The sequence below is a fragment of the Spermophilus citellus genome, assembly GCF_964194105.1.
Source record: "Spermophilus citellus genome assembly, chromosome: 18".
Classification (NCBI taxonomy): Eukaryota; Metazoa; Chordata; class Mammalia; order Rodentia; family Sciuridae; genus Spermophilus; species Spermophilus citellus.
The window spans coordinates 3,726,002-3,796,839 of NC_138200.1; the positions used below are offsets into that span (position 1 = coordinate 3,726,002).

The 70,838-nt window shown below is 50.2% G+C and overlaps 1 protein-coding gene across 1 annotated transcript; it reads right to left on the reverse strand.

Annotated features, from left to right (window-relative positions):
• Positions 1 to 39,138: 39,138 nt before the first annotated feature.
• Positions 39,139 to 42,875, reverse strand: LOC308638119 (aurora kinase C-like). Its single transcript, XM_081275199.1, has 7 exons — positions 42,723 to 42,875; positions 42,544 to 42,583; positions 42,133 to 42,324; positions 41,698 to 41,836; positions 40,398 to 40,546; positions 39,601 to 39,775; positions 39,139 to 39,416 (listed from the first exon to the last, which is right to left on the reverse strand). Exons 1-7 carry the CDS (start codon positions 42,832 to 42,834, stop codon positions 39,246 to 39,248), a joined length of 978 nt encoding a protein of 325 aa, XP_081131325.1. The 5' UTR covers positions 42,835 to 42,875; the 3' UTR covers positions 39,139 to 39,245.
• Between the last annotated feature and the right edge of the window lie 27,963 nt (positions 42,876 to 70,838).

Consider the following 70,838-nt stretch of genomic DNA (forward strand, 5'->3'; position numbering starts at 1 on the left):
AAATAAGGAGGATGGCAAGTTCAAGGCCAGCCTCTGAAACTTAGGGACATCCTATCTCAAAACAAAACAAAAAAGTCTGGGTGAGGTGGCATGTGCTTATAATCCCAGCAGTTTGGGAAACTGAGACACGAAGATCATGAGTTCAAAGCCAGGCTCAGCAATCTGAAGACACTAAGCAACTCAGTGAGACCCTGTCTCTAAATAAAATAAAAATAGGGCTGGGGATGTGGCTCAGTGGTAGAGTAGCCCTGAGTTCAATTTTCCTGGAGAGAGAGAGAGAGAGAGAGAGAGACAGAGAGAGAGAGAGAGAGAGAGAGAGAGAGAGAGAGAGAGAGAGAGAGAGAGAGAAAGAAAGAGAGAAAGAAAGAAAGGAAAGAAAGAAAGAAAGAAAGAAAGAAAGAAAGAAAGAAAGAAAGAAAGAAAGAAAGAAAGAAAGAAAGAAAATAAAAATATAGAAAGGACCCTGGCTCCAGAGATAAAAAGTTCTGGGTTCGGCCTCCAGTATCTCCTCCCCTTCACACTCACCCAAATCACCTGGAATAAAGCCACACATGAGTTGGAACTCCAGCTCTGCTGTTCACTAGCTGTGTGGCCTTGGGCAAGACTTTTCTCCTTATTGGATCCATTTTTGTGCTTGGAAAATGGGAAGTTTAATTCCTTCCCATTAGGGGTGACTTGTGTTATACAGAGTGTGTCTGCAGAGGACATCTCTTTTCCATCCCTGATCCCAGGTCTGGAGTCTGTCTGGCTGCTGACTTGCTGTGGGAACCTGGGCAGGTAACCCAGTTCATTCAGAAGCTAAATTAAACTAAAGTTGTCTGGGTGCAGGTGACACACACCTAGAATCCCAGCAGGGGATCTCAAGTTCAAGCTCAGTCTCAACCACCAGCCAGAAACTGTCTCAAAAACTAAGAGTGGCTGAGACTGTGGCTAAGTGTGTAGCATGCCCCTGGATTCAGTCCTCACTTCCAAAAAATAAGTAAGACAAAGTGTTTAAAAAATGATAAAGTGACATACCAACTGCAAACACAGTGGTCAAGGGACCAGAAAGGCTAGACCTTAGCTGTGTCCTTCCTGCAGACCTGAGAGGAACAGGCTGCCAGATGCCTAGGGGAGCACCTTGCAGCTGCTCTGCGCACCAGCCCTGACCTAACAGAGCTGGCTTTGTACCGGAACGCCCTGGGCAACCGCGGGGTGCAGCTGCTCTGCCTCCTCAGCACCTCAGGGGACCCTCGGGCCTGCAACCGCCACCTCTCACCAAGCTCTAGCTGACCAACAGCGCCCTGGGCGACGCGGGCGTGCGGCTGCTCTGCCAGGGGCTCAGGCACCCGCGCTGCCGGCTCCGAGTCCTCTGGTGAGCGGTGGCCCCTGGCCCTCTGGAGGGCAGGACAGGGTCTTCCCCAGCTCCCAGCGCAGAGAGGAGGCGCTCCTGCGCCCCCTGCTGGCGCAGCCCTCGCGCTACTCCCCGAGCAGAGCTGCCACCAGGGCTCAGCAGGACCCCTGCTCTGCCTGGGTTCAAGTGCCCTGGCTGCAACTAGGTGACACATTTTCCAAGTTATTCAACCACTTGGCACCTTCCACACCTCCCTCAGTAGGAGGGAAGGAGCTGCTTCTTCCTGGGGTTATCAGAATTAAACTATTGAGGCCCATAAGATGAAGAGGAGGCCCAGGGCTGGTGCACTCCTGTAAACCCAGGTCTCAGGAGGCCCAGGGGATGGGAGGTTCCAAGCCAAGCCAGGTGTGGAGCTGAAGCCTGCAGTCAGGACAGCTGGATGGGGGTTGGGGGAGTGAGGCAGGAGGACCCCAAGTTCAGACCAGTCTCAGCCACTTAGCAAGGCCCTGAACAAGTAAGGAACTTGGGAGACTCACTTCTGGAAGTAAAAAATAAAGGGGCAGGGGATGTGACTCAGTGTTAAGAGCCCCTGGGTCCAATCCTGTACCAAGAGAGGATGGCCAAAGTCAGGGTCAGCAACTTAGACCTTGCCTCTGGATAACTAAATAAAGGGTAGGAGATGTGGCTAAACGGCAGAGGGCTGCTGGGTTCATCCCCCACGGACTGCAGACAAGGAGAAAAAAATCAAAGCCTAGAAAGGACTGTGGGGTTAGCTCAGTGCCTAGAGCACTTGCCTAGCCTCCAGAGGCCCAGGAGGGAGGATGGACAGTTGGAGGCCATCCTGGGCCTCTGAGACCACATGGGAAAATGCAGGGCTGAGGTATGGCTGAGTAGGGAAGCAGGCCCCCTCAGACCCCTCCCCACCCCACTGGGAGCAGCAGAGAGCATAGACTAGTCTGTTTTCTAGTAGAGTCGGGGTCACTAGAAGGTAATGGAATTAGTTCACCAGATTAAGGTGCACAACACTGGGCTGGGGAAGCAGCTGTGTGGTAGTGGGCTTGCCTGCTTTGTCCAAGGTCTTGGATCACGGACATCCAGAACAGCTTCCCCCCAAAGCATAAGCTCATGTCTATGTTCTGCCCTGCACTCAGGGGAGTAGTGATGGACATTTCCCAGTGCACAAGGACAAGAATCCATAAAAGACCTTCTACCTTGGGATTTGTGACCAGCCTTAATGAAACTTGTGTCTTGGAGATTGGGACTCTGAGGGCAGAGTCTCAAAGCCTCTCAACTACCTTCTAAAACCTGTCAGTAAAAGCCATGGATGGGGGAGGGGATCAGTGGTTACCCTCTGGGTCAGACCCCAGCAGCAAACCATGAAAGGGGGTGCAAAGCCCAAATGGTAAGAAGGCTACTTTGCCCTACAGAGAATGCAGACTTGGTGACCATGGGGGCAGATGTGAAAACTCATGCCCAGAACTGACTAGGGTAACCCATTAAAGTTTCCAGTGGTGCTAAAGAATCAAAGACCAGCAGCAAGAGTTCAAAGAAAACAGTTTATTAAAGACAATGTTCAGCTGGGTTGTAGCTCCTGCCTGCCATGCCAACTACTTGACCCAGGTCCAATGCAGGGAGCCACCTTCCCAAGCAGGTCTCAGCAATGACTAAGCCTCTGGCAGCTCCCCAGACTCCCATCTCCCTTGGGGGCCCTTTGCAAGCGGGGTAAAAAAAAAAAAAATCAAAGGCACAGGGAACCCAGGCAACACTGAAAAGTCTGTAAATCTGAATTCCCTCAGTAGCTGAGGGTTAGGATTGGACATTTCCCCAATTGGAACAGGAAACTACTGGCCACTAGAAATCCGCATATTGAAAATAGGCTAGACTTCAGGGTCACATCTAGGGGAAACCACATTCCCATTTCACCCCTGCATGTCCTCTTTTGGGAGGGGTCTTAGTATGTTCCATGAGACCAGGATTCAACCCGTGGCCTTCTCAATATGCTAGTCTTCATGTGAACAATTAGCTGAGGCCAGGGTGGGCATGCTCAAGGCTGTTATCCCCAGAGGACTGTAGGCGAGCCTGGACAATTTAACCAGACTCTCCCAAAAAGCTGGGATGTGGCTCCGGGATTAGCACCACTGGGTTCAATTGCATGAACCAAATGAGGAAGAATTAGCTTACTCTGGGTCATGAAGTCTTATTGAGGGCTGGACACAGAAGTCACAGGCTCCCGGAGGCCGCCTCAGACAGCAACACTCAGAAGGGAAGCACTTTCCAGTCCAGACCAAGGCAAGTGCCACCCTTCTGAGTCTTCCTGTCTGAGCCTTTCACTCCAGCAAACTGCTTCCTTGAAACTTGAGGCTGTCTTCCTCGCTGGGGATGGACTCCTGCCTGGAAAAGACTGCAAATTTATATTCATCTATGCTTAAAATACAAAGTAGCAACAAACAAGTCCAAACTGAAATGCAAAGTACCGATAAGTTTTAAATTTAGTCTAACTTTAAATACAAAGTAGCAATAGCAGCTCAGCTTGCCCCAGGCCTGGAGTCACACAGTGCTCTTAGTTTACAAATCAAATTAAGACCAAAAGACTATCAGCATGACTTCTTAAATGTGACCACAAGGTCCTTGAGGCAGGTTGGCCTTGCATCACCCACCTGTGTCCACTGGGAGGAGGCCCCACTTGGCCAGACCTGCAACTGCTCAGGTCCTGCCAGCTGGGGAGACCTGCAGATGGCTGGAAGCGCTCACTAGCACCTCACCTCCTGATATCCTGCAGCAGACATCTCTGTTTCCAGAGGAAACCCACCCCCAGTGCAATGAAAGAGCTGGCCCTGCTGTGCCCTGCTACCCTGGGAGGCCACATGCTGGAGGTGGTTGGATGGCGCCCCCCGGTGACACTCAAATATGGTAGCACTTTCCATGCTGATCTCAGAAGAGTGCTTCCACATGTGAGTACCACAGGCTGGGTGGGTCCCAGGCCCAGGCCTGGACAGCAGGTCTGCAGGAATGCACAGCATGTGAGGACCAAATGCGGTTTGCCAAGATGGAAGTCTGGCCGGCTCCTCTGCGAGCTTGCTCAATCGGTAACACTCAAACTCTGGCGGCAATTTCTCTTATGGCACAAAAAGTGCCCCCACAGTTTGAGAACTACAGGTTGAGTGAGGGGTCTCTGAGCAACCAGGGACATCTACTTGCTGCGCCCAGAGGCACACACGTGCCTGGGATCCCAGTGGCCATCTCTGGAGGTTGAGGCAGGGGGACCAACTCCAGGCCAGCCTGGGAGACTTAGGTAGACACCTCACACAGAAAAGCTGGTCTACTCACCCAGGAGACAGTCAGGCCTAAACGCACTGGTCTAATCCTTCAGCGACCTAAAGACAAGAAAAGGCAAAACCAGACCAACCTGGGATGGGGCTGTGGCTCCTGGGAGAGCAGAACACTGGGCCAGCACGTGGGGAGGGAGGCTCTGCTCCTCCGTGGAGCTCAGCAGATCTGGGAAGGCTCAACAGCTCTCAACCACCACGTGCAGGAGCCTTGCTGGGCTCTTATATACCAGAGGCCCCTGTGCCTCAGGACAGGGAAGAGCACTGCAGACCACTCCCCACCCCTCCCCAGAGCCTCCTTCCTGACCCACCCTGTGGCTCTGGATTCTAGTTTAACTGGATCAGACTCCCCTTCACAGGTTTAAACATACATATTTTTAATCTCCAGCTCCACAAAATATATTTGCTTGACAGCATATTGGGGCCAGTCCTCACAGGGTCCTTGGGGGCCTGGGCGAGGGGATCACAAATTCAAGACCAGCCTGGGTAACTCGACTCTGTCTCAAATAAAATAAAAATAAAAATGAGCCGGGCACACTTGTGCCTGCCTGTAATCCCAGCAGCTGGGGAGGCTGTGGCAGGAGGATGACAAGTTCAAGGCCAGTCTCAGCAACTGAGAGGCACCAAGCAACTCACTGGGACCCTCTCTCTAAAGAAAACATAAAAAAGAGCTGGGGAGGTGATGTCACGGCCAAGTGCCCCTGAGTTCAATCCCTGGTACCAAAACATAAAAATAAATAAAAATAAGAATGCTGGGCATGTAGCTCCATGGTAGAACACTTGCTAGTAAGGTGCAATGCCCTGAATGGATCAACCAGCACTACCTAAAGTAAATAAGTAAATTGATTGATCAATCAATCAATCACTAAGGGCTAGGGATTCCACTCAGTAGTAGATCACTATTGCTTCAATCACAGAAAATTAAAAAACAAAAAATGACCCATTTACTGCTGAGTGATTATAAATAAAGAGAAATATACAGTGAATAGTCCAAAAGAAGTTAATCCTGCAGTGTGGGGTTCAGTCATGCATTCAACGTTTATTTGTGTGTTTGTTTTGGTAATTTTTGTCTTGGTGCCAGGGACTGAAACCCCCAGTCCCTTAACCTGTGAGCCCCAGCCCCAGCCCTTGTTACTACTTTCCAACAGGCGCTCAGGGAGCCGCCCAGGGCCTTGCTAACTGGGGGAGCTGCGTTGCACTTCCCCATCTCCTCCTCAGCTCTGGAGGCCCTGGGATCACAGCCTGCTCCACTGCCCTGGCCTCAACAATGTCTGCACCCATATTCCTCAGGCTCATGGAGCACTCAGACCCGAGGCTTGTTTTGTGCTGGGAGAGGTCCAGGACTCCCTGGATTTTGTGGTCTGGAGCAGCATGTGTGTCCCCCAGGAGATATTCTGCAAAGTCTACAAACATTTTTGGTTGTGAGAGCTGGAGTGGAGGAGGTTACCTGGTTACACCTCCAGCCCTTGGTGGAGACAGGGTCTTGCTAAGCCACCAAGGCTCCTGTGGACTTGTCATCTTCCACCTGACCTCCTGATCCTTGGGGTCACAGGCACGAGTGTGCCACCATGCCTGGCTCACAGTGACTTTTCTTGAAAGTTACTTTCATAAAAGTGAGAGAACAGGCCTGAAGCTTAGGAGGCTGAGGCAGGAGGATCAGCAGTTCAAAGCTGTCTCAGAGCCTTAGTGAGGCTCTAAGCAGCTCAGTGAGACCCTGTCTCAGAATACAATTTTAAAAAGGGCTGGGGATGTGGGTCAGTAGTTAAGTGACCATAGGTTCAATCCCCAGTCCCCCCCAAAAAAAAGAGTGGAAAGGTTTCTGACACAGTCCTCATAAAACCCCTAGTGTTGACTTTGACCTTGAGCCCTAGCAGGAAACTCAGAAGGGGGTGGGGTGGGTAGGGGTGGGACAGGGGAGGGGGTAGATTTGAAGGCTGAGGTCTTAGCTTGTGACTCAGGGAGCTGGGCAGGAGCTCCAGGATCCAGAGTCCAAAATCAAAAACCAAAGGGCTGGGGACATTGCTCAGTGGGAAAAAAATGTCCTGGTGTTCAATCCCCAGTACCAAGAAAAGAAATGCCAGGTGAGTGCACTACCACTTGAGCCACATCCCTAGCCCTCTTTTTATTCTTTATTTAGAGACAGGGGTCTTGCTAAATTGCTAAGAGCCTTGCTAAAGAGTTGAAACTAGCTTTGAACTCCTGATCTTCCTGCCTCAGCCTCCTCAGCAACAGGTCTCACAGGTATGCACTACATGGCCGAGCTCTACATTTTTTTAATACTTATTTTTTAATTTTAGGACACAATATCTTTATTTCATTTATATGTGGTGCTGAGGATTGAACCCAATGCCTTATGCACAACAGGTGAGCGCTGTACCACTGAGCCACAACCAAAATGTTGGAATTTATCATCACTGTCTTCCCAAATTAGCAAGAGCCTCAACAACTTAGGGTGATCCTGTCTCAAGACATAAAAGGGGCTGGGTTTGTGGCTCAGTGAGAAAGCCCCCCCTGGGTTCAGTCCCCCTATAAAACAAAGAAAAGACCAGAAGGTGTAAGGGTCCGGCGAAACGTCGGAGAAAGAGACCACGAGACTAGCTTCATGCAATGGCAAGGGGGATTTATTGGATCCGTTCCAGCGCGCTGGGACTCTGCTCACTCAAGAAGGGAGAGCAGCCCAGAGCCCAGAGCAGAGGTCAAGCAGAGCTTAAGTACACTTTCTGGAGAGGGCAGGGGGCTTTGCATACATCAGAACAAATCATCATGAGGCGCGGGGAAATTGAACAACAATTCTGATACATGATTAGTCCATTCATTGGCGGGAACAGGCTGGGCAGGGGTGATTGGTCACTTCTAAACTGGGTACACATTCAAATTGATTGGTTCGGGCCCTGTGACAAACTGCACAGGGCCCTAGGCTGAATGGCCAGTAGGGCGTTGTCTTAACTATCTCAGGAATCTGGGTGTAACAGAGGAACTTAATAATACCTAATCTTTTACATTTCAATTCAAGGTTTCCAGCTTAGAAACTTTACCCTTTCAAAGGGACCTAGTCCCAGGTGGACCTCAGTGCTCAACACTAGTAGAAGGTGGTCTGGTGCTCTGAGCAGGACACTTGTTTTCCTTGGGACATAAATAGTCTAACAACACCATCCTCAGACAAGGTCATTTTGAAGCATGGCACAAGGAAAAGAAACAGGACCATTTCAGATGCTGTTTAAACCCACAGAAACAGCCTGTCCTTGGTGTCCACAGAAGACCCAGGCTTGGAATGGCACCTGCTTGGGGACAGAGCAAATCTGCAGAGAGTCAGCCAGCTCCCAGGCTTCCTCAGACCCACCTCGGGGAACCAACAGAAGGCCCCTCCTTGCTAACCCCCATCCACCAACACACCTGAGTCCCCAAGGTGCTTGGTCCCCTTGCTGCCAGAGACAGTCCAGAAGGTCATAGCACAAGAGACCTCTTCCTGCTCTTTAGCTGAAGGGCATCCAATGGGCATTGAGAACCTCCTGCAGAGCAGGCCAGCTTCTGTGCATCCATGAGGTCACCACCTCCCTCTCCTGTGGGCATGTGGAAAGCTGGGCTGTCAGTCAGGACTGGCGATGGAACTGCCCTTGAGCTGAGAATTTTGTCTGTGTCTTTGGTACTGGAAATTGTATCCAGGTGGTGCTCTGCCACTGAGCTATGTCCCAAGACCTTTATTGTTTTCATTTTGAATGGGGTCTCAGTACATTGAAGTGGCTGGCATCCAACTTGGGAGCCTGCTGCCTCAGCCTCCTGAGTATGTGAGAATCTAGGTGTGGGCCCTGAAATCGGCCTTTGAATGTGTTGAAAGATAAATTGTAAAGAACAACATTTTGGGGGGTCTGGGGTTGTGGCTCAGTGGCAGAGCACTGGCCTAGCATGTGTCAGGCACTGGGTTCTATTCTTAGCACCACATATAAATGAATAATATAAAGGTCTATTGACACAAAAAGAAAGAAAGAAAAAGAAACAATAGAATAACAGTTTCTGACCCATGAAATTCAAGGCCTGTGGATACCTCACAGCCACATTCATTGCTTTTCCTGTTCTCCATGGTCCCTTTCCTCCAATGCAGAGTTGAGTGATCCCGACAAGGACATGTGAGCTGCAAGACTTACAGCATTTAGGAGGCACTACAGCCCAGGTGTGTAATCCCAGTGGCTGGGGAGGCTGAGGCAGGAGCAGCCTCAGCAACTAAGTGAGGCCCTAAGCAATTCAGTGAGACCCTAAATAGTAAAAACAGGGTTTGGAATGTGGTTCAGTCATTCAGCACCCTGGGTTCATTCCCAGGTACCAAAAATAAAAACAAAACACCCGGGCTGGGGATGTGGCTCAAGCGGTAGCGTGCTCGTCTGGCATGTGTGTGGCCCGGGTTCGATCCTCAGCACCACATACAAACAACGATGTTGTGTCTGCTGATAACTAAAAAATAAATATTGAAAAATTCTCTCTGTCTCTCTCTCTCCCTCTATCACTCTCTCTTAAAAAAAACAAAAAAACAAAAAAACAAAAAAACAAAAAAACACCCTACAGGTTCCACTATCTGGTCCTGCCCCAGGGTGAGGGTGACTCTCTTTGCAATGCTGGATGTAATCCCGGGCCTCCACATGCTGGGGGTGCAGTCTTCCCCTTGCTACATCCCTGTCCACAGATTGTTGTTAGGACTTCACTCAACACCCTGCAGTGGGTGTCAAGACTCTCCCAACAGGGGGCAGACAGAATCCAGGTCCAAAGAGAATCAAAATGGGATTCGTCCTCCAAGAACAGGGAGGCTTCAGGGGTAGAAGTGAAGGAGAGGAGGCATCAAGGGTGCAGGGATCTTGCTTCAACTGACCCAGCAGGATTCTTGGTCAAGTCCCAGTGGGGGATGGGGAACTTGGTCAGGCATCAGAAGTGATTAGATAACAAGATCAGGGACAGAACTGGACAGGATTCTTTGGTAAGACCTGGCTGGGTGGGTCAAAGACAAGATGGCGGCCTGGTTGAGGCTTAGCAGAGAAGGTTCCCTGAGCAAGATTAAGATTAGGTCAGTGCTGGAGAAGGAGCTAGTGTAGTAGAAAGAACTAAGGGTAAACACCCTGGATTCAATCCCTAGTACCAAAAAGAGAAAAAGAGTCAAGGAGAGGATTTTGATACCATGGATTGGACACAGCAGCACTTAACCTCTAAGCCACATCCCCAGCCCTCTGTGTTTTGAAGCAGGTCTCCCTAAATAGCTTAGGGCCTGGCTCAATTGCTGGGGCTTGTTTCAAACTTGCAATCCTGCCTGGGCCTCCCAGCCTCTGGGAGTAGAGCTGCTCACCTCTGCACCCAGCAAGGGACAAGTCTGTATCATGCTAATGTTCCTAGATATGTTGTGATTGTCAATATTTTTGAGACAAGGTCTTGCTAAATTTCCCACAAACATGCAGTCCTCCTGCAACAGTGCCCACTTTATGCTCTGAAGGGAGCTCTTGATGCTCTGCCACTGTCACCTATTTTTAAAATGGACATTTCTCATCTTCCTCTCTCCCAGCTCCTCCCTAATCTCCCCCTCCCTAATCTCAGGGGGAAATAGCACTCCCTTTCTTCCCCCTTTTCAGTTGATTTATCTGATTTATCTGTCCTTGAGTGCACACCCACCATAGGCATGAAGTCATCCAGGTTCAGGGGATGGCACCAGAAGAGGTCAGAAGTGACTGCCTCCCAAGTTAACAAGTGAATCACCCTCCAACAAAGAACCCAGGGAGGTGGACTTCCAGTCCCCTCCTTCCAAGCCACTTTTCCTGCTCAGGGGCAGAACCACAGCCTCTAAGACAGGAGTCCTGTGCTTCTCTCTCTCTTTTTTTTAGGTACTGGGGATTGAACTCGGGGGTACTCGACCACGGAGCCACATCTTCAGCTGTATTTTGTATTTTATTTTAAGGAGAGGGTCTCACTGAGTTGCTTAGTGCCTCTCAGTTGCTGAGGCTGGCTTTGAATTTGAGATTCTCCTGTCTCAGCCTCCCAAACTGCTGAGAACAGGTGTGTGCCACCATACCAGGCCCCTGTGCTTCTCTCTAATATTTTTTGAGCTGTAGATGGACATAACATTATTTATTTGGTGGTGCTCTGGACTGAACCCAGGGCCTTGTGCTTGGGAGGTGAGCACTCCATCAACTGAGCCACATCCCCGCCCCTGGGCTTCTCTTTTGCTAGCAAAGCAATAAACTTTTTCCTTTTTCCCAAATACATATCCTCCTAATTGAATTGGCATGGGGGACAAAAACAGAGCTTTCAATAACAGTAAAGTGTCCCTGAGTTTGATCCCCCGTACCAAAAATTAAATTAAGAAGGACTAGAGAGTGGTGCTGTGATGAAGGCCTGAAATCCCAGGGGCCCAGGAGACTGAGGCAGGAGGAGCCAGCCCCAGCGAAAGGGAGGCCCTAAGCAACTCAGTGAGACCTTGTCTCTAAATCAAATATAAAACAGGCCTGGGTGGTTCCTGACTTCAGCCCCAGTACCCCCAGAAAGAAAAAGAACTAGAGGTGGAGCTCAGTGCTAGAGACCCCATGTGGATCTCAAGTATTAAAAATAATAATAATAAAAAAGAAAAGAAAGGGGCTGGGGTTGTGGCTCAGCAGTACATGTTTCCTTAGCATGTGGAAATCCCTGGGTTCGATTCTCAGCACCACATATAAATCAATAAAATAAAGGTATTGTGTCCAACTACAACTAAAAAAAATATTTTTTCTTAAAAAAAAAGGAAAGAAAATAAATTGTGAAAATTCACTTTTCAGCATCTTAATATCCTGAAGGGGCTGAACAGGAAATAAATAAGTTCAGCACCATGTGACCCTGGTTTCCAGATTCCCACAGTTATCAGTGTAGGAATAAGTTTCAAGGGCTGGGCTATAGCTCAGTTGGTAGGGTGCTTGTCTGGCCTGCACAGGGCCCTGGGCTCCATCCCCAGCACCAGCCACAAAAAAAGGAAACAGAAGTTCAGGAGCAGCATTCAGCACAGGTCATCTGGTCGCCTGGGAATGGGACAGGGAGCTGCTTTAAAATCACCATGTTCTGTGGCCCAGGGGCAGAGCTTGCCCAGCACCTGTGAGGCACTGGGTGGATCCTCAGCCCCAGGTAAAGACAAAGAAATGAAAGAACGTCACTGATGTCCACCTGACAACGTGCTAATACTTACCTTGTGGGTCACTGTGTCTTACTGGCCCCATTTTACTAGGGGACAAATGAGAAACAGAGACAGACATAAAGGGAGGGAGCCTGGCTAGGAACCAGGACCCCCAGGATTCCAGCTCTGACCTTCCCTGAGGGAGCCCTGGCTGCCCGCCCTCTGCTGGCCAGAAGGAGAAGCATTTGCCCAACGTGCCCTCGCTGCGCGCCGCCTGCTGGCCGTGAGGGAAAAGTGCGCCTTTGCTCCTCCCCTTTATTGAGCAGGGTGGGCCGCCCCACACCTGGGAGCCAGGGCCTTTGTTTAGATAAACTGGGGTTGACTGCTCTGTGTGCATTCTGGCTTTGCGCATGCACCAATTATTACCGTTCAGGTCTCCTACATCCTGAGTCTGTTCAGCGCCAGGGACCCAAGCTGGGCGCAGTGTGCAGGCCTGCTGTCCCTAACCCTCCTGAGGCTGAGACAGAAGGGCTCCAAGTTGGAGGCCAGCCTGGGCAACTTGGCCAGACCCTGTCCCAAAACAAAGAGGACTGGGGATGAAGCTCGGAGGCAGAGCCCCCTTGGGTTCTATTCCCAGTGCCAGGGGAAGCTGTGTGTGGGTGGGGGGGGCATTGGTGGGGACCCAGGGTGGGAGCCCTGGAGAGGAGTCAGGGACCTTGAGCTTCTGCCTCCAAAGTGCCCTGAGGGCAAACATTTGCCACACCCCAGTGCCTTCCCCTTGGTGGCACCAGGACTGCTGGGGTGACTAAAGGGCATCCAGGTCACCCTGTTCTGCAGGGTCCTTTCCAACACACACAGTCATCCTCGCTCACACCCAGGAAAAAGCCCTCAATGACCCTGAACCACTGCTTTCTTACCAGGTCCATTGTCAGTCACTGAATGAGAAACAGGGGTCCCTGTCTGTCACTGGATGAGAACAGTGTCCCCTGTAAGTTACTGGGTAAGAACCAGGGGTCCTCTTTCAGTCACTGGATAGGAACCAAGGTCCTCTGTCAGTCAATGGATATGAACCAGGATCCCTTGACCATCACTGGATGAGAACGAGGGGTCCTCTGTCTGTCACTTGATGTGAACCAGTGTCCCCTGTCAGTCAATGGATGAGAACCAGTGTCCCCTTTGAGTCACTTGATAATAACCAGGGTTCCCCTGTCAGTCACTGGATGAGAACCAGGGTTCCCCTGTCAGTCTCTGGATGAGAACCAGTGTGGGTACAGTCTCCACCCTCCCAGGCAGCCCTGCAGACTGGGTGAAGCCCTGAACTACCTCAGTGGGGGTGAGCTGGAGACAGCTTTAGACAAGTTGAGGAGGGAGGGTTTGCAGGAGGCAGGAGCAGCCACCCCTGGCTGCAGGTTTGTGTACCCACAGCCTCTGGACTTGGGGCGCATTTTCAGCAACCAGACTCTGCCTCCCTCCTGGCACTGTGGTTGGAACTAGACCCCTCATTTGTAAGAAAGGATATAAATGTGCATCATGGTTTTTTTTCTTTCTTTCTTTTCTTTCCAGGGTTGCAAACCCAGGACTTTACATTACACTGCAGGTGGAATGTCCATAACCAAAATGCTTGGGACCACAAATGTTTCAAATTTCACATTTTTTATTTTTTTTTAAAGAGAGATTGAGAGAGGGGAGAGAGAGAGAGAGAGAGAGAGAGAGAGAGAGAGAGAGAGAGAGAGAGAGAATTTTTAATATTTATTTTTTAGTTCTCGGTGGACACAACATTTTTGTTGGTATGTGGTGCTGAGGATCGAACCCGGGCCGCACGCATGCGAGGCGAGCCTGCTACCGCTTGAGCCACATCCCCAGCCCCATCACATTTTTTAATATTATTTTTTTAGGTGTAGATGGACACAAAACAATGCCTTTATTTTTATGTGGTGCTGAGGATCTAACCCGGGTCCCGCCCTTGTTAGGCGAGAGCCCTACCACTGAGCCACAATCCCAGAATTTCAAATTTCACATTTTTTAAGACTGTAGAAAACTTGCAAATACGTAATGAGGTAGCTCCAAGGTGGGGTCCACATCTAAGCACAAACTTCTCCTGCGGTTCACCTGGACCTTATAGACGTAGCCAGAAGATTCCCCCCACGTTTTCGTGGTTGCTCAGTGCTGGTGATGGAGCCCGGGGCCTCACGTGGGTCAGGGTGGCCTTCCTCAGCCCTGACTGCGCCCAGCCCTGCACTGTTCCTTCTCACCATCAGAAGCCTCTCAGTAAAGCTCAGGGTCACTCTCGGGAAGCCCCTGGAATCTTTCTTCCGTATTTTTTATTGGAGCGTTGTAGTTGAGGGTGATGACGTTTATTGTGACGTGTTTGTACAGGCACACAGTGTGACAGAGTGACCTGGCCAATACACCCCCAGCCCTCCCTCGGCCCTCCCTCTTCTCACTCTCCGCTCCTTTTCCTCTACTGACCTCCCTTTATTTTCATGAGATCCCCACTTTCAGGACACTCACAAAGTCCATGGACCAGTGCACACACCAGAGTCCCTCTGGAGATTCATGGTCAGAGCCCGGAGCTCACTGACAGGGCTGTCCCTCTGAGGACAGCATGGGCCTGAGGCGCTCACAGAGCAGCTGTGTAGCCCAAGAGGACTTTCACAAGCAGCTGAGGGCCGCCTCATGAGCTGGGGGTCCACCCGTGAGCAGGCCTGAGTTCTTGCAGGAGGCGAAGCAGCATTACCTCAGGATCTCCCGATAACCGGGCTCCTGAACCCATCCTGGGATTCCCTGAATTAAATGGTGCCCAGCCTACAAATGGCAGATCTGATGCCAAATGCAACTCAGTTTCTTTTCCCTTTCCCCTCCCCAGCTTCCACATGATGGAAAACATGTGACCCTTGACTTTCTTTTTTCTTTTCTCTTAAGAAAGAGAGAGAGAGGAGAGAGGAGAGAGGAGAGAGGAGAGAGAGAGAGAGAGAGAGAGAGAGAGAGAGAGAGAGAGAGAGAATTTTTAATATTTATTTTTTTTTAGTTCTCGGCAGACACAACATCTTTGTTGGTATGTGGTGCTGAGGATCGAACCCGGGCCGCACGCATGCCAGGCGAGTGCGCTACCGCTTGAGCCACATGCCCAGCCCGAACCTTGACTTTCTGAGTTTGACTTATCTTGCTACCATAATGTTCCCTAGTTCCATCCATTTTCCTGCAAAACCCACAATTTCTTTCTTCTTTATCGCTTGTAAGACTCCTTTGTGGGCTGGGGATGTGGCTCAAGAGGTAGCGCTCGCCTGGCATATGTGCGGCCCGGGTTCGATCCTCAGCAGCACATACAAACAAGGATGTTGTGTCTGCTGAAAACTAAGAAAAATAAAATGGTAAAATTCTCTCTCTATCCCTCTTTCTCTCTATCTCTGTCTCTCTCTTAAAAAAAAAAAAAAAAAAAAAAAAGACTCCATTGTGCATCCATGCCACAGTTTCTTTCTCCATTCTCCCTCTGATGGACACCAGGCTGGTTCCATGGTTGGCTGTTGGGAGTTGTGCATTATAAACATGGGTGTGCACGCATCGCTGTAGCATGAAGATTTCAATTCTTCAGGATAAATACCCAGGAGTGGCACAGCTGGATCAGGGGTGGTTCCATGCTCTTCTTTTGAGGAGCTGCATACTGATTTCCATGGTGGGATGTTAATTTACAGTCCACCAGCAGTGAGGAAGTGTTCCTTGTGCCCCACACCTCTCCCCACCCCTGCAGTTTGCGCTCTTGCTGCCTGCCATTCTGCTGGGGCTACACTAGTACAAAGGCACTTGCTTGAGACTGCTCCCAGGACATCAGCTGTGGAGGTTGCCAGTTAGGGCATCATGTTGACACTGCAGAGTTTTGTATTGTAGAGCTTTTTGGATTCCAGATTGGGGATGCCCAACCTGGGTAGGGGACAGTAGGGGTGGTGGTTAATAGCCTGGCTTTGCTGGATGCAGTGGAGCACTCCTGTAGTCAATCCCAGAGACTCAGGAGGTAAATCAGGAGGAAGGCAAGTTCAAGGCCAGCCTCTGAAACTTAGGGACATCCTATCACAAAACAAAACAAAAAAGTCTGGGTGAGGTGGCATGAACTTATAATCCCAGCAGTTTGGGAAGATGAGACAGGAAGATCATGAGTTCAAAGCCAGGCTCAGCAATCTCAAGACACTAAGCAACTCAGTGAGACCCTGTCTCTAAATAAAATAAAAAATAGAATAGGGCTGGGGATGTGGCTCAGTGGTAGAGTAGCCCTGAGTTCAATTTTCCTGGTAAGAGAAAATGAAAGAAAAAAGAAAGAAAGAAAGAAAGAAAGAAAGAAGGAAAGAAGGAAGGAAGGAAGGAAGGAAGGAAGGAAGGAAGGAAGGAAGGAAGGAAGGAAGGAAGAATAAAAATACAGAAAGGACTCTGGTTCCACAGATAAAATGTTCTGGGTTCAGCCTCCAGTATCTCCTCCCCTTCCCACTCACCCAAATCTCCTGGGCTTTGGAGTAAAGCCACACATGGGTTGGAACCCCAGCTCTGCTGTTCACTAGCTGTGTGGCCTTGGGCAAGACTTTTCTCCTTATTGGATCCATTTTTGTGCTTCGAAAATGGGAAGTTTAATTCCTTCCCATTAGGGTGACTTGTGTTATAGAGTGTGTCTGCAGAGGACATCTCTTTTCCATCCCTGATCCCAGGTCTGGAGTCTGTCTGGCTGCTGACTTGCTGTGGGAACCTGGGCAGGTAACCCAGTTCATTCAGAAGCTAAATTAAACTAAAGTTGTCTGGGTGCAGGTGACACACACCTAGAATCCCAGCAGGGGACCTCAAGTTCAAGCTCAGTCTCAACCACCAGCCAGAAACTGTCTCAAAAACTAAGAGTGGCTGAGACTGGCTAAGTGTGTAGCATGCCCCTGGATTCAGTCCTCACTTCCAAAAAATAAGTAAGACAAAGTGTTTAAAAAATGATAAAGTGACATACCAACTGCAAACACAGTGGTCAAGGGACCAGAAAGGCTAGACCTTGGCTGTGTCCTTCCTGCAGACCTGAGAGGAACAGGCTGCCAGATGCCTAGGGGAGCACCTTGCAGCTGCTCTGCGCACCAGCCCTGACCTAACAGAGCTGGTTTTGTACTGGAACGCCCTGGGCAACCGCGGGGTGCAGCTGCTCTGCCTCCTCAGCACCTCAGGGGACCCTCGGGCCTGCAACCGCCACCTCTCACCAAGCTCTACCTGACCAACAGCGCCCTGGGCGACGCGGGCGTGCGGCTGCTCTGCCAGGAGCTCAGGCACCCGCGCTGCTGGCTGGTCCTCTGGTGAGCGGTGGCCCCTGGCCCTCTGGAGGGCAGGACAGGGTCTTCCCCAGCTCCCAGCGCAGAGAGGAGGCGCTCCTGCGCCCCCTGCTGGCGCAGCCCTCGCGCTACTCCCTGAGCAGAGCAGCCACCAGGGCTCAGCAGGACCCCTGCTCTGCCTGGGTTCAAGTGCCCTGGCTGCAACTAGGTGACACATTTTCCAAGTTATTCAACCACTTGGCACCTTCCACACCTGCCTCAGTAGAAGGAGGGAAGGAGCTGCTTCTTCCTGGGGTTATCAGAATTAAACTATTGAGGCCCATAAGATGAAGAGGAGGCCCAGGGCTGGTGCACTCCTGTAAACCCAGGTCTCAGGAGGCCCAGGGGATGGGAGGTTCCAAGCCAAGCCAGGTGTGGAGCTGAAGCCTGCAGTCAGGGCAGCTGGATGGGGGTTGAGGGAGTGAGGAAGGAGGACCAAGTTCAGACCAGCCTCAGCCAGTTAGCAAGGCCCTCAACAAGTAAGGAACTTGGGAGACTCACTTCTGGAAGTAAAAAATAAAGGGGCAGGGGATGTGACTCAGTGTTAAGAGCCCCTGGGTCCAATCCTATACCAAGAGAGGATGGCCAAAGTCAGCGTCAGCAACTTTGACCTTGCCTCTAGATAACTAAAGGGTAGGAGATGTGGCTAAATGGCAGAGGGCTGCTGGGTTCATCCACCAGGACTGCAGACAAGGAGAAAAAAATCAAAGCCTAGAAAGGACTGTGGGGTGTAGCTCAGTGCCTAGAGCACTTGCCTAGCTTCCAGGGGCCCAGGAGGGAGGATGGACAGTTGGAGGCCATCCTGGGCCTGAGACCACATGGGAAAATGCAGGGCTGAGGTATGGCTGAGTAGGGAAGCAGGCCCCCTCCCCACCCCACTGGGAGCACCCAGAGTCAGGGTCACTGGAAGGTAATGGAATTGCTTCACCAGATTACGGTGCACAACATTGTGCTGGAGAAGCAGCTGTGTGGTAGTGGGCTTGCCTGCTTTGTCCAAGGTCTTGGATCACGGACATCCAGAAGAACAGCTTCCCCCCAAAGCATAAGCTCATGTCTGTGTTCTGCCCGGCACTCAGGGGAGAGGTGATGGACATTTCCCAGTGCACAAGGACAAGCCATAAAAGACCTTCTACCTTGGGAGTTGTGACCAGTCTTAATGCAACTTGTGTCTTGGAGACTGGGACTGAGGACACTGAGTCTCAAAGACGCTCGACTACCTTCTAAAACCTGTCAGTAAAAGCCATGGATTGGGGGAGGGGATCAGTGGTTACCTTCTGGGTGAGTCCCCAGCAGCAAACCATGAAAGGGGGTGCAAAGCCCAAATGGTAAGGCTACTTTGCCCCAGAGAATGCAGACATGGTGACCACGGGGGCAGATGTGAAAACTCATGTCCAGAACTGACTGGGGTAACCTGGTTCAAGTTTCCAGTGGTGCTAATGAATCAAAGACCAGCAGCAAGAGTTCAAAGAAAACAGTTTATTAAAGACAATGTACAGGGGCTGGGGATGTGGCTCAAGCGGTAGCGCGCTCGCCTGGCATGCCTGAGGCCCGGGTTGGATCCTCAGCACCACATACAAAGGTGTTGTGTCTACCGAAAACTGCAAAAGAAATATTAAAAAAAAAAAAAAAGGCACAGGGAACCCAGGCAACACTGAAAAGTCTGTAAATCTGAATTCCCTCAGTAGCTGAGGGTTAGGATTGGACATTTCCCCAATTGGAACAGGAAACTACTGGCCACTAGAAATCCGCATATTGAAAATAGGCTAGACTTCAGGGTCACATCTAGGGGAAACCACATTCCCATTTCACCCCTGCATGTCCTTTTGGGAGGGGTCTTCGTAGGTTCAATGAGACCAGGATTCTCAACCCCTGGCCTTCTCAATATGCTAGTCTTCACGTGAACAATTAGCTGAGGCCAGGGTGGGCATGCTCAAGGCTGTTATCCCCAGAGGACTGTAGGCAAGCCTGGAAATTTAACCAGACTCTCCCAAAAAGCTGGGATGTGGCTCCGGGATTAGCACCACTGGGTTCAATTGCATGAACCAAAGGAGGAAGAATTAGCTTAATATGAGGGCATGAAGTCTTATTGAGGGCTGGACACAAGTCACAGGCTCCCAGAGGCCGCCTCAGACAGCAACACTCAGAAGGGAAGCACTTTCCAGTCCAGACCAAGGCAAGTGCCACCCTTCTAAGTCTTCCTGTCTGAGCCTTTAACTCCAGCAAACTGCTTCCTTGAAACTTGAGGCTGTCTTCCTCGCTGGGGATGGACTCCTGCCTGGAAAAGACTGCAAATTTATATTCATCTATGCTTAAAATACAAAGTAGCAACAAACAAGTCCAAACTGAAATGCAAAGTACTGACAAGTTTTAAATTTAGTCTAACTTTAAATACAAAGTAGCAATAGCAGCTCAGCTTGCCCCAGGCCTGGAGTCACAATGCTCTTAGTTTACAAATCAAATTAAGACCAAAAGACTATCAGCATGACTTCTTAAATGTGACCACAAGGTCCTTGAGGCAGGTTGGCCTTGCATCACCCACCTGTGTCCACTGGGAGGACGCCTCCACTTGGCCAGACCTGCAACTGCTCAGGTCCTGCCAGCTGGGGAGACCTGCAGATGCCCTGGAAGCGTTCACTAGCACCTCACCTCCTGATATCCTGCAGCAGACATCTCTGTTTCCAGAGGAAACCCACCCCCAGTGCAATGAAAGAGCTGGCCCTGCTGTGCCCCTGCTACCCTGGGAGGCCACATGCTGGAGGTGGTTGGATGGCGCCCCCCGGTGACACTCAAATATGGTAGCACTTTCCATGCTGATCTCAGAAGAGTGCTTCCACATGTGAGTACCACAGGCTGGGTGGGTCCCAGGCCCAGGCCTGGACAGCAGGTCTGCAGGAATGCACAGCATGTCCAGGACCAAATGCGGTTTGCCAAGATGGAAGTCTGGCCGGCTCCTCTGCGAGCTTGCTCAATCGGTAACACTCAAACTCTGGCGGCAATTTCTTTTATGGCACAAAAAGTGCCCCCACAGTTTGAGAACTACAGGTTGAGTGAGGGGTCTCTGAGCAACCAGGGACATCTACTTGCTGCGCCCAGAGGCACACACGTGCCTGGGATCCCAGTGGCCATCTCTGGAGGTTGAGGCAGGGGGACCAACTCCAGGCCAGCCTGGGAGACTTAGGTAGACACCTCAAAGCTGGTCTACTCACCCAGGAGACAGTCAGGCCTAAACGCACTGGTCTAATCCTTCAGAGACCTAAAGACAAGAAAAGGCAAAACCAGACCAACCTGGGCGTGGGGCTGTGGCTCCTGGGAGAGCAGGCACTGGGCCAGCATGTGGGGAGGGAGGCTCTGCTCCTCCGTGGAGCTCAGCAGATCTGGGAAGGCTCAACAGCTCTCAACCACCACGTGCAGGAGCCTTGCTGGACTCTTATATACCAGAGGCCCCTGTGCCTCAGGACAGGGAAGAGCACTGCAGACCACTCCCCACCCCTCCCCAGAGCCTCCTTCCTGACCCACCCTGTGGCTCTGGATTCTAGTTTAACTGGATCAGACTCCCCTTCACAGGTTTAAACATACATATTTTTAATCTCCAGCTCCACAAAATATATTTGCTTGACAGCGTATTGGGGCCAGTCCTCACAGGGTCCTTGGGGGCCTGGGCGAGAGGATCACAAATTCAAGACCAGCCTGGGTAACTCGACTCTGTCTCAAATAAAATAAAAATAAAAATGAGCCGGGCACACTTGTGCCTGCCTGTAATCCCAGCAGCTGGGAAGGCAGTGGCAGGAGGATGACAAGTTCAAGGCCAGTCTCAGCAACTGAGAGGCACCAAGCAACTCACTGGGACCCTCTCTCTAAAGAAAACTTAAAAAAGAGCTGGGGAGGTGACGTCGTGGCCAAGTGCCCCTGAGTTCAATTCCTGGTACCAAAACATAAAAATAAATAAGAATAAGAATGCTAGGCATGTAGCTCCATGGTAGAACACTTGCTAGTAATGTGCAAAGCCCTGGATGGATCAACCAGCCCTACCTAAAATAAATAAGTAAATTGATTGATCAATCAATCACTTACTAAGGGCTAGGGATTCCACTCAGTGGTAGATCGCTCGTGCTTCAATCACAGAAACTTAAAAAAACCAAAAAATGACCCATTTACTGCTGAGTGATTATAAATAAAGAGAAATATACAGTGAATAGTCCAAAAGAAGTTAATCCTGCAGTGTGGGGTTCAGTCATGCATTCAACGTTTATTTGTTTGTTTGTTTTGGTAATTTATGTCTTGGTGCCAGGGATTGAACCCCCCCCCTCCCCTGTCCCTTAACCTGTGAGCCCCAGCCCCAGCCCTTGTTACTACTTTCCAACAGGCGCTCAGGGAGCCGCCCAGGGCCTTGCTAACTGGCGGAGCTGCCTTGCACTTCCCCATCTCCTCCTCAGCTCTGGAGGCCCTGGGATCACAGCCTGCTCCACTGCCCTGGCCTCAACAATGTCTGCACCCATATTCCTCAGGCTCATGGAGCACTCAGACCCGAGGCTTGTTTTGTGCTGGGAGAGGTCCAGGACTCCCTGGATTTTGTGGTCTGGAGCAGCATGTGTGTCCCCCAGGAGATATTCTGCAAAGTCTACAAACATTTTTGGTTGTGAGAGCTGGAGTGGAGGAGGTTACCTGGTTACACCTCCAGCCCTTGGTGGAGACAGGGTCTTGCTAAGCCACCAAGGCTCCTGTGGACTTGTCATCTTCCACCTGACCTCCTGATCCTTGGGGTCACAGGCACGAGTGTGCCACCATGCCTGGCTCACAGTGACTTTTCTTGAAAGTTACTTTCATAAAAGTGAGAGAACAGGCCTGAAGCTTAGGAGGCTGAGGCAGGAGGATCAGCAGTTCAAAGCTGTCTCAGAGCCTTAGTGAGGCTCTAAGAAGCTCAGTGAGACCCTGTCTCAGAATACAATTTTAAAAAGGGCTGGGGATGTGGGTCAGTAGTTAAGTAACCCTGGGTTCAATCCCCAGTCCCCCCCAAAAAAAGGGTGGAAAAGTTTCTGACACAGTCCTCATAAAACCCCTAGTGTTGACTTTGACCTTGAGCCCTAGCAGGAAACTCAGAAGGGGGTGGGGATGGGTGGGGCTGGGGCAGAAGGGGGGGGGTAGATTTGAAGGTTGAGGTCTTACCTGGTGACTCAGGGAGCTGGGCTGGAGCTCCAGGATCCAGAGTCCAAAATCAAAAACCAAAGGGCTGGGGACATTGCTCAGTGGGAAAAAGATGTCCTGGTGTTCAATCCCCAGTACCAAGAAAAGAAATGAATTTTAGAAATAAACAAAGATAGAAAGAAAGAATGGGGGAGGAAGGTAAAGAGAAAAGGGGCGACACCGGGGAATGATGTTGAGGGACCCCTGTTGCTCCACCCTGGGCCTGTGCGAATGTGGTTCAAGGAGCGCCCCTTGGCCCTGAGTAATGCACCAGTAAACAGATGGGGAGAAACCACAGAGAACTAAAGCCAAAGGTGAATGAGTCCACCAAGGGGAGGGCCACTGGAGGACCCGGCCCTTCTGGTCTGGGGTCCCTATGGCTGTGGCAGCTGGCCTCCACCTTCCTGCCTGAGACCTTTCTTCCCCAAAGCTCAGGAAGCCACAGCTTTTGCCAAAAGGGTCTGGAGGGATTTAAGGAGTGGCACATGAAGTGAATGGCAAAGGAGGCTGTGTTCCAGGAGGACCTCCTCTCCCCCAGGCTGAGGGTCCCAGCTGACTGGGAGGAGAGGGCTCTGCACCACCCTGAGTCTGTGCCAGGCTTAGGCCCTCCACCCCAGCAGCCCCTGCTCCACCCTGAGCTGCATCCTGCCCAGCAGCTAGGGATGGTCTCCGGACACATGGACACGTTCCTTCCCTCACCTGGAGTCCCCAGGCACTGAGGCCTCCAGAAGGGTCACTGTGTGTCCACAGAGTCACAGGCCTCCTTCCTTTCCCAGAAAGGCTCCAAGCTTATGGAAGAAGTTACCTCCCTGAATGTCCCTCTTCCTGGCCTCAGAAGGGACAGTTGCCCCCCAGATCACTTTGTGTGTGTGTGACTGAGTTTGAACTCAAGGACACTCTGCCACTGAGCTACATCCCGAACCCTTCTTAATTTTTACCTTGGGACAGGTCTTGCTAAATAACCCAGGGTGGCTTTGAACTTGCCTTCCTCCTGCCTCAGCCTCCTGAGTCACTGGGTTTAGAGGCATGGCCACCACACTGGGTCTCCTGCGTACTTTAGACCACCTCTAGATGACTTTGAGACCTAATGAGAAGTAAATGCTATGAAACTCATTGTGAAGCTGCTGTGCGGGGATTGCTGTTGGTATCCCCTACAGACTCCACTGCACCCCTGGGCACAGCAGCCTCTCGGAAGAGCAGGAGCCAGACATGGCACTGAAGCCAGATTTCAAATTAGGTAGTCGGTGTAGTTAGGTAAATTGGGTCTAATAACCAGTGAAATCTAAAATGGAGGCCAAGCTGACAATGATTCCAGGAAATGCTGGACAACTCATGGAATGTTAATGAAGTCCCAGAAAGGCCCTAGGCCAAAGTCCACCCCAAAGAAATGTTAATGGAGCCCAGGAAACAGCCAACAGATTTGGAGATAGCCCATCCCAAGAAGTGATAATGAACTCTTTCCTGCCCAGATTACTTCTTTGGCCCACCTGTGTCCCACCCCTCTGGCCTTCCAACCTACATTCCATCACCTATAAAACTATAAAAAGGGGAGACCACCGACTTCATGGATTCCACCTCTTGGGTCCCCTCCTTCCTCCAGGAGAAGTCTTTTCTACTGTCCCTTAATAAACTTCTAATTTCTACTCTGACCTTGCCTTGGCGTGCTGCTTCTTTGGTGTTATTCTTCAACATTGAGGAAGCAAGGACTCCTCACTGGCCAACAGCGGTAACAGCACAATCTCCCCTCCAGAGAACCAGCTGAAGCAGAGCCTCTCTTCTCCCTTTCCCTGTACTGGCCAGGGGCTTGGCCAAGTGCTAAAGGGCACTGTCACCTGCGGGATGGATGCGGGGACAATGGTGCTTCTGCGGTGGAGGCACAGCCCCAGCCCTTGTATCTTTCATTTTGAGATGGGGTGTTGGGTCCAGGCTGACCTCCACCTTTCTATCCTCCTGCCTCAGCCTCCCCTGCTGCTGGGATTACAGGCAAGGGCCACCATTCCTGGCAGAGCGGTTTGACTTTATTCATTGGAATTGTGAGAGGAAAGAGAAAATCCAAGACCTAGGAAGTGAGGTTGGGCAGCCTGAGGGGGTTGGGGGAGGATGGGGGAGGAGAGACTCTGCTTCCCTCCCCAGATTTTGTTCCTGCAAGTCTGGGACCTTGGATCAGCAGTAGAGTGCTGCCCAGCATGTGTGAAGCACTAGGCTGGATCCTCAGTACCACATAAAGGGACCAACAGAGGCATCCTGTCCATCTACAACTAAAACAATATGTATTTTCAAAAAAGAAGTCCTTCCTGAGCCTGAGCTGCATGGCATGGAGCATGCTACTCATCCCCTCTAACCAGGAAGCTGAGGCAGGAGGAGACCACTTCAAGCCCAGCCAAGGGAAATTTGCAGGACAATGGCTCAGAATAAAAAATCTAAGTGGCTGGGACAGTGGAGTGCACCTGGGTCCAAACCCCAGCAGCATAAAAAAAAAAAAAAAAAAAAAAAAAGAAAGAAAAAAAGTTTCCCCTGAATGGAGAGTTAATTTGCAAGTGATCATGGGTCCTGGTCCTGACCAGTGCCCTGAGGCCTGCACCCCCACCCAGTCCCTGGCTTTGCCTGCCTGCTCTCTGAATGGTAATGACAATGCTTTCTTTTGTCAAGATTCCCAGAGTTTAGTAAATCCTTTCCTGCCCAGTGCTGCTGGCTGTCATCCTACCAGTCCCCTGTGGAGGCTCAGGCTCAGGTGGGTGAGGGTCCTATTCACAGTATACAATGGAGACCACCCTCGGATTCACACTTCCTTCTCTGGGAGGGAAGTAAGGAAAAAGTGGGAGTGGGGGAAGGTTCCTTGCTGACTGCATTGACTGGTTCTGAAGGCCAGAGGTGCCCACCTATTTTGTTTATCTGTGTACCACACAGCTCCAAGATTCAATGCAGATCACTTAATTCAGACTGAGCACCTGAGGTGTGCTGGGCTGCATCCTAGGTGCTGGGGATGAAGTAGAATATACAAAAGATTTAAAAAAAGGGCTGGGGATGTGGCTCAAGCGGTAGAGCCCTTGCCACCTGGCATGCGTGCAGCCAGGGTTCCATCCTCAGCACCACATACAAACAAAGATGTTGTGCCTGCCAAAAACTAAAAAATAAATATTAAAAAAATTCTCTCTCTCTCTCTCTCTCTCTCTCTGTGTCTCTCACTCTCTCTTTAAAAAAAAAAAAAAAAAAGATTTAAAAAAACATTTTTTTCCCTTTGGTTTCAGACCCAGTTGTTGTTCTGCTGGGGTACAAGGAGCACATGGTATTATCATGATCAACTTATTTTTCCAGAGTGGGAAAAATCAAATTCAAGGCCTCACACATAGGAGGCCAGACCTCCACTGCTTAGCTCCTCCACTCATTTTAATTCATCTATGTGGATGCTGGGGATTGAACCCAAGAGTACTTTACCACGGAGCCACTTCCCAGTTCTTTTTATTCTTTATTTAGAGACAGGGGTCTTGCTAAGTTGCTAAGGGCCTTGCTAAAGAGTTGAAACTAGCTTTGAACTCCTGATCTTCCTGCCTCAGCCTCCTCAGCAACTGGTCTCACAGGTATGCACTACTGGGCCCAGCTCTACATTTTTTTTTAATAATTATTTTTTTAATTTTAGGAGGACCCAATATCTTTATTTTATTTATATGTGGTGCTGAGGATTGAACCCAATGCCTCATGCACAACAGGTGAGCGCTATATCACTGAGCCACAACCAAAATGTTGGAATTTATCATCACTGTCTTCCCAAATTAGCAAGAGCCTCAACAACTTAGGGTGATCCTGTCTCAAAATATGAAAGGGGCTGGGTTTGTGGCTCAGGGAGAAAGCCCCCCCACCCCCGTTCAGTCCCCCTACAAAACAAAGAAAAGACCAGAAGGGACCTAGTCCCAGGTGGACCTCAGTGCTCAGCACTAGTAGAAGGTGGTCTGGTGCTCTGGGCAGGACACTTGTTTTCCTTGGGACATAAATAGTCTAACAACACCAACCTCAGACAAGGTCATTTTGAAGCATGGCACAAGGAAAAGAAACAGGACCATTTCAGAAAGCTGTTTAAACCCACAGAAACAGCCTGACCTTGGTGTCCACAGAAGACCCAGGCTTGGAATGGCACCTGCTTGGGGACAGGGCAAATCTGCAGAGAGTCAGCCAGCTCCCAGGCTTCCTCACACCCACCTCGAGGAACCAACAGAAGGCCCCTCCTTGCTAACCCCCATCCACCAACACACCTGAGTCCCCAAGGTGCTTGGTCCCCTTGCTGCCAGAGACAGTCCAGAAGGTCATAGCACAAGAGACCTCTTCCTGCTCTTTAGCTGAAGGGCATCCAATGGGCATTGAGAAACTCCTGCAGAGCAGGCCAGCTTCTGTGCATCCATGAGGTCACCACCTCCCTCTCCTGTGGGCATGTGGAAAGATGGGCTGTCAGTCAGGACTGGGGATGGAACTGCCCTTGAGCTGAGAATTTTGTCTGTGTCTTTGGTACTGGAAATTGTATCCAGGTGGTGCTCTGCCACTGAGCTATGTCCAAGACCTTTATTGTTTTCATTTTAATGGGGTCTCAGTACATTGAAGTGGCTGGCATCCAACTTGGGAGCCTGCTGCCTCAGCCTCCTGAGTATGTGAGAATCTAGGTGTGGGCCCTGAAATCGGCCTTTGAATGTGTTGAAAGATAAATTGTAAAGAACAATATTTTGGGGGGTCTGGGGTCATGGCTCAGTGGCAGAGCACTGGCCTAGCATGTGTCAGGCACTGGGTTCTATTCTTAGCACAACATATAAATGAATAATATAAAGGTCTATTGACACAAAAAGAAAGAAAGAAAAAGAAACAATAGAATAACAGTTTCTGACCCATGAAATTCAAGGCCTGTGGATACCCCACAGCCACATTCATTGCTTTTCCTGTTCTCCATGGTCCCTTTCCTCCAATGAAGAGTTGAGTGATCCCGACAAGGACATGTGAGCTGCAAGACTTACAGCATTTAGGAGGCACTACAGCCCAGGTGTGTAATCCCAGTGGCTGGGGAGGCTGAGGCAGGAGCAGCCTCAGCAACTAAGTGAGGCCCTAAGCAATTCAGTGAGACCCTAAATAGTAAAAACAGGGTTTGGAATGTGGTTCAGTCATTCAGCACCGTGGGTTCATTCCCAGATACCAAAAATAAAAACAAAACACCCTACAGGTTCCACTATGTGGTCCTGCCCCAGGGTGAGGGTGACTCTCTTTGCAATGCTGGATGTAATCCTGGGCCTCCACATGCTGGGGTGCAGTCTTCCCCTTGCTACATCCCTGTCCACAGATTATTAGGACTTCACTCAACACCCTGCAGTGGGTGTCAAGACTCTCCCAACAGGGGGACAGACAGAATCCAGGTCCAAAGAGAATCAAAATGGGATTCGTCCTCCAAGAACAGGGAGGCTTCAGGGGTAGAAGTGAAGGGGAGGAGGCATCAAGGGTGCAGGGATCTTGCTTCAACTGACCCAGCAGGATTCTTGGTCAAGTCCCAGTGGGGGATGGGGAACTTGGTCAGGCATCAGAAGTGATTAGATAACAAGATCAGGGACAGAACTGGACAGGATTCTTTGGTAAGACCTGGCAGGGTGGGTCAAAGACAAGATGGCGGCCTGGTTGAGGCTTAGCAGAGAAGGTTCCCTGAGTAACATTAAGATTAGGTCAGTGCTGGAGAAGGAGCTAGTGTAGTAGAAAGAACTAAGGGTAAACACCCTTCATTCAATCCCTAGTACCAAAAAGAGAAAAAGAGTCAAGGAGAGGATTTTGATACCATGGATTGGACCCAGCAGCACTTAACCTCTAAGGCACATCCCCAGCCCTCTGTGTTTTGAAGCAGGTCTCCCTAAATAGCTTAGGGCCTGGCTCAATTGCTGGGGCTTGTTTCAAACTTGCAATCCTGCCTGGGCCTCCCAGCCTCTGGGAGTAGAGCTGCTCACCTCTGCACCCAGCAAGGGACAAGTCTGTATCATGCTAATGTTCTTAGATATGTTGTGATTGTCAATAATTTGAGACAAGGTCTTGCTAAATTTCCCACAAACATGCAGTCCTCCTGCAACAGTGCCCACTTTATGCTCTGAAGGGAGCTCTTGATGCTCTGCCACTGTCACTTATTTTTAAAATGGACATTTCTCATCTTCCTCTCTCCTAGCTCCTCCCTAATCTCCCCCCTCCCTAATCTCAGGGGGAAATAGCACTCCCTTTCTTCCCCCTTTTAGGCAGATTTATCTGCCCTTGAGTGCACACCCACCATAGGCATGAAGTCATCCAGGTTCAGGGGATGGCACCAGAAGAGGTCAGAAGTGACTGCCTCCCAAGTTAACAAGTGAATCACCCTCCAACAGAGAACCCAGGGAGGTGGACTTCCAGTCCCCTCCTTCCAAGCCACTTTTCCTGCTCAGGGGCAGAACCATAGCCTCTAAGACAGGAGTCCTGTGCTTCTCTCTTTCTCTTTTTTTTTTTAGGTATTGGGGATTGAACTCGGGGGTACTCGACCACGGAGCCACATCTTCAGCTGTATTTTGTATTTTATTTTAAGGAGAGGGTCTCACTGAGTTGCTTAGTGCCTCTCAGTTGCTGAGGCTGGCTTTGAATTTGAGATTCTCCTGTCTCAGCCTCCCAAACTGCTGAGATTACAGGTGTGTGCCACCATACCAGGCCCCTGTGCTTCTCTCTAATATTTTTTGAGCTGTAGATGGGCATAACATTATTTATTTATTTTGTGGTGCTCTGGACTGAACTCAGCGCCTTGTGCATGGGAGGTGAGCACTCTACCGACTGAGCCACATCCCCAGCCCTTCTCTTTTGCTCAATAAACTTTTTCATTTTTCCCAAATACATATCCTCCTAATTGAATTGGCATGGGAACAAGTGAAAAACCAGCCTCTATCTCAGAGCAAAGCCTGTCCAAGGAAGGGACATAGGCTTTGTCCTTGGAAAAACCCACAGAGCACTCCTAGGCACATTCCCACCCTGCTAAGTTGTTTATCGACAAATAACAGGAGAGATCTGCTGTGCCAGGTGTCCCTGACTCTGTCAGGCTAGGTGGGGATCCATAGCAGCCCCCTAACAGCCACCATTAGCATGAGATAGGGAAATACCTGGGATGTCAGATGAACCCCCAGTAGTTTATGGTTGATAACAAGTTGGGAAACCAAGTACTTCAGCATGTACACCCCTCTTGGCTTAAACCAATCAGTTCAAATGAACACCCCTTTTGTACTGACCAATCACCCCTATCCAACTTGTTCCCACCAGTGAATGTGCTAATCAAGTTTTAAAGTTGTTATTTGATTTTCCCCTGGTGTGTGATGATTTGCTAAAAGAGGCTATGATGTATGTGTAGTCCCTGCCCTCTCCAAAGAATGTATAAAACTGCTGCAAACCCTGGGCTCCGGGCCTCTCAGCGTCACCAGTTGCTGTGTATGTGTGCAGAAGAGCTAGCTCGCAATAAACACCTCTTTGCTGCTTGCATCGATCTTGGGTTTCTGGTGGTCTTTGGGGGTCCCGAATTCGAGCATAACACAAAGACAGAGCTTTCAATAACAGTAAAGTGTCCCTGAGTTTGATCCCCTGTACCAAAAATTAAATTAAGAAGGACTAGAGAGTGGTGCTGTGATGAAGGCTTGTAATCCCAGGGGCCCAGGAGACTGAGGCAGGAGGAGCCAGCCTCAGCAAAAGGGAGGCCCTAAGCAACTCAGTGAGACCCTGTCTCTAAATCAAATATAAAACAGGCCTGGGTGGTTCCTGACTTCAGCCCCAGTACCCCCAGAAAGAAAAAGAACTAGAGGTGGAGCTCAGTGCTAGAGACCCCAGGTGGATCTCAATCACTAAAAAATAAAAAAGAAAAGAAAAGAAAGGGACTGGGGTTGTGGCTCAGCAGTAGATGTTTCCTTAGCATGTGGGAATCCCTGGGTTCGATTCTCAGCACCACATATAAATCAATAAAATAAAGGTATTGTGTCCAACTACAACTAAAAAAAATATTTATTCTTAAAAAAAAAGGAAAGAAAATAAATTGTGAAAATTCACTTTTCAGCATCTTAATATCCTGAAGGGGCTGAACAGGAAATAAATAAGTTCAGCACCATGTGACCCTGGTTTCCAGATTCCCACAGTTATCAGTGTAGGAATAAGTTTCAGGGGCTGGGATGTAGCTCAGTTGGCAGGGTGCTTGTCTGGCCTGCACAGGGCCCTGGGTTCCATCCCCAGCACCAGCCACAAAAAAGGAACCAGAGGTTCAGGAGCAGCATTCAGCACAGGTCATCTGGTCGCCTGGGAACGGGACAGGGAGCTGCTTTAAAATCACCATGTTCTGTGGCCCAGGGGCAGAGCTTGCCCAGCACCTGTGAGGCACTGGGTGGATCCTCAGCCCCAGGTAAAGATAAAGAAATGAAAGAACGTCACTGATGTCCACCTGACAACGTGCTAATACTTACCTTGTGGGTCACTGTGTCTTACTGGCCCCATTTTACTAGGGGACAAATGAGAAACAGAGACAGACATAAAGGGAGGGAGCCTGGCTAGGAACCAGGACCCCCAGGATTCCAGCTCTGACCTTCCCTGAGGGAGCCCTGGCTGCCCGCCCTCTGCTGGCCAGAAGGAGAAGCATTTGCCCAACGTGCCCTCGCTGCGCGCCGCCTGCTGGCCGTGAGGGAAAAGTGCGCCTTTGCTCCTCCCCTTTATTGAGCAGGGTGGGCCGCCCCACACCTGGGAGCCAGGGCCTTTGTTTAGATAAACTGGGGTTGACTGCTCTGTGTGCATTCTGGCTTTGCGCATGCACCAATTATTACCGTTCAGGTCTCCTACATCCTGAGTCTGTTCAGCGCCAGGGACCCAAGCTGGGCGCAGTGTGCAGGCCTGCTGTCCCTAACCCTCCTGAGGCTGAGACAGAAGGGCTCCAAGTTGGAGGCCAGCCTGGGCAACTTGGCCAGTCCCTGTCCCAAAACAAAGAGGACTGGGGATGAAGCTCAGAGGCAGAGCCCCCTTGGGTTCTATTCCCAGTGCCAGGGGAAGCTGTGTGTGTGTGTGGGGGGGGGGCATTGGTGGGGACCCAGGGTGGGAGCCCTGGAGAGGAGTCAGGGACCTTGTGCTTCTGCCTCCAAAGTGCCCTGAGGGCAAACATTTGCCACACCCCAGTGCCTTCCCCTTGGTGGCACCAGGACTGCTGGGGTGACTAAAGGGCATCAAGGTCACCCTGTTCTGCAGGGTCCTTTCCAACACACACAGTCATCCTCACTCACACCCAGGAAAAAGCCCTCAATGACCCTGAACCACTGCTTTCTTACCAGGACTTGCAGGCTGGCCCGTGACCTTACCCTGCCTTTTTCTTTTCTGTACTAGAGATTTGTGGGACACCAACCTTACATGTGACTGGGTCACACTCCCTGGCTGGGTGCTGAGGCGCTCAGTCGCAGAAATGTGGCAGAGCTTTCCCCACCCTTCTTGGGTGCAAGGGTCGAGGGTCTCTAGTGTCCTGCAAGGGTATGTCTTGCTACAGCCCCAGGGGTGGAGCTAGGCTCACCTGTTCCTTTGTAATATGACCCCTTGTCCTGTTTAGGATAAAATCTTCCATGGCAGTGCCTTGTGTGTGTCCCCTTCTCTTACTGTGTCCTTGGGTGTGGCCTACCCAGGTGTCAGTCAAGCTGCTGACAGGGGACATCATGAAGATTGACTCAGCTCCCTGAAATCTGACCCTTTTCCTCATTTAAATCACTTCTCCTCAATAAAAGGGGGCAGTGCATGCTCTAGCTCTCTCTCTTTCTGCGGACCCAGAAGGTCAGAGGAGCTGTCACAGTGACCCCAAATTTGTGTCTCTTGTGTGGTTATTTCGTGCAGCCCAGTGAGCCCAGTTTAACTGGAGAGACCTCTGAGCCTTTGAGTGGAGAGAACAGAAACCCAGCAGGGATTAAACTCAGGGGAGCTATACCAGTGAGCACCAACCCCAGGTTTACTTGTTTGTTTTGAGACAGAGGGGAGAAGAGGAGGGCAGAGATGACCAGACAAGATGTTTCTTGCTAAGGCTGGCCTGGAACTGCAACCCTACTGTCTCAGCCTCCAGAGTGGCTGGGAGTCCACATGGCACCACACCTAGCTTCAAAAAGATATTTCTCCAGTCACTGCAGATTGCACACTGACTTGTCCTGTCAGACTTACTATCATCTGGACACAGCGTTGGCAGGGAGCCAGTTGGGCCACACAGGGTGATCAGAAGCCACTGGGTGACTGGAAGCCAGAGGAGGGTTGTCAAATAAAATACAACCCAAGTAAACTCAAAATTCAGAAACACTGTGAACATTTAGTATAAATAAAGATGTCCCTAGCCTGTCTCAGTGGCCCAGGCCTATAAGCCCAGGGACTCCAGGAAGCTGAGGCCTGAGGATTGCAAGGCCAGCTGGGGCAATTTAGAGGGCCCCTGTCTCAAAGTAAAACATGCAAAAGGGCAAGGATGTAGCTCAGTGGTCAAGTGTCTTTGGGTCCAATTCCCGGTTTAAACAAAGTCACCTTCAGTCAGGGTTGTAGCTGTGGTTATAGGGCTCGCCTATAGGTACAAGGTCCTGGGTACAAAAAATAAAGTCCCATACTCTGTGTGCCACCACAGGGACTCCCCCAAACAACAAACTGTTCTTTGCATAAGTCTGTCCAGGAGTGCAATTATGTGGGACTTTCTTTCCTGGAAAAAAAAATTATCTGCCGGGTTTCAGTTAGCAACTAAAAGGCTCAGGGGTCACTCCAGTTAAATTAGGGTAATTGGGCTGCACAAAATAACCACAAGAGAAACAAATTCTTTCTTTCTTTGGGGTCACTGTGAAGGCTCCTCTGACCTTAAGGGTCCATAGAAAGAGAGAGAGCGAGAGCAAGCACTGACCCCTTTCATTGAGGAGAAGCTGTTCAAATGAGGCCAGGGGTCAGGTTTCAGGGGGCTGAGTCTATCTTCATGATGTCCACTGTCAGCAGGTTGACTGACACCTGGGTAGGCCACACCCAAGGGTACAGTAAGAGAAGGGGACACACATAAGTCACTTCCATGAAGATTCTGTCCTAAACAGGGCAAGGGGTCATATTACAAAGGAACAGGTGAGCATAGCTTCACCCATGGGGCTGTAGCAAGACACACCATGCACGAGACACCAACCCTCAAACCCAAGAAGAGTGTGGAGAGCTCTGCCACATTTGTGTGACTAAGTGCCTCAGCACCCAGCCAGGGAGTGTGACTCAGTCACGTGTGAGGTTGGTCTCCCACACTCGTCCACTGTGATTTCAAACTTGAACAGCAGAGGGCACCACTGAGTCACTGCTCTCCTGACTGCACTGCCACAGGCAGCCCCTGGCTGAGCACCTGTTCCCCTTGGCAGCCTGGGTCCCAGTGTGCAGACAGAACCCAGGGCCTCCCATACCAGGCTCTGCTCCACCGCTGTCACCCACATGCAGCTCTTTTTACTTAGAGTCAGGCTCTTGCCAAGTTTCTGACACTGGCCTTGAACTTGCCCTCCTCTGAGCTCAGTCTCTGAAGCACTGGGATGACAGGTGTGTGGCACCTCACCAGGCTCCCAGCGCAGGAGCTCGGATGTGGCCAGGTCCACCTGGCTCAACCCCCCTTGGTTCAACTGGAAACTGTCTCCAGAGAAACCACAGCTCCCCCTGCCCCAGGGTTCCCCTCCCACTGTGCCCTGCTGTCCCAGCCAGGATTGCACCCTTCACTGCCCAGGATTGTCACCTGTTTTCCTGTCAGGGAAATGGGGTGTTCTACTTCATGGCTGCCCAAGTCCCTTGTTCCCAGGAGATCTTGTGCCCTCTCCTGGTGCCCTGCTTCACTGTGCAACTCAACCATTCCCTGGGGATGACATTCTGCAGGGGACAGCAAACATGCAATGCTAAATCAGAGCAGCAGGAAGGGTGGCCTGCTGCTGGAGTCCACTGTGACCCTGCTGGAGAGCTGGAGAGGGACAGCACAGGACAAAGGTGCACAATCCTGCAAACACACTCACCCCGGGGTGCAGGTTGAAGACAGCAAGAGAGCCAGGAGCAGGGATGTGGCCCAGGGAGGGCAGTTGCCTACCTGTGCAAGGCCTGAGTGTGATCCCAGTCCGGTGGACACTACCCACAGGGGGGCACTGCTGTGCCCATTTACCATCTGGAATGGCCTTGTTCCCCACCTTGAGTGTTCACCCAGTTAAGTGAAACCCAACCCCATGTGTTGCTTAGCCACTGTGCACCACCCATGCTCCCCCGTCCACCATGAAAGGGATTAGCCGCCTCCAATTCTGTCCCCAAATGTTTCACTTACCAGTTCTTATGGGGGGGGGGGGCTGGGGTTGACCAGGGATTAAACTGAGAAGCACTTCACCACTAAGCCATACCCCCACTCTATTTTGTATTTTATTAGAAAGTGGGTCTTACTGAGCGTCAGATCCGGCGAGGCGGGCAGCGACCAAAGGAGGCAGATTTAAAAAGGCCGCTGAACAAGGCTTTATTGAGATATCACTCCTGGGCGGAACTCGATCAGACCCACAATGTGCACAGGAGAAGGGTCTGAGGAGAAACCGTGTGAGAGCTCGACCAGACTGGATTTTGTGGGGCTTACAGCAGGAAGGGAAGGGCTTGGGACAGGAAAAGGTGTTTTTAGGGTCCCTTGTCCCATTGGAGTTGGTCAGGGGAGTTGGCTGAACTTCAGGTTTGGCCAGGGGGTCCTGTGGATTGACAGGCATTAGTCAGGAGATCTTCTTGCTGATTGACAGGCATTTCTGCTGGCACCTGATTGATGGTCCTTTCCCCTTGGCTGCTTTGTTCTACGTCGCCACCACTGACCTAACACTGAGTTGCTTAGCACTTGCTAAATTGTTGAGGCTGGCTTTGAACTTGCGATCCTCCTGCCTCTGTCTCCCAAACTGCTGGGATAACAGGTGTGTGTCACCACACCCAGCCTCACTAACCAGTTCTATAGGTACTCCCCACCCCAATCCAAAGGAAAGTTGTAAGGAAAAACCCTAGGTGTGCATGGGCGATGAGGCTTTGTTTCATTAGGAGGAGAGGCTGTGCACCCCACCTGCTGCTGGACCTCACACTAGGTCCATCTGGGCTGCAGAAGGTGTTGGAAATGAGGTAGGTGATGTCTCCTGTGGCCTTACCATGGAGTGAGTGACATGTAAGGCCTGACCTTGGTGTTCTCCAGGGCTGCAGGACATCCCTTGCTGGCTCCTGTGGGCTCTACACTGGTTCCCCTGGGAGGAGGATTAACAGAACATGAAAGAGCAGGGAGCCCTCAGGGGTCCTGTCCAGGGGAGGGGGGACTGGAACAGCAGCTGGCCAGAGGCAGGCAGGCCTGTGCTTCAGGTCATGGCTGCAGGTTGTTGGGAGGGAAGAGATTTCCTTCTCCCAGATTCAGGGATGGTAGGCTACAGGGTAAGAGGCAGGTCATGCTGAGGGGAACAGGCTCCGTGGCAGGAGTCTTGCCTTGTGTCTGTCATATGCAAGGGCCTGGTGTAGGTGTGCAGCCCCAGCACTGCAACAACAGAACCCAACACCAGGTGAGCAGGGAGACGCACCTTTATTGGGATTTCCAGAACACATTGGATTCAGGGGCTGACTGGAGCAGAAAGAAGGTCCTAGAGCTAGGTGCCATGACAGCTAGGAACTTGTCGTTTTCTATAAAAAATAGGAGACTTAGCATATGTTATAGAAAGTACCCTATTTACCAGATCCAGGGCACAGAAGGGTCCTATGTTATATGTGGGAAACTTGACATTCTAGAAAAAGCAAATTAAGACCTTTAAAGCAATGTTCTAGGAAACATTTCTGGTCAAGTAGCTTTGAGTAGCAAGAATGAAAACCTGGGAGAAGTGGAAGATGAGACGTCATCACATGGCCTGTCAGCCCCTGAGTGGGAGTGGGCTCTCCCCTCTAATCCTAGCCCGGAGGCTGAGGCTCAGCAGAGGGACTGCCAGGGCAGCCTCAGCAGCTTAGCAAGACCTGTGTCCAAACAAAACTCTTCCAAGGCTGTGTTTGTCCCAGGGCGACACTCAAAACAGACGCACTTTCTCCACTGAACAAAGAGAAAGTGCTTCTCACTTGAGGGGCACCCCTGAGCCAGTCCTGCTGCTGCTGGCCCTGGCCTGCCATGTGGGAGCTTCCTTTGGACCCTAGAACCTGGAACAGAATAGACTGTCAGCTCTGTGCCGCTCTGACCACAACACCCGGCAACCTGGAGAGAGTGTGGCTCTTGGTTCCAGATGTGTCCATGGCCCCTTGACTGCACTGCTCTAGGCTAAGGTGAGGCAGCACAGGACTCAAGGGCCTGGTGGACATTGCTACTCGTGTTCTGGTGGCCAAGAAGGAGAAAAAACCTGCATGGGAAGTACTATGAGGATGGCTGGGTGTGGCCTGGGCTGAGGACACAGGAGCCCAATCCTGGTGGTGCCTTCTGTTCAAGCAGCTGCACCACAGTACAAGCTCCCAGCTGCAATGCAGGAGGGTTTCCTCTGAAAGGGGAAAGGTCACTGTGTTGCAGGATGTCACAGGGTGGGGGGCTAGTGAGCAGGTCTCCCCACCTGGCAGGACCTGAGCACCTGCAGATCTGGCTATGAAGTGGAAGCCTCCTGGGAAGTGCTCCCAGTGGCCATGGGTGGTGGCCCGCACCAAGGCCAGCCTGGGAGACCCAGGGAGATCCCATCTCAAGGACTTTATGGTCATATTGATTTGGGAACTAATGCTGATCTAAGCCTTTACTCTTAGATTGGATTCATAAACTATTGTTAACTTACTGCTCAACCCCACCCTTTTATTATTCCTTTCCTGAGCCTTTCTCACCAAGTTGCTCAGGCTGGTGATGAATTGTGATCCTGCCTCAGCCCCCAGGGCTGCTGTGACTCCAGGCCTGGGGCAAGCTGAGCTGATATTGCTACTTTGTATTTAAACTTACATTAAATTTAACCTATTGCTACTCTGCATTTCAGATTGGACTTGGTTTTGCTACTTTGTATTTTAAGTGGGGACTATTAAGACTGCAGTCCTTTCCAGGCAGGAGTCCACCCCTAGCATGCAAGAAAGCCTTAGTTTTTGCAAGAGCCATTTTTCTTGAGTTAAAGGCTCTGACAGTGAGGCTCAAAGGGAGGCACTTGCCTTGGTCAGGATTGGAAAGTGCTTCTGTTTTGAGTGTTGTTGTTTGAGGGGGCGACCCGGAGCCAGTGTGCCTTTTGACCTTCCACAGCCACCCTTCTAGGTGTATGTAACTTCTGCACTGCCGTCCAGTCCTCAAAAATAAGACTTCATGGGGCTGGGATGTAGCTCAGCTGGTAGAGTGCTTGTCTCTTGCGCACAAGGCTCTGGGTTCAATCCCCAGCAACACACACACACACACACACACACACACACACACACACTCCGTGTGTGCCCCCATACTAAGCTAATTCTTTTGTCTTTGATTCCTGGGATTGAGAAACATCTTCAGCCTTTTAGAGGTGGTCTGGCTAAATGGTCCAGGTTGGCCTAAAATTGCTGCTGCCCTCCCTTGGTCTCTCCTAAGTCCCTAGAGGATTACAGGCTTGAGCACCTGCCCACCATGGCCTAAGCTAATTCTCCTCCTCCAACATTACAGATAACATACTGTCAAGTTTTTTTTTTTTTTAAAGAGAGTGGGAGGGAGAGAGAGAAAGAGAGAGAGAGAGAGAGAGAGAGAGAGAGAGAATTTTTAATATTTATTTTTTAGTTCTCGGAGGACACAACATCTTTGTCTGTATGTCGTGCTGAGGATCGAACCCGGGCCGCACGCATGCCAGGCGAGCGAGCTACCGCTTGAGCCACATCCCCAGCCCCTAAGCTAATTCTTCACATGAAAATAAGTCTAGCATATTGAATGAGGGGTCACTAGTGGGGGTGAGCACCCTTGTCTCTGGGACCCCACTCTGCTCCTCAACTAAGGAGGACAGGCAGGGATGAAATGGAATCTGGTTTCCCCTAGAGGCATTATTACTGGATGACCAGCTGTGACCCTTAACTCTAGCCTATTTCCAATATGCCTAATTTCTAGTGGCCTGTGTCCCCCGCCTCCACGACCCCCACACTGGGTATTGAGCCAAGGGCTACTTAACCACTAAGCCACATCCCCAGCCCTTTTTTGTGTTTTATTTAGAGACAGGGTCTCACTGAGTTGCTTAGCACCTCACCATTGCTGAAGCTGGCTTTGCACTCGTGATTATCCTGCCTCAGCCTCCTGAGCTGCTGGGATTACAGGCCTGCTCCACATTGCCTGGCCCTTGACTGTGGGCTTTACTTCTGGCGGAAGTGATGGCTGCACTGCACAGGAAACACCCTGGAGCTTATAGCTGGGGTCTGGAGGTGGACTCAGGTGTGGTCAGCTTCCACTGAGGCACAGAGGCTGCCACGTGGGACTGTGGACAAGTCTGGAAGGGGACACTGAGATTGCTGCAGGCACAGTGACAGACCTCAGAAGAGAAGCTGCGTTTGCTACTAGAGATGACACAGGTCGGGGTGCCTGTGGGTACATTTGGGAATCCTGTGACCCTGGAATGCAGTGAACTACTTTTACTTCAAAAATGGCAGCACACCAGATGCCTCCAGAGGTGGAGCTTTGGTGTGATGATGGTCCCAGTTACAAATGTCCTGAAAACATGGGGAATAGTTGAGAGGAGGAAGCACTGATAGGCAGCAGGTTGGGGACCTCCAGGGCCTTTATCAGAAGTTATCCACCAGCGCTCAAGGAGAACCCTGCCACCATCTCCAAGGCCAAGAGGGCCCCATCTCGGGCAGTTTTCCTGATTCAAAAAACAAACAAACAAACAAAAAACACTCTGCCCAGTTGCGCATGAATGCACAGAACCAAAAAGCCCTTGTAGTAAATGATTCCGTTTTTATTAATTAGCATCCTATATTTAAAAAGACAAAGGAGGAAGCCTTCCCTGGGTGCACACGAAGGTCAGAGGTAGATGGGCTCAGGAAGCCTTCTGAGCACCGGGAGGCAACACCCTCCGGGAGTGAGCCTTCACCCAGGGGTGCTCCAGGACCTGAGCCAGGGGAAGCCGCTCTGAGGGCTGGTATCTCAGAAGCTTGGAGACCAAGTCCTGGGCCCCCTCGGGCATTGAGGGGGGAAACGTCACATCCACCTGATGAGGCCAAGGAGAAACAAGGGAAGTCTGGTTCATTCCTTTGCTCCATGTTCTCTGTGCCTCTTTGAGGCACTCCTCGGGACCCTAGCAGGTAACCTCATGTGTATGCCCCAGTCCCCCCCAGGCTCAGCAGCTGCCCCTACCCAGCTCCCCGTATATGCCCGCTGTGTGGCCATCCCACCTTGAGGATGCGCCTCTGGGTCTCGCTCTGAGAGCTGCTCTCAAAGGGTGGCCGTCCCACCAGCAGCTCGTAGCAGAGCACCCCGACACACCACAGGTCCACCTTCTCATCGTAGGTCCTGCCTTCCACTATTTCTGGGGGCAAGTAGTCCAGAGTCCCACACATAGTCTGTCTCCTGGTGGAGGGAGAGGGGAGCAGAGGCCCAGATCAGGGAAATCCTGGAAGTCCCCGCCCAAGCACCAGGGTATGAAGACACCAACGTTTAACATGGACCAAGGTACAGAGAAAGCAAGTACCGGGACCATAACAACGTGTGTAGAAATTCATGCAATCATTTAGCTCATGATCCAGAACACTTTCACAAATATATTCTGAGAATCAAGAAACACAGTGATGGTACATTAAGGACCCAGTGAATGGATTCTAATCTATTCCTACAGAACAATACACTGCTGGAAGTATGGGGCAATGGTTCATAAGTTTTTAGGTATTTACATGAAATCTTATTGCTAAAGTCACACATTAACAAAGATCAGAAAATAAAAGTTCCAATTGGGCCACAATAAGGCTTTAAGTTGCAGTACTGAGGATTGAACCCAGAGACCTACATTTGCTAGACAAGCCCTCTACCACTGAGCTACATCTCCAGCCCAGGAAATATTTGACCATTTTCTACTTAAAAATGGCAGTGTTCAGGTACAAACCCAGGTTTGTATCTGGGTCTTACATTTGCAATGAATTCAACTGGACCACTCTTCACTGGCACCCGGGGCCCACCCAACCACTATCTGACCTACCTGAGGGAGGGGGCGTGCACAGACCAGCCAAAGTCTGCAATCTTCACCTCACCCATCAGCCCCAGCAGCAGATTCTCTGGCTTAATGTCCCTGTGAATCACTTTATTGTTGTGGCAGTATGTCAGGGCATCTGCCAACTCCTCCATTATCTGTGAACAAAGTGAAGACATCTGAAAGGCAAGCCTTCCACACTTCCCATCAGACAGATTGCTCCTTGTGAACCTTGGGAGTGCAGAGGAATCTTGCTCTCTGCAACTCACCCCAATACCACCTTTTAGTGGCACGAGAGGTCCAGTTTGGGAAGGGGAAAGGATGGATGTTGAACTGGACAGGTCCTATTGCCCTCCCCCAGCAAGTAGCCAGACAGAACCTCCACTGAGCCAATCACCATCTCCCAAAAGACTTGAGCCCCAACAGAGGGAATAGGAGAACCAGGAGGCAACGTGGAGTCATTCATCCTGATAGCAAGCTGCCAGCCACCACTGTTGGCATGGCCATGGCTGTGGGTCCTGTCCTGGTGCCCTCTAGACATCTCCAGTTACTGCTGGGCACAGTGGTGCATGCCTGTAATCCCAGAGGCTCTGGGGGCTGAGGCAGGGAGAGAATGAGTTCAAAGCCAGCCTCAGCAATGGTGACACACTAAGCAACTCAGTGAGACCCTGTGTCTAAATGAAATACAAAACAGGGCTGGGGATGTGGCTCAGTGGATGAGTGCCCCTGAGTTCAATTCTCAGAATCCATCCCCCCCCAATACAAAAACCAAAAAAACTCTAGTTATGAGTTCCATACATTTATTCAGTAAATCCCTCATAGGCTTTTTTTTTTTTTTTTTTTAAAGAGAGAGTGAAAGGAGAGAGAGAGAGAAGAGAGAGAGAGAGAGAGAGAGAGAGAGAGAGAGAGAGAAATTTTTTTTTAATATTTATTTTTTTTTTAGTTCTCCGCGGACACAACATGTTTGTCATCTTTGTTGGTATGTGGTGCTGAGGATCTAACCTGGCCCCACGCATGCAAGGCGAGCGTGCAACCGCTTGAGCCACATCCCCAGCCCTCCCTCATAGGCTTTCAATAAGTGTTTTTGGCTCCTGTATATTGTACAAGAGAGTAGAGTCAGATTCAAGAAATAATATTCTGGATACACATAGGGTAACTAAAGTATCAAAATGTGAGGATTATTCACTATCTAAAATTCTCAGAATAAAATTCAGAAATCAACTTAAACGGCAATTTGACCAGCCAGAGCCCCCCACCCCATCACAGGCCGGCAGTGAGCCCAAGGCCCCCAGAGCGCAGGCCCCCTCACCGTGGCTGTGTGCTGCTCATCCATGGGGCCGCTTCTCTGCAGCAAGTTGTAGAGCTCACCCCTGGGAGCAAACTCCAGAATCAGGTATATCCGGGTAGAGTCACAGAAATAGTTGAAGAGGCGTAGGATGTTTGGGTGTCTGCAGGAGGGACAGAGGGTGGGTCAAACTTCTCCCTGAGCCCAAAACTGCTGCCATCACCAGTGACTGGTCACACAAGGGGCAAACTGTGCTGGGGTCAGGGACCATGGTCAGGATTGGGATGTCCACCCAGGGAGGAAACTTTATATGGTTGAACTGGAATGAGCAGCACAGAAAAATCAAGGCCAAGGGCTTATTTGGGGGCAGTGGGAAAGGCAGAGTTGGGATGTGGCAGCAGGAAGGGGAAACAGGTGTAGAGAGCCAGAGTGATAGGCGCAGGCACAGCCTGTCCTTACCGTAGGTGCGCCTGGATCTCCACTTCCCTGCGCAGCTGGTGCTCCAGTCCCGCCCTCTCGATCTGGGACTTGAAGAGGACCTTCAGGGCCACGATGAAATGGTTCTTCTTCAGTCGAGCCAGGTAGACGTTCCCAAATCTGCCCTTGCCCAGAGGACGCCCGATTTCAAAGTCTTCGATTGTGAAGCGCTTCCTAAGTGGACAGGAAGAAAGGAGCCCCAGTTCTGCAGGTGGAGGGGAGTAAGGAGCCCGAGGTCCTCTTCCCCGTCTTGAGGGCCCAGCTAGGGGTGTTTGGTTGGAAAACAGCAGCGCACGTCCAGGCGCCGACCCTCCACTCCACTCGCCCAGGCCGAGCTTGGCGCCCTCGGAAGCCCCTCCATTCCCCTTCCAGATGCCAAGGATAAGCACTCACACGGCGGGGATTCCGGGTCGCCTCTGCCCCGCTGCAGCTCCTGGGAGGGGAGATGGGGAGGGAGGGAGGGCAGGGTGCAGGGAAAGAGAGAGGTGTCAAACTCTTTCTTCAGTGCACCCCAGCCCTCCAGGGGCTGGCCCTTGGGCCCCTGCCCACAGGTTCCGCTGCTCCACCCTCACCTGCGGGTCCACGCGGTACCCGAGAGGACCGCCGCCCCCGGGTGGAGGATGATACAGGTGAGGGCGAGCCAGGGCCCTCCTGAGCCCTTTGGAGCTGGCGTCCGGGGTCCATATGGTCGTGAAAAGCCGTCAGGAGGCTACGCGAACGTGGACAGGAGGAATTGTGCCAGGAATCCTGACCTGCTGCTCATCACGCCTTTTATAGCCGGTGCCCCAGCCTCCAGTGGAAGTCCCTGACTCCAGCGCCCAATGGAAGCGCGGAGGTGGGCGTGTCTGTGAGAGCACCGGCCAATGAGGCGGAAGGGGGCGCGGCCAGGGGCGGGGCAGGCTGAAAGTTCACGTGCGCACTGGGGGCTCGAGTCTCAGGTCGCCAGGTCCTGCTCCCTGCTCCTGGGTCTTTGTGGACCCTATAATCAGTTTGCATCTTTAGTCTCAAATATAGGAAAATCAGAGCACATATCATATGTTTGGAAAGTACGGAATCTTCCAAAAACGTTCGAAATTGAATATTTTTAGATGGGAAACGGGGTATGTCTTTTAAGTATAATTGAAAACAACAACAACAACAACAACAACAACAAAAACTCCCTAACCAATAGATGACAGAGCATGTGAACAAGAGTGTGTTGGGGAAAGATCATTATTTATTTATTTATTATTTTTTTTTTTAAGAGAGAGAGAACTTTTTTAACATTTGTTTTTTAGTTTTCGGTGGACACAACATCTTTGTTGGTATGTGATGCTGAGGATCCAACCCGGGCCGCATGCATGCCAGGCGAGTGCGCTACCTCTTGAGCCACATCCCCAGGCCTCAACATAAAATTTAAAAAGGGCTCCAGATGGGGGCTGGGATTGTGGCTCAGCAGTAGAGCCTTTGCCTAGCACCTTTAAGGCCCTGGGTTCGATCCTCAGAACCACATAAAAATAAATAAATAAAATAAAGGTGTTGTGTTCAATTATAAGTAAAAAATAAATATTCAAAAAAGGGGAGCCCCGGAGGTAGGTCAGTGGTTAGGCACCCCTGGCTCCTACCCCAGCACCAAAGAGAGGAACAAGAAAGAAAACAGGGCTGGGGTATCTCTCAGGGTAGAGGTCTTGCCTACATACAGGAGACCCTGGGCTCAGTCCCTAGTGCTGCAAACATAATTAATTAATTGATTTTAATGAGAGTTTGTTCCACCTGTGGTGTGTGACTTCCCTACAGGCAAAACCTGTCCTCCATGCCCAGCTGGTCACTGAGCCCTTCTGATTCTACTTTATTAATCCTTTTCAATTTACTCTCTTCCTGTCCACTCCCAGAGCCCTGGCCCAACTCTGGCCTCATCTTGCTCCTCCTGAACATGAGTGGCACTGCCAACCACAGGATGGTTCCGTGTCCTAGGCTAACTGGACAAGGACAAGGTGCTAATCTAAGCCATAGCAAGTCCAGGATTCAGGGAAAGCCCGTGACTGGCAGCGCGAGGGTTAATCATGTGTCAACTTGATGGTCATGAGAGGCCCAGAAGCTGGTGAAACACAGTTGCTGGCTGGGTCTGTGAGGGTCTTTCTGGAAGAGATAAGCCTTCGAATCCATAGACCAAGTAAAGAAGGTTGCCCTGGACAGCTGTGGGGCACGCCTGTAATCCCAGTGACTTGGCAGGCTGAGGCAGGAGGATCCCAAGTTCAAGTGCGAGGCCATCCTTTGTGCAACTAAGTGAGGCCCTAAGCAACTCAACAAGACCCTGTCTCCAAATAAAAAAATAAAAATAAAAAGGACTGGGGATGTAGCTCAGTGGTAAAATACCCCTGGTTCTAATCCACTGTACCAAAAAATAAATAAATAAATAAATAAGGAAGACTGCCCTGGTCAGTGTGGGCAAGCCTCAGGCAACCTTGGGAGTCCCAAATAGGACCAGCAGGTGGGGGAAGGGTGGATGCACTCTCCTCTTGAATTGGGAGCTTCATGAGGTTCTCTGGCCCTGGGACACTGGAGCTCCTGATCTCAGGGCCTTGGACTTGGACTGTAGCTCTGCCTTCCTGGTTCTCCAGCTTGCAGATGGCAGATGGGAGATGGGAGCCCTCTAGGCCTCCAGGATTGGGGGACCCAATGCCCAGAAGAGACCCCTCTCTTTCCCTCTATACTCTGTGGGTGGGTTTGCATATCTTTATGGACATCATGCCGTCTCTCTATCCTGTTGGCTCATCTCTGGAGATCCCTGATGTGTCAGGGGGAGATGATGGTCTGAGAAGTGAGGAACATGAGCCGTTTTCTGGGTGCCTCCCACTCCTCCTGTACTGTTTTAACATCAGTGGTGTCTGAGTCTTCCTGATTGACAGGGACACGTGGGGTGGAGCCTGAAGGCCAGACTGTTTGCCTGTCCCTCAAACCCATGGGGGAGGGGACAGCCAGAAGAGGAGCTTCCTGCCAGGGTCAGTGGTCAGGGGGTGAAGACACAGCCACAGGAGAGGAAGTTTCACAAGCTCAGGCCCCATGCTGTGTGACTGTGCCTTGGGATGTGGAGCCCTGGACAGCTGATGGCTTTGGGGTGCTGTGTGAGGTCTGCCGGGAAGATGTCACTGGTCAGCTTGCCCCCTCCTGGGTGGGAGCCTGGCCTGGTGGGTGGGGGTACAAGCACCAGCGTGGTCTCTGGCGCCAGACAGACCAAGGTGGAGGTCCGCGCGTGCTCTCCCACCTCTGCTGTGTAGGTCCGTCTCTGAGCCTCCGTGCCCCCTCTGAACCTTAGGAAGGATGCTTTCCCTCTTCTGGCAGGCTGGCTGAGAGCTGCTGATGCTGCTGCTGGGGAGGCAATGGTGAGGGCAGCGCTGAGCTCTCCAGGTGTCAGCAAGGTGGTATGGAAACCCGGGATGTGACGGCCACGGGCCAACCCTGGTCTCAGCCAGCGCCACCCAAGACCTGGGCATTTTGTGACATCCCGGGTAAAAGCTAGTCCATTTCCGCACCCCATTAGTGAGCGCAGAGCTCACTGACAGTGGGTTCAGCTGGGGTGGGAGATGGCCCGCCCTTCATGCTCTATGCACTAGTCCCTCCAGAAACCCACCAAAGGCTTCCTCCAGGCATCTGAGGTTGGTTTTTTGGTGTTGTTTTTGTTTTTTTCTCATTCCTTCTGTCTTTCCCCAAGTGACTTCAAAGATGTATTTTTTATCCCACCTGATTTAGCTCCACCTGCAAACAAGCACCCTCAGCTCACCCAGCCCTGCCACAGAGAGGACCCCCACAGGTGGCCTTTGGATGTGTTCCCTCAACAGAAACCAGTCTCTCCTGGAATGACAAAAGGGGAATTCTATTCTATGGAATAGAAACATTTTACTTCCTGCCTTTTGATTTGCTTTATAGTTTGAGAAGTGTTTCAGAGCAGAATCTCTCAGGCAGCCTTTTGAAAACAGGCATTTGCCAGGCCCAGTGGTGCACACCTGTAATCTAGGGTGCAGGCCTGTGATTGTCGTCAAGTGGGAGGCTGAGGCAGGAGAATATCAAGTTCAAAGCCAGCTTCAGCAACTTAGTGAGGCCCTAAGCAACTTATTGAGGCCTTATTATTTAAACTAAATATAAAAAAGGGCTGGGGATGTGGCTCAATGTGTAAAGACTCCTGGGTTCAATCCCATGTACAGAAATAAATAAATAAATAAGAAAAGGGAGGAAGGAAGGTGGGAAGGAAGGAAAGAAGGACACAAGCACTTGTTGCCTGGCATCTCTCAGTCCCTGCCCCACCAACACTGCTTCAGGAGGCCGAGGAAGAGCCCAGGTGGTGTATTTACACGCTCACAACTATGCCTATAATTTATGTACAAGAATATAATATTTTATGACATATATCTTTGAAAATGTCCTTGGTGACCATTTTTTAAAACATTTATCTAGAAGTAGTTGGACACAATACCTTTTTTTTTTTTACTTATTTATTTTTATGTGGTGCTGAGAATTGAAGTCAGGGCCTTGCATGTGCTAGGCAAGTGCTCTACCACTGAGCCACAATCCCAACCCCTCCTTGGTGATCATAAAGTGCACTCCTAGCTAAGAACCGAGGGTGACCACCACCACCAGCTTTAGAGGGGCTTAGCCTGGACCTGCCTCTCACTATGTTGGTCACGGGACACTGAGAAAGTGATCTCAGAATAGATCTACTTCTCAGTGTATAACAGTCAAAATGCAGAGTCCCTACACAGGGTTGCATGAGGCGTTAGTGAGGTCATAGAGTAAATGTCCACAGATCCCCTCACTCCGTTCCCACTCACCCACTCCTGCACTCGTTTAGTCCATTTACTCGACATTGAAGGAGCATCTCCATGAACCAGCCCTAGGGACCCAGAGGTCACGCTCAGGCAGGGGCCACTCATTCTCACCTCATTGGTGACGGTTGGTCTTTGTGACATCTGAACCCAGAGACAGCCTGTGACCGCTGTCCATTGACTTCCACTAGGAATCAGTCACAGCAAAAATGACACCTGTCATTGGCTGTAGCTCAATTATATGAATCTGTTCTATCCCCACACATAATGGGTCTTAGCCTGCTCAGGGGGCTCTAACAAATTCATCTGGCCCCAAAATGCCAGTAGTGCCAGAGCTGAGAACCTGCTCTTGACCCCCACACACTGGGACTAAATTGGGTTATGTCAACAAGAACATTCAATCAAGGAATACTGCCAGATATAGGGTGTTAACTTGTGATCACACGGACTTGGCAGACTGAGGAAGGAGGATTGCAAGTTCAAGACCACCCTGGAAAGTTTAGAGCCTTTCTCAAAATAATACAGAAGGCTGGGATATAGTCCAGTTGGTAAAGTGCTTGTCTCACATGCACAAGGCCCTGAGTTCATTCCCAAGCACTAATAATAATAATAATAGTACAAAGGGCTGGGAGTGTGGCTGAGTGGTAGAGCACTTGCCTACCACGTGCAAGGCCTTGGGTTCAATACCCAGTATGGCAAAAGGAGAGCAGGGTGGGGTGGTGAACACCTGGGATTGCAGCTGCTCTTTAGGCTGAGGCAGGGGATGGTGAGTTCAAAGTTACCTAGCACATGAGAAGCCCTGGGTTCGATTCTCAGCACCACATATAAATCAATAAAATAAAGGTATTGTGTCCAACTACAGGAAATAAATAAGTTCAGCACCACGTGACCCTGGTTTCCAGATTCCCACAGTTATCAGTGTAGGAGTAAAAGTTTCAGGGGCTGGGATGTAGCTCCGTTGGCAGGGTGCTTGTCTGGCCTGCACAGGGCCCTGGGTTCCATCCCCAGCACCAGCCACAAAAAAGGAACCAGAGGTTCAGGAGCAGCATTCAGCACAGGTCATCTGGTCGCCTGGGAATGGGACAGGGAGCTGCTTTAAAATCACCATGTTCTGTGGCCCAGGGGCAGAGCTTGCCCAGCACCTGTGAGGCACTGGGTGGATCCTCAGCCCCAGGTAAAGACAAAGAAATGAAAGAACGTCACTGATGTCCACCTGACAACGTGCTAATACTTACCTTGTGGGTCACTGTGTCTTACTGGCCCCATTTTACTAGGGGACAAATGAGAAACAGAGACACACATAAAGGGAGGGAGCCTGGCTAGGAACCAGGACCCCCAGGATTCCAGCTCTGACCTTCCCTGAGGGAGCCCTGGCTGCCCGCCCTCTGCTGGCCAGAAGGAGAAGCATTTGCCCAACGTGCCCTCGCTGCGCGCCGCCTGCTGGCCGTGAGGGAAAGGTGCGCCTTTGCTCCTCCCCTTTATTGAGCAGGGTGGGCCGCCCCACACCTGGGAGCCAGGGCCTTTGTTTAGATAAACTGGGGTTGACTGCTCTGTGTGCATTCTGGCTTTGCGCATGCACCAATTATTACCGTTCAGGTCTCCTACATCCTGAGTCTGTTCAGCGCCAGGGACCCAAGCTGGGCGCAGTGTGCAGGCCTGCTGTCCCTAACCCTCCTGAGGCTGAGACAGAAGGGCTCCAAGTTGGAGGCCAGCCTGGGCAACTTGGCCAGACCCTGTCCCAAAACAAAGAGGACTGGGGATGAAGCTCGGAGGCAGACCCCCCTTGGGTTCTATGCCCAGTGCTGGAGGAAGCTGTGTGTGTGTGTGGGGGGGCATTGGTGGGGACCCAGGGTGGGAGCCCTGGAGAGGAGTCAGGGACCTTGAGCTTCTGCCTCCAAAGTGCCCTGAGGGCAAACATTGCCACACCCCAGTGCCTTCCCCTTGGTGGCACCAGGACTGCTGGGGTAACTAATGGGCATCCAGGTCACCCTGTTCTGCAGGGTCCTTTCCAACACACACAATCATCCTCACTCACACCCAGGAAAAAGCCCTCAATGACCCTGAACCACTGCTTTCTTACCAGGACTTGTAGGCTGGCCCGTGACCTTACCCTGCCTTTTTCTTTTCTGTACTAGGGATTAAACTCAGGGCAGCTATACCAGTGAGCCAACCCCAGGTTTACTTGTTTATTTTGAGACAGAGGGGAGAAGATGAGGGCGGAGATGACCAGACAAGATGTTTCTTGCTAAGGCTGGCCTGGAACTGCAACCCTACTGTCTCAGCCTCCAGAGTGGCTGGGAGTCCACATGGCACCACACCTAGCTTCAAAAAGATATTTCTCCAGTCACTGCAGATTGCACACTGACTTGTCCTGTCAGACTTACTATCATCTGGACACAGCGTTGGCAGGGAGCCAGTTGGGCCACACAGGGTGATCAGAAGCCACTGGGTGACTGGAAGCCAGAGGAGGGTTGTCAAATAAAATACAACCCAAGTAAACTCAAAATTCAGAAACACTGTGAACATTTAGTATAAATAAAGATGTCCCTAGCCTGTCTCAGTGGCCCAGGCCTATAAGCCCAGGGACTTCAGGAAGCTGAGGCCTGAGGATTGCAAGGCCAGCTGGGGCAATTTAGAGAGCCCCTGTCTCAAAGTAAAACATGCAAAAGGGCATGTAGCTCAGTGGTCAAGTGTCTTTGGGTCCAATTCCCGGTTTAAACAAAGTCACCTTCAGTCAGGGTTGTAGCTGTGGTTATAGGGCTCGGCCATAAGTGAAAGGTCTTGGGTACAAAATAAAGTCCCATACTCTGTGTGCCACCACACGGACTCCCCCAAACAACAAACTGTTCTTTGCATAAGTCTGTCCAGGAGTGCAATTATGTGGGACTTTCTTTCCTGGAAAAAAAAATTATCTGCCGGGTTTCAGTTAGCAACTAAAAGGCTCAGGGGTCACTCCAGTTAAATTAGGGTAATTGGGCTGCACAAAATAACCACACAAGAGAAACAAATACTTTCTTTCTTTGGGGTCACTGTGACGGCTCCTCTGACCTTAGGGTCCACAGAAAGAGAGAGACAGCGAGAGCAAGCACTGACCCCTTTTATTGAGGAGAAGCTATTCAAATGAGGCAAGAGGCCAGGTTTCAGGGGGCTGAGTCTATCTTCATGATGTCCACTGTCAGCAGGTTGACTGACACCTGGGTAGGCCACACCCAAGGGTACAGTAAGAGAAGGGGACACACACAAGGCACTTCCATGAAGATTCTATCCTAAACAGGGCAAGGGGTCATATTACAAAGGAACAGGTGGGCATAGCTTCACCCATGGGGCTGTAGCAAGACACACCATGCACGAGACACCAACCCTCAAACCCAAGAAGAGTGTGGAGAGCTCTGCCACATTTGTGTGACTAAGTGCCTCAGCACCCAGCCAGGGAGTGTGACTCAGTCACGTGTGAGGTTGGTCTCCCACACTCATCCACTGTGATTTCAAACTTGAACAGCAGAGGGCACCACTGAGTCACTGCTCTCCCTGACTGCACTGCCACAGGCAGCCCCTGGCTGAGCACCTGTTCCCCTTGGCAGCCTGGGTCCCAGTGTGCAGACAGAACCCAGGGCCTCCCATACCAGGCTCTGCTCCACCGCTGTCACCCACATGCAGCTCTTTTTACTTAGAGTCAGGGTCTTGCTAAGTTTCTGACACTGGCCTTGAACTTGCCCTCCTCTGAGCTCAGTCTCTGAAGCACTGGGATGACAGTGTGTGGCACCTCACCAGGCTCCCAGCGCAGGAGCTGGGATGTGGCCAGGTCCACCTGGCTCAACCCCCCTTGGTTCAACCCCAACTGCCTCCAGAGAAACCACAGCTCCCCCTGCCCCAGGGTTCCCCTCCCACTGCGCCCTGCTGTCCCAGCCAGGATTGCACCCTTCACTGCCCAGGGTTGTCACTTGTTTTCCTGTCAGGGAAATGGGGTGTTCTACTTCATGGCTGCCCAAGTCCCTTGTTCCCAGAGGATCTTGTGCCCTCTCCTGGTGCCCTGCTTCACTGTGGAGCTCAAGCATTCCCTGGGGATGACATTCTGCAGAGGACAGCAAACATGCAATGCTAAATCAGAGCAGGCAGGAAGGGTGTCCTGCTGCTGGAGTCCACTGTGACCCTGCTGGAGAGCTGTGGGAGGGGCACAGGGACAATACTTTCTCCCTAGAACATATCATGCAAACACACACACACTCATTGAAGACATCAAGAGAGCCAGCAGTAGGGGCGTGGCCCAGGGTAGGGCCCTTGTCTAGCCTGTGGAAGGCCTGAGTGTGATCCCAGTGAGGGGGACACTACCCACAGGTGGGTCCTGCTGTGCCCCTTTACCATCTAGAATGGCCTTGTGCCTCACCCAGTTAAGTGAAACTGAACCCCACCTGTTGCTAAGCCACTGTTGCACTACCCATACTCCCCACTTCAGTTCCCCAAAACATTTCACTGTGCAGTTTTTTAGGTACTCTCCACCCCAATCCAAGGGGAAGTTAGTAGGGGAAATAAAGGAGGTGAACTCGGGGCTGTTTGATTAGGAGATGCTGCAGACTTTACCTGGACCTCAAACCAGGACCCCCTTCTGGGCTGCAGAAGGCATTAGGAAATGATGTAGGTGATGTCCCATGTGACCTTACCATGGAGTGAGTAAGGCCTGGACCTTGGTGTACACCAGGGCTGCAGGACATCCCTTGCTGGCTCCTGTGGGCTCTACACTGGTTCCCCTGGGAGGAGGATTAACAGAACACGAAAGAGCAGGGAGCCCTGCTCTTCAGGTCATGGCTGCAGGTTGTTGGGAGGGAAGAGATTTCCTTCTCCCAGATTCAGGGATGGTGGGCTACAGGGTAAGAGGCAGGTCATGCTGAGGGGAGCAGGCTCCGTGGCAGGAGTCTTGCCTTGTGTCTGTCATATGCAAGGGCCTGGTGTAGGTGTGCAGCCCCAGCACTGCAACAACAGAACCCAACACCAGGTGAGCAGGGAGAAGCACCTTTATTGGGATTTCCAGAACACACTGGATTCAGGGGCTGACTGGAGCAGAAAGAAGGTCTTGGATCCAGGTGCCATGACAGCTAGGAACTCTCATTTTCTATTAACAGGCGTCAGCACATTTTGGGAAGATGCATAGCTAGTTCCAGGTCAGCAGCTTAGCAAGACCTTGTCTCCAAACTCTTCCAAGGCTGCATTTGTCCCAGGGTGACACCCAAAAGAGAAGCACTTCCCCCTTGAACAAACACAGAAAGTGCTTCTCCCTTGAGGGGCACCCTGGGCCAGTCCTGCTGCTGGGCCTTCTGCATGAGAGCTTCCTTTGGACCCTAGAACCTGGAACAGAACAAACTGTTAGCTCTGACCACAACACCCAGCATCCTTTAGAGCGTTCTGGCCCTGGGTTCCAGAGGACTGAGGGCCTGGTGGACATTACTACTGGTTTTACAGTGGCCATGAAGTGGAAAAACCTGGCGGAAGCCACAGGGAAGATGAAGTCTTCCCAGACAAGCTTGCAGTGACATCTCCAGCCATACCCCAGCTGCTGGCTGTCCCCACCCCACTGGCTCCATTCCAACTGGGATGGTCTGATTAAGTAGAGGTGGAAGGACCTCTGGCTACACTGTTGATCAGCCAAGCAAGATAGCAGTCATTTGATTTGGGCCTGGGCTGTAGCTCAGTGATGGAGCTCTTGCTTAGCACAGGTGAGGCTGTGAGCTCTACCACTAAGACTTTTATAGAGTTGGATTGAAATACAAAAAAATGTTCTCCAACCTTAATGGGCTGAAATAGAGACAACAAAATGCCATTCCTCCTGGGAACCAACACAACCCGGAGGCCTTCCAGGTGCTAACCAGGACCCACCTTCACCTTAAAAGGGCTGCCTCTGGCTTTCCCACTCTCAGTGCCCCAAGAGGTTTCCAAAAACTTACCTGGGCCTTGAAGTCATTTCAAGTTTTTGATGCATTTTCTCAAATTGTGAAGTTCAAGCCCAACAGGTGTTTTCTCAGAGTCACAGAAAACACCCCAGGGCTTGAAATCACAGCTTGAGCTTTGTTCCCAGGAACAGGCAGGGGCCTCCAGCACCAGGAGTCAGGATCAGGATCTGAGTGTGTCCTTGGCATCCTGTAGGGAAGCTGCACCATGGGAGATATGTTGTTCCATAATAAAATTGTCATTCTACCACACCCAGTGGAACAGGATCACAAGAGGGCAGAAAAAGGGTCAGCACCCATGTGCACAGGGACATTCTCCAGGAAGTCAAGCTATGGGGCCTGAACTGCAGGGATTGAGTCTGTCATACCAGCACCTAAAGGCTGAGGCAGGAGAAGGGCAAGTTCAAAGCCAGCCTGACCAACTGAGCCCTAAGCACCATTTCCTGATAAAGGGAGAAGGCCCCATCTAGTCACCCCGCTTCAAAACCAAGGACCTTCCTATGAACCAGTTTTTGCCATCTTGAAATATGGCAACATGGCCAGGTACACACCTGCAATCCCAGTAGCTAGGGAGGTTGAGGCAGGCGTTCAAAGCCAGTCTCTGCAATAGCAAGGTATGAAGCAACTCTGAGACCCTATCTCTAAGTCAAATACAAAATAAGGCTGGGGATATGGCTCAGTGTTTGAGTGATCCAGAGTTCACTCTGGAGTACCAAAACCAAGGCAGAATGGAAAGCAGATGGAGGCCAGTCTGAGGACACACTCTGAAAGCTTGGGTTCCAGAAGTCACATGCAATATGGCAGTAGTTTCTTTAAGCTATAAAAAAAAAAAGCACTCCCAGATTGCATGTCACCAGCTGTACCACATGGTGCCCCAGCAGGCAGTGGGTGCAGGGGACTCCAACCCAAGAGGTCCATTCCTCCCACTCCTGAGGCTGGAAGCCGAGAGGGGAAATCCTGGATAACCTTGGTCTTTAGGTGTACTGCAGGCCAGAGGAATTTCCAAGATTGCTGCTGCCTAGCTCTTCAAGGGGCTGGGTTCCTAGAGGCCAATTTGGGTCGATTAGAGGATTATCCACTATATAGACTTCACAACCTACACTGCGCCTCTGCTGAGATAGAATCTTCAACCAAATTGAAATAAAGCTCCCACAGCTAGCTATAAAACTGCCACCTCTTGCGGAAGAGCAAGGCTTCAACCTCCACTGTCACGTGAACATGGGCAGAACTGAGAGTTGGTGTGTCTTACCGCACTGGGACTGCCTGAAATACTGTGGTTGGTGACCATTTCGATTCACCTGCTTCTGTTCAACAGGGAGAAAAGGAACTGTATTGGAGAGTCCCCCTTCCATCGGGGTGAACAAATTGCCATCCTGTTTGCCTAGAATTGGCCAGCCGCATGGCAGGGGTCCTACCCACTGCTGGGGATTAAAAGAGCCTCAGCCTGCTTAGCTAAAGGTTCCATCAGGGACCGTGTGACCTAGTGATCGCCTCTATGGGGCCAGACCCACTCCCCAGAATCCTCAGCGGTCTCAAAGCTGGAGTGACTGTCCTGGTGCAGGGCCAGTTTCCTAGGCAAGGCCTGCATTCATGACTGGGGTTCTGTGGAAGGTCTGATGGCTTGCCTCAACCACTGGCACTCAACTGTGGCAGCACTTTCTGATTCTGAATACAGAAAAGTGCCCCCAGGGCTGAGGGTCACCGATTGAGATGTCCCCTTCCATTTCCTAGCCTGGCCAGGACAGGCACATTTGTAACATGACTGTGTGCAGACAGTGGGCAGACAGTGGACCTGAATGTCCTCTACACCTGACAGTGCCCTGGCAGCAATCCTTCCACATCAGGTGCAGTGGCCCAAGCTCATAATCCCAGGGGCTCAGGAGGCTGAGACAGGAGGATCAGGAGTTCAAAGCCAGCCCTAGCAACAGGGAGGCACCAAGCAACTCTGTGACACCCTGTCTCTAAATAAATACAAAATAGGACTGAGGATGTGGCTCAGAGTTCAATCCCTGGTCCAAAAAAAAAAAAAAAAAAAAAATCAAATAGCCACGTGTACCAGGATACAAGCTCATTAACAAATGCTAAGGTCAGAAAGATTGAACAGTACTCTATGCCAAACTCAAAGCCCACTAAGAATTTTGTGAAGATCCCAGTTAGAGGCTAGGGCTGTAGCTCAGTTGGTAGAGTGCTTGCCTTGCATGCTCAAGGCCCTGGGTTTAATCCCCAGCTCCACATTAAAAAAAAAAAAATCACACCATGGAGAAGCCAATGGCTCCAGCCACCTACACTGTGGCCATCACTCCTTTTCAAAAAATATTTTTGTTCATTCACTTCTATGTGGTGCTGAGAATGGAACCCAGTGCCTCACGTGTGGGAGGCAAGCGCTTTACCGCTGAGCTTTACCCAGCTGCCCCATCAGTCCTTCTCCCCTCCCGGTGGTTGCATTTCCTCCTGTCCTACATAAGCTTTGAGCTCTAGCACACCCACCATCGGTGACCAGGTGAGTCCTGCCCCAAGGTCACCCTTCATAGGGCCCTTATCTGAGCAGGGAGGATCACAGCTGGAAGGCCCACCGACCACTTCCAAGCACACCAGGAGAGGGGACATCCACACTTGCACCTGAGCAGTGTTTGATGCAGGAATAAACACAAGTTTAGACAAACCCAACATTGGCTCAAGTCAGAGTAACTCACCGATTCTTTGTCCTTATGCTGGCACCTAAGCAGGACCAGGCCACCACCACCTCCCCTACACAGGCCATGGTGGAGAAGGCAGGTCAATTGTAGAACAGCTGCCTACCATGTGCCAGCCCCGGGTTCTATCCCTGCACTCCAGGAAAATAAAGATAACAAAGAGCAGAGGCCAGAGGACACGGCGTGTGCGGAGGGCATATTGGGTGTTCCTGGGGAAGGGGGGCAGCCTCAGTGAAGTCTGGAGAGTAGGAGGTGCCAGGGGAGGTGAGGGAGGGCGAGGGGGAGGGGGAGGGGGAGGGGGATTACTTACTCAGCCGTACTCCAACCTCAGGCAGGAAAAAGACTGTGGTCCTGGGAGCTCCTTCTTTTATAGACCCAGGGTCCATTCAAGAAAGGATTTACATCTGGACACACCCATCTCTGCCCTCCAGCTTAGGCTGGTCTCTCTCTCTCTCTCTGAATAGGGTTTTCCTGTGATTTCTGAATTTTTTTTTTTTACTTGTCAATGTACCTTTATTTTATTTATATAAGATGCTGAGAATTGAACCAGGGCCTCAGACATGCCAGGCAAGCACTCTACCACTGCCATAACCCAGCCTCTGAAAAAAAAACATTTTTTTTTTTTTTTTTTTTTTTGGTGCTGGGGATTGAACCCAGGGCCTTGTGCATGCAAGGCAAGCACTCTAACAACTGAACCATATCCCCAGCCCTTTAAATACTTTTTTAAAATTGTTGATAGACCTTTTATTTATTTGCCATGCAAGAGAACTTTTATTTTTTTTTTGGTAGCAAGGACTGAACCTAGAGCGCTTCACCACTGAGTCACATCCTCAGCCTTTTCATTTTTTATTTTGAGACAGGACCTTGTTAAGGTGCTGAGGGCCTTACTAAGGTGGCGAGGCTGTCCTTGAAAACTTTCAATCCTCCTGCCTCAGCCTCCATTCTGGAACTGCATGTATGCATCACTGCCCCCAACTGAACCCTCCCCTTTCCCACCTCAACCTTATTTTCTACTTGGTCAGAGCAGTAGTTCAGAGCTTCTGAAGACAACCTGGAAAATAGAAAACTAAAGGAAGGAAATGCGGATCCAGCTCTTGGGATAAGTATTCTCTTTTGAGGTGGAGGAGACTTTAGGGTGCTGAGGAGGCCAGGGAACAGGGGTGAGGTGGGTCCATGGAGTCCCTCCTCCTTGAGTTCACAGTGCACCTGTGGCAGGACAGAAGGACACCAAGCAGGCAAGAGGAAAATAGCAAGATATCTTTCTCCTGGGTGGGCTCTGCTTAGTTTTCCTGTTTCTTCTGCACAGGGTGAACTGGGCCCCGCAGGCCTAGGACACATGTATACCAGGAAGTCAGCTAAAGACACAGGAAAAGGACCCAGAACACCTCAAGCAACATCAGTCACCGCCCAGGAGCAGTGGCCCAGGCCTGTAGATCCAGCAACATCAGAGCCCCAGGGAAAAGGATCTCAAGTTGAAGGCCAGCCTGAGCAGCTTAGTGAGACCCTGTCTCAAAATAAAAAATAAAAAGGACCAGGGATGTAGCTCAGGGCCAGAGCACCTCTGGGTTCCATCCCCAATGCCCCCAAAATAAAATAATTATTGAAAGTATGTTTGAGGATGTGTATGGGTTCCATGCACATAACACTGAATTGTATTTAAGGTAGTTGAACATTCAACACCTAGGGCTGTATGGACAAGGGAGATCTGGGAGGACTGTGTTGCCATTCCTAAATCCTTCACTGATTGTGGGGGACGAACTTTTGTGCTGGGGAACAAACCCAAGGTCTCCTGCGTTGGAGGAAAGCACTCTGACACTGAGTTAAACCTCTTGCTCCTAGCTTCTCCATTAGAAAAAAAACCACAGCTGGGGGAAAGCTCAGTGGCAGGAGGCTTCCTAGAAAGCCATCTCCAGTTCTTTCTACTTTTTAAATTTTTTTTAAATTGTGGATGAACACAATATCTTTATTTTTATTTCTTTATTTTTATGTGGTGCGTAGGATCAAACTCAGCGCCTTATGCTGGAGAGGCAAGTGCTCTACCACAGAGCTACAACCCCAGCCCCATCCTGTCTATTTTGAGACAGGGTCTCACTAAGTTCTCCAGGTTGCTTTCCAAGTTGGCATCTTTGTGCCTCAGCCTCCCAAGTCACTGGGATTACAATGTGAACCATGGTGCCCCCTGCTCATGGAATCCATGTTTGGGAATACTGCATCAATATGTAAAACAAAGCCATGTGGTGTGCACGCCTATAATCCCAGTGTTTCAGAGGCTGAGACAGGAGGATCTCAAGTTCAAAGCCAGCCTCAGCAATGGGTGAGGTGTTAAGCAGCTCAGTGAGACCCTGTCTCTAATTAAAATATAAAGTAGGATGGGGGATGTGGCTCAGTGGTTGAGTGTCCCTGAGTTCAATCTCTGGTACCAAAAAAAAAAAAAAAAAAGAGTAAAATAAATGTCCTCAGGTGATCTGGAGACATACATGCAGGAACACTAAATTCCAGACCTGGTCTGCTGTGGGAGCCTATTTCCCATTTCCCTGCGGCATTCCGCTTGCAGGCTCCCTTTCCATGCCCAAGGGACACTGAGCTTCCCCAACAAGTACAAGGTGATAAGGGCTTTAGCCTTAAAAACTGTTGTTCTGTTGTTTCCAGGAAACTGGTCAGTCCGGAAAGCTGCTTCTATCTGCCAAAAAGGACTGGAATCCCACCGTCCCACCATCTGTGGGCTACCTTTTTTTTTTTTTTTTTTTTTGCACTGGGGATTGACCCAGGGGTGCTTTACCACTAAGCTACATCCCCAGGCCTTATTTTTATTTTGAGGCAAGGTCTTGTGGTTGCTGAGGCTGTCTCAAACTTGAGGTCCAGATCCTTCTGCTTCAACAGCCCACCCCGCCCATTACTGGACTATCACCAGGTCCAGCGGAGAGAGCTGGATTTCAATGAAAAGTGCTCCTTTTTTTTCTTTTCTTTTCTTTTCTTTCTTTCTTTCTTTTTTTTTTTTTTTTTGTCAAAGAAAACTACAGTGAATGTCTTGGCTTTCCGCTTTCCAGTGTCTTCTTTGCTTAAAAGGGGTGCGCTCCTGGGCTGGGGTGCAGGGACACAGTTGACAGGTTGGCAAACGAGGTTAAAGAAGAAAAAGACCAAACTAGAAAACCAGGAAGGTCAATGCTAGTGATGGCCAGGGGTCCCTGACCTGCCTGGGAAGCATTCATTCCCTGTCCACTCCTGGCTCTTCCATTTCATACTGACTCAAATCAAAGATGAAAAGGACTGGGGATGTGGCTCTGTGTTAAAGAACTCCTGGGTTCAGTCTCTAGCAAGGTAAAAACTGAACAGCCAGAGGCAATGGTGCCCCCTGGGTCTACTAGGCATTTGGTTTGAGGGGAAGCTTTTCTGGGTGGATGGGTCCCTTCTTCATGGCTTGGCCACCATTGGAAGAAGCCTCCAAGTAGGAACAAAGTGAGCAAGACTGTTGTCATCTACATTCCAGACTGTTCCGATCGCACCATCCCGAGACGTGGCTTCTCCCCTCCTACGTCCCCAGCCCTGTCTCTATGACCTCCACCATGATGCTATTGACTTTGGAACTCACTCCTTTACTTTCAGCTGGCCTCAAACTCTTGCTCCTCCTGTCTCCCCCTCTGGAGTCCCTTCAGGCCTTGGCCATCATGCCCAACTGTATTTGTTTTATTTATTTATTTTTCTCCCCCCACCTTTTTTTTTGTTTGTTTTGGTACTGTGAATTGAACCCACCTGCGCTTTGCCACAGCACCACATCCCCAGCCCTTTTAATTTTTTATTTTTTTTATTTTTTTTATTTTGGGCCTTGCTAAATTGCTAAGGCTAGGCTTAAAATTGCAATTCTCCTGCCTCAGCCTCCTGCATCACGGGGATTACAGGCATGTGGTCCATGACTGTTATCCCAGAAGCTGGGGAGGCTGAGGCAGCAAGATCATGAGTTCAAAGCCAGCCTCAGCCTCTCTTAGCAAAGGAGAGGCGTTAAGCAACTCAATGAGACCCTGTCTCTAAAACACAAAATAGGGCTGCAGATGTGGCTCAGTGGTCAAGTGTCCCGGAGTTTAATACCCTGTATAAAACAACAACAACAACAACAACAAAACAAGTCACCTCCATGCTGGGCAAGGTGGCACATCCCTATATTCTCAGCTGTTAGGGAGGCTGAGGCAGATCACAAGTAGACACCAACTTGGGCAATGTAGTCAGACTCACTGCCTCGATCTTTTTTTTTTTTTTTTTTTTTTTTTTTTTTTTTTTGTGGTGCTGGGGATTGACCCAGGCCTTGTGCATGGGAGGCAAGCACTCCACCTGTGAGCTATGTCCCCAGCCCTGTCTCTGGGGTTTGAGTCTCAGTAAGTACTGCAACAACATGAAGAAAAAGTCACCTCCACAAGCTGGTGCCCGTCACAGGTGGCGACCCCAGGGCAGTCTCCCATTACTTTGCACAACACACAACTTAAGTGGGATGATCACTGGCAGTACTTGAGTACTTATTTTTTACTTTCCTCTCTTCCCCTTGCCTGTTTCACTCAGGAGCATCTGGGTGATCCTATCAGTTGGGCTCAGGCTGAACCAGGCAGGACAGGAGGTGAGAAGACAAAGAGACCCTAGGACCCCCAGGGAAAAGCATTCCAATGGAAATCTGCAAACTGCTGGGGGGGTGGTGGGGTGGGGGCTGGGACCCAGGGAGCCTCCTGGGGCTATTTCCTGGGGAAGGCCAGGCCCTCATTTGCAAGTCCTAGGCCCCATCCAAGGCTCCCCCCTCCCACCCAAATCCAGAATACCTGCATTTCTCCCTGCAGGAACTTCTGGGTCACATCCTCTCTAGAGCTTTAGAACCTTAATAGCAAGACACACCCTAATCTCCTCACTCTTCCAGCAAGTCCCCAGGCATCGGCTTGAGGCTATAAACCCATTTTGATTCCTCAAAAAAGTTGAGATAGCTGATTAGCCAGGGGCCTAGGAAGAACCAAGGGCATTTGGGAGGAGTTTGGGAGGAACATATTCTTTTTTAATACCAAATACTAAGCTCCTAGAGGTCTTGGACGGCTTCATGTTTTTTTGTTTGTTTTGTGGTACTGGAGATGAAACCCAGGAGTTGGGCTGGGGATGTGGCTCAAGCGGTAGCAGGCTCGCCTGGCATGCGTGCGGCCCGGGTTCGATCTTCAGCACCACATACCAACAAAGATGTTGTGTCCGCCGAAAAGTAAAAAATAAATATTAAAAAAAATTCTCTCTCTCTCTATCGCTCTCTCTTTAAAAAAAAAAAAAAAAAGAAACCCAGGAGTTCTGGGAACTGCATCCCAGTCCTTTATATTTTGATAGAATCTCACTAAATGGGGATGTTTTTATTTTATGCACTAATATGTCCAAGTATTTTCAAGGTCTCAATGTGGACTTGCAGTTTTGAGCTAAAAGATCTTTATTTACACAATAAAAGGGCCCTTAATTTGTCGTATTTGTTTCAAGATTCACCTTCTGGTTGGTGCTTCCTCAAAAAGTTAAACCAGAATTACCAAGATGTAGTAATTCCACATCTGTGTCTACATCTAAAACACTGAGAACAGCGTCCTGGAGAGGTGTGGGTACGTCCATGTTTCCAGAGGCATTACGGTCATTAGTCAGAAGTGACCCAAGTGTCCACCAATGCAGAACAGGTCTTGCAGAAGCTGCTCTTGCTAAAAGCACTGACTGTCCACGTGGACCTTGCAGATGCCCAGTGGCACCCCTGCCTTCACCTTACATCCGCCCCCTTCCTTACCTTACACTTGGAGTCGGTCCTGTTCAAGTCTGCACTTAGGCATGTTAATCATTTCAGCAGTGTTCATCTGAAAACCAGTAACACAGGGTTTATTAGCTCCAAATTTATCTACCCTATCTCATCTCCCTCAAGACAGAGACTTGCAGGGACTTTTACATCCTGTTCCAGACCCCTGGAGTGGCGCCTGGAAGTCTCCCGTCCCTGCCCTACACAGTGCGGGTTTGCAGGCACATCACCCCACAACCACAGGCCTCTGCCCCAAGCAGGAGCTGACATTTCCTAGGAACGGGCTGCCCCTTGCAGGATCACAGTTCTGACAGATGAACTTCCTAAGAGAAAAGCAGAAGAAGCCACCTCACAGGAGCAAGAATGATCAGCCAGACCATAGTTTGACTAAAGCTGCTCAGCTATGCAGAGCTCTGGCCCCCTGCCAATTCTCCCTCTATTTAAACCTGTCATTTGCCAGAGAGGTGGCACAGCACCTGCAATCCCAGTGACTCGGGAAGCTGAGTATTATATATGGAAATTGACAAGCCCCCAAAATAGTGAGACCTGGGAAAGGAGAGTGAGAAGGAAAGTCATACATTAAGAGCATTGATCCTTTCCCAATTATTCTTTCCGGGGGTGGGTGGGGGGGAATAAAACAAACCCTGAGGAAGAGGTGTCCATCAAACCCAGGAAGACATTCTCTGCAAAGAGGCCAAAGCATTAATCCTTCTGTGAACAAATCCTTTTCAGAACTGACCACTGACCCTCCACCAGATCCAGTAAGATAAATCCCAGAGATTGACTGCTGACCCTAGACTCTTTCCCATCTCACCCAATAAAATAGACCCCAAATTCCTGAGTGTCCAACCCGACCAGCTCCTTCATTCAGTTGCCTCTCAGTATCAGCTCCATAAGCCCAGTCCCTTCCTTTGTTCAGTGGCTCATTTCCCACCAGGAAAGGGGGTCCATTCCTGTAGGGATAGTTCCATCCCTGAATAAAGGCTGAAATGATCCATGAAGTTTGCACCCAGCCTGGTCTCTGTCCTAACACGGAGATGGGAGAATGGCAAGTTCAAGGGTAGCTTGGCCAACTAAATGAGACCCTGTCTCAAAATAAAAATGACAAGGGCTGGGGGTGGGTATAGCTTGGTGGCCAAGCACCCCTGAGTTCCATCCCTCCTGCTGAACGGAATAAATAAGCCACCCACAGCTCCTGCAGCAGCCTGGAGACAGGGCCCAGGGGCTGGACCCCACTTGGCCTCCCTAATATGGCCATGGAGTTCTGTGCCTCCTTTCACCACGACCTTTTCTGTTGGGTTTTTGGTGTGAGTGGACAGACCTGGTTTGCTAGATCTCCCAGAGTCAGGCCTCTGGCTCCCGACTCTAACAATCATTTGAACAGAGAAACAGACTGTGCTATGTATACACAAGGAAAATTCTTTTTTTTTTTTTTTTTTTTTTTAGAGAGAGTGAGAGAGGAGAGAGAGAGAGAGAGAGAGAGAGAGAGAGAGAGAGAATTTTTTAAAATATTTATTTATTTATTTTAATATTTTTATTTTTTAGTTCTCGGCGGACACAACATCGTTGTTTGTATGTGGTGCTGAGGATCGAACCCGGGCCGCACGCATGCCAGATGAGCACGCTACCACTTGAGCCACATCCCCAGCCCCGAATATTTATTTTTTAGTTCTCGGTGGACACAACATCTTTGTTGGTATGTGGTGCTGAGGATCGAACCCCGGCTGCACGCAGGCCAGGTGAGCGCGCTACTGCTTGAGCCACATCCCCAGCCCAAGGCAAATTCTTAAGCCTTACCAAAGAATGGAACCCTAACCCACTCTACAACCTATAAAAACCCTAAACACACACTAAGTAAAAATAAGCCAGACGTGAAAGAACAGGCAGCATATGGTTCCACAAGAATGAGGTGGACAGAGAAGGCCGATTCACAGAAACAAAGCAGATCTGAGGCTGGGCTGGCCTGGGGGACGAGTGTCCTGTGTCAATAGGCAATAGGTTTCTCTTTAGGATGAGTTCTGAGATGGGTTCTGCAGGTGTTTGCAGACAGACTTTACTTAAAATTACCGAATGTCACACTTAACCTGGTTAAAACAGTTAATTTCAATGTGTGCCAGTAGCCCTGAGGAGGAGGATCATTTGAGCATAGGAGTTTTGGAGCCACAATCCCAGCCCGAGGCTGGCCTTGAACTTGTGGTCCTCCAGCCTCAGCTTCCCGCAGTTGTGGGGATTACTGGAGTGCATCACCACACCCGACTGGAGTCAGATAATCTTGAGGTGGGTTAATTCTCTACCAACTTAGTGAGGCCCTAAACTTCGGGAGACCCTGTCTCAAAACAGAAAATACAAAGGGCTGGGGATGTGGATCAGTGGTAAGGCCCTTGGGTTCAATGCCTAGTGCCTGCACCACACCTCCATCCCCCCACCCCGGGGGTTGGGGGAAACCCACAAAATGCACAAGATACTTCTGAAACATCCAACCATGCTAAGGGCCCCATGACAATGGGTAGCATCCTGGCCAGCTTATAAAGGAGGGATAAAATGGTGTCACAATCTCAATGTGGTTACCGTTTTCACTGAACCTAATTGCTGTACGCTGTAGGAATCAGGCTGTGATCCCCCCACCCCCAGGTGGGTGGGGAGGTTGAATTCAGGGGGCACTCAATCACTGAGCCACATCCCCAGCTCTATTTTGTATTTTATTTAGAGACAGGGTCTCAACGAGTTGCTTAGTGCCTCACCATTTCTGAGACTGGCTTTGAATTTGTGATTCTCCTATCCCAGCTTCCTGAGCCAATGGGATTATAGGCATGTGCTGCAAGGCCAGACCGTGATCATTGAAATAGACAACTTTAAAATATTCCTTCCTAGCTTTGCATGTGCTAGTCAAGTGCTCCACTATTGGGCTACACCCCCAGCCCTTTCTCTAGAGACAGGGCCTCTAGTTGCCCAGGCTGTCCTTAAATTTGAGATCCTCCTGCCTCAGTCTCCCAAGATGCAAGATTACAGTTAGTTATGCACTACCTTGTCCAGATCTTTTACTTATTTGTTTATTTTGGTACCAGGGTTTGAATGCAGGGGTGCTTAATCACTGAGCCCCAATCCCAGTCCTTTTTATTTATTTTTTTTTATTTTGAGACAAGGTCTTGCTAAGTTCCTTAGGGCCTCACTAAATTGCTGGGGCCAGCTTCAAACTTGGGACCCTCCTTCCCCAGCCTCCAGTTTTGCTTGGATGATAGGTGTGTCTGGCTAGTTCTGTAGATCTTGAGGCACATCTGAAGTTCTCTAAGGGTAGGGACAAAGACATGACTAGAGGAACCTCCAGGGAGCTCCTGCTTTCCCTAGCAAAATGGCCATTTCCAAATACAAGAGTCAACTTTGGCCTCTGCTGCTCACATGCCTTTGGGGAGGTGGAAACCCTCCATTTCACTGTGGGAAGGAGTGGAGGTGGAGTCTGTGGGAATAAGCAGCAGGGCAGAGCCCTGAGATCCCAGAGCAGAAGATGGAGCTCCAGGGCAGTTCCTGGAAGGTTCACCAGGTGTCCTGGCTTCTCCAGGAGAACCTGAGTTTTTGAAATCTTGAAAACTGGAGTGACAGCAGCCCTCAGGAATTATGCAGGAAGATTTCTGTGCTGTGGATTGTTCCATCTCCAGAACCACAGGAAAAAAGACAGTGGGCCAAAGAACTGAACAGACATTTTCCCTAAGAATATACAGAAATGTCCAACAGGAGCCAGGCATGGTGGTGTACACCTGGAATCCCTGCAACTGGGGAGGCTGAGGAAGGAGGCTCACAAATTGGAGACCAGGGCTGGGGATGTGGCTCAAGCGGTAGCGCGCTCGCCTGGCGTGCGTGCGGCCAGGGTTCGATCCTCAGCACCACATACCAACAAAGATGTTGTGTCCGCCGAGAACTAAAAAAAAATAAATAAATATTTAAAAATCTCTCTCTCTCTCTCCTCTCTCACTCTCTCTTAAAAAAAAAAAAATAAATTGGAGACCAGCCTGGGTAACTTACTGAGAACTTGTCTCAAATATAAACAAATAAACAGGACTGGGGATGTGGCTCGGTGGTAGAGTACTCAGGGTTTTAAACATCTCCCATATTGCAAGAGGGGAAAAAAAGAAAAATAAAAAGCAAGAAATAAATGCCTCACGGGGTATATGAAAAGTTGTCCGACATTGTTAAGCATCAGGAAACTCCAAATTAAATTAAATCCACAATATTAGCTATCACCTTATACCTTAAGAATGGTTATTCTCAAAAACACAAAAGATTTGTGTTAGGAAATGAGGAAAAAAAAACCCAACCACCATTGATGTTATTGATATTTCACTTTAATATACTGAAAAAAAAGGGCTGAGGTTGTGGCTCAGTGGTAGAGCATTCGCCTAGCGCGTGCAAGGCCCTGGGTTCAATCCTCAGCACCACATAAAAATAAGTAAATAAAATAAAAGTATACACAACTAAAAAATAAACATGAAAAAAAAATCTGGAAAAAAAAATATCAGCTTTGGGGCCAGGGATGTAGCTCAGTGGCAGAGCACTTGCCTAACATGTATGAGAGCCTGGATTCCATCCCCGGTCCCAAAATTGAGGGTGTGTGTATGGGGGGGGGGGGATGTTGGAGGTCATGTGGATAAAAAGGAACACAATCGATGGCAATGTACTTGGTAACAGCCATTGTGGAAATGGGTATGGAGAGTCCTTAGGTATTAAAAACACAACTACCATAGGATCCAGCAATCCCACTTCTGGGTATTTATTCAAAGGAAGTGACACTGGTATGTGGAAGAGATGTCTGAGCTCAGTGCGCGCGGGTGTGGCGCCATCCGGGTTGGAACACGCTCAGGGGCGTGGACCGAGGTGATGCGCAAAAGGAGAAGCTGACGTCCATGCGCTGGGGCACCGCGCGGTGGAGAGGAGACGCAGGCTGCAGGCTCACAGGGAAGGGACCTGGCGCGCGCGAGCCGGGGTGCGGACACCGGTGGAAGGTAAATTCCCTAATTTCTCTAGGAAGGGAGGCCAACTCATCTCCGCTGAGATGAAAAATTTCTGAAAAATTTCCGGTTTGGGCACAATAGGCAGCCAGAAAACCTCTCAGGGGTCACTCCAGTTAAACTGGACTAACTGGGGCGGCAGGAAATAACCACACTGGCGTTTTCATCACTCTGATTCTAATCCGAAATTGTCCAGTCATAGTCTGTGAACCACATCCTGGCCCTGGCCTGGGGTAGTATAACCAGTGAGCTTTAAAAAGTTCTCATAAATTTTAGACAGTGCCAGGCACGTGGTGCATGTCAGCAAGCCAGAGGCTGAGGTATGAGGATCCCAATTTCAAGGCCAGCCTCAAAAATTTAGTGAGCTAAGATACCATCTCACTCCAGTAAGAATGGCAGCCATTATGAAGTCAAACAATAGCAAGTGCTGGCGAGGATGTGGGGAAAAAGGTACACTTGTACATTGCTGGTGGGACTGCAAATTGGTGCGGCCAATTTGGAAAGCAGTATGGAGATTCCTTGGAAAGCTGGGAATGGAACCACCATTTGACCCAGCTATTCCCATTCTCAGACTATCCCAAAAGACCTAAAAAGAGCATACTACAGGGACATAGCTACATCAATTCACAATAGCTAGACTGTGGAACCATCCTAGATGCCCTTCAATAGATGAATGGATTAAAAAATGTGGCATTTATACACAATGGAATATTACTCAGCACTAAAAAAATAACAAGATCATGGCATTTGCAGGGAAATGGATGGCATCAGAGCAGATTTTGCTAAGTGAAGTTAACCAATCTCTAACAAACAAAGGCCGAATGTCTTCTCTGATATAAGGGGGATTGCTAGGTTTCTGTTCTCGCAACTAAAAGGCTCAGGGGTCACTTCAGTTAAACTGGGCTAACTGGGCTGCAGGAAATGACCACACAAGAGACACAAATACCCTTTCTTTGGGGTCACTACGACAGCTCCTTGACCTTAAGGGTCCGCAGGAAGAGAGAGAGCAAGAGCCTTTTATTGAGGAGAAGCCATTCAAATGAGGCAAGGGGTCAGGTTTCAGGGGACTGAGTATCTTCTTGATGTCCACTGTCAGCAGGTTGACTGACACCTGGGTAGGCCACACCCAAGGGCACAGTAAGAGAAGGGGACACACACAAGGCACTTCCATGGAAGGAAGATTCTATCCTAAACAGGGCAAGGGGTTATATTACAAAGGGACAGGTGAGCCTAGCTCCACCCTTGGGGCTGTAGCAAGCCTAAGCAATTTAGGGAGACTCCTTGCTCAAAACAAAACTAAGGGGCTGGGGATGTGGCTCAAGCGGTAGCGCACTTGCCTGGCATGTGTGTGGCCCGGGTTCGATCCTCAGCACCACATACAAACAAAGATGTTGTGTCCGCCAAAAACTAAAAAGTAAATATTTTAAAAAAACTTCTCTCTCTCTAGAAAAATAAAAAATAAAAATAAAAAAATCTTTAAACAAAACTGAAGGGCTGTGGATGTGGCCGACTGGTGGGACAATCGCCCTGACTGCCCCAGGGCCTGGGTTCTGTCTTCAGCAGCACAGATCAAAAACATTGGATGTACACACACGTGAAGGTATGCACCTGCACGCCATGTCCATATGTATACTTGGCTTTTCTGAAGACACCTGCTTGGTAACACTGCCCTGGGACCTGGGCATAGAGTGGCCAGGAAAAGGCTTGGGAACAGTACTGCACAGTGAGTCCAGGCCTGCAGTCTTCTGCTCTCACTGGGAATTAGAGCCTGAGTATGCCTAAGACAATTACGAATTTTGATAAATGAACTAATTGGTTACCATTGGAATAATGGAGAACCCAAAGAGATGTTCCCTACCCTCTCTGGGTTACTGGGAATTGTACCCAGGGGTGCTCTACCACTGGGCTACACTCTTAGGACTTTTAGTTGTTGTTGAAATAGGGTCTCCCTAAGTTGCCAGGAATGGTCTTGAACTTGTGATCCTCCTGCTCGGATCTGTGGTGCATGCCTGTGGTCCCTGGGACTCCAGAGCTGAGGCAGGAGTGTGGCAATTTAGGGGCCCACCTGGGAGGGCCTAAGCCAGTTGGTGAGACCCTGTCTCCAAAATATAAAAGGTCTGGGGGCGTGGCCCAGTGGTATCATGCTCCAGGGTTAAGTCCACAGTATCTAAAATAAAAGCCAGGGCTGGGGTTGTGACTCAGGTGCTAAAGCGCTCGCCTAGCACGTGTGAAGCACTGGATTTGATCCTCAGCAACACAAAAATAAAAAGTATAGGTATTATGTCCACCTACAACTAAAAAAAAAAAAATATATATATATATATATATATATATATATATATTTTTTTTTTTAAAGAGAGAGTGAGGGGGGGGGAGAGAGAGAGAGAGAGAGAGAGAGAGAGAGAGAATTTTAATATTTTATTTCTTAGTTTTCGGCAGACACAACATCTTTGTTTGTATGTGGTGCTGAGGATCGAACCCGGGCTGCGCGCATGCCAGATGGGCGCACTACCACTTGAGCCACATCCCCAGCCCCTAAAAATATATATATTAAAAATATAGGTAAAGACCAAAAAAATTTTGTTGTTGTTTTTGTACCTGAACTCAGGCACATCTGACCACTGAGCCACATTCCCAGCCCTATTTTGTATTTTATTTAGAGACAAGGTCTCACTGAGTTGCTTAGTGCCTTGCTTTTGCTGAGGCTGGCTTTGAACTCAGGATCCTGCTGTCTCAGCTCAGGAGTTGCTGGGATTATAGGTGTGAGTCACTGTGCCTGACCAAAAACAAAAATTTTTTTTAAACATTTTTTTTGAGAGATTTTTTTTTCTTTTTAGAGAGAAATTTATTATTTATTTTTTAGTTCTCGGCGGACACAACATCTTTATTTGTATGTGGTGCTGAGGATCGAACCCGGGCCACATGCATGCTAGGCGAGCGCGCTACCACTTGAGCCACATCCCCAGCCCCCGAAACAAAATTTTGACTCAGTTTTCTTCAGCCATCTGAGAACAAAGGTTTTTTTTTTTTTTTTGTACCAGGGATGTAGCCCAGGGGTGCTCAACCCCTAAACCACATCCCCAGCCCTTTTCATTTTTGTTTTTTTGAGGTGGGGGTCTTGCTGGCTTGCTCAGCCTCGCTAAGTTGCTGAGGCTGGCTTTGAATTTGTGATCCTCCTGCCTCAGCCTCCTTAGTCGCTGGGATTTTGGGGCATGTGCGACTGTTCCTGGCCAAACATTGTACTCCCATTAAGGTGAATGAAACTCCCTAATGAAACAGCAAATGGAAGGAAGCAGAAGTAGAAAGATTTTCTCTGAAGCTCAACAACAGGCAAAACTCAGGCATGGTGACAGAATGCTGATTTCCCCTGGGGGACCTCAATGACATATGCCAGCACACATTTTATAAGAACATATGGGACCAGCCAGGTATGGAGTTGTGTGCCTGTGATCCCACAGCTGGGGAGGCTGAGGCAGGAGAATCCCAAACTCAAGGCCAGCCTTGGCAACTTAGTGATTACCTAAGCAACTTAGAGAGACCCTGTCTCAAAACAAAAATAAAAAGGGGCTGGGATGTGGCTCAGAGGTAAAGTGCCCAGTATCATGCCCTCACAAAAAGGTGGGGATGATAATAAGATAGTAGCAATACTAACAAAATGAAGAAGGCCTGGAACAGGAAACAAAGGTCCCTGAGGGACTGTGCCCAGCTCGAGCAAACATGAGACCAAGCAGACGTGGGCAGCCGGCTCCCAGTGCAGCGAGGCAGGTCGGCTGCGAGGCCACCCTGCCTTCTCCAGGTGTCCCCATTCCAGGCTGCCCATGGCGCCCGGCCCCAGCCCTGCTCCCGCCACCAGTGCAGACTCACCCGCTGTGGGGAACAAGCGCTCAGGCTCTTCCACACCTGGACCCCCGCCTTTGCTCACCCTTTCACTTCCTCCGGAGGTTTCTCCTTGGGTCTTAGGAGGTCTCTGGGAGATCCTGGCTGTGGTTGGCTTTCCAGGGCTTTGACCTTTGTGAAGTACAACTGGTCAAATCAGGGCGCCTCCTGGGATCCAGGAACTGGGTTTAACAGCTCCCGGGTGATTCTTATCCTGATCATCAAGTCTGGGAAATGCTGAGCCCGTAGGGAAGGTCCCCGGCCAGGGCTAAGCTCTTCTACTGTGGCTTTCCTGGGTCCCTGTCTCTCCATCTCTATCTGCCTCCTTCCTTCTACCTTTCTGTGTCCCTTGACCACTTTTTTTTTTCTTTCAAAACATGTTTTGCAACAGTACCACGTGACAGGATCTGCTCTCAGAAGGAAGATGCGGAGTGGGGGTGCTGTCCCTTCTCACCTTAAGGAGAAAGACTCCAGGCAATCGGTAAATACTCCACACTCAAAACCAGGTAAAGGGGCTAGAGATACAGCTCCGTTGGTAGAGTGCTTGCCTCACACACACAAGGCCCTGGGTCCATCCCCAGCACCACACACCATAGTAA

What these genes read in the sequence shown, in the direction of transcription:
- LOC308638119 (XM_081275199.1), bottom strand. Translation starts at nt 42,834, where the DNA reads ATGGACCCCGGACGCCAGCTCCAAAGGGCTCAGGAGGGCCCTGGCTCG. An exon ending in CGACCCGGAATCCCCGCCGT is followed by an intron (nt 42,325 to 42,543) that starts GTGAGTGCTTAT and finishes CTGTCCACTTAG; the next exon opens with GAAGCGCTTCACAATCGAAG. An exon ending in GAGATCCAGGCGCACCTACG is followed by an intron (nt 41,837 to 42,132) that starts GTAAGGACAGGC and finishes TCCCTCCTGCAG; the next exon opens with ACACCCAAACATCCTACGCC.